Source organism: Erinaceus europaeus, chromosome 1 (assembly GCF_950295315.1).
Source record: "Erinaceus europaeus chromosome 1, mEriEur2.1, whole genome shotgun sequence".
NCBI classification, from domain to species: Eukaryota; Metazoa; Chordata; class Mammalia; order Eulipotyphla; family Erinaceidae; genus Erinaceus; species Erinaceus europaeus.
Window position 1 is genome coordinate 75,751,418 of NC_080162.1, and position 60,336 is coordinate 75,811,753.

At 44.6% G+C, this 60,336-nt stretch overlaps 1 protein-coding gene and 2 non-coding genes across 6 annotated transcripts; all 3 read left to right on the forward strand.

Moving 5' to 3' along the window:
• Positions 1–10,303: 10,303 nt before the first annotated feature.
• On the forward strand, positions 10,304–10,407 carry LOC132542726 (U6 spliceosomal RNA). Its single transcript, XR_009553701.1, has one exon. It is a non-coding gene; the product is annotated as a U6 spliceosomal RNA (small nuclear RNA).
• Positions 10,408–17,660: 7,253 nt separating this feature from the next.
• DNMT3B (DNA methyltransferase 3 beta) lies at positions 17,661–55,186 on the forward strand. Of its 4 annotated transcripts, XM_060188381.1 has the most exons (25): positions 17,661–18,274; positions 19,479–19,564; positions 19,781–19,816; positions 33,018–33,177; positions 34,149–34,210; positions 35,632–35,730; positions 37,431–37,547; positions 38,168–38,359; positions 39,016–39,174; positions 41,493–41,600; positions 42,441–42,585; positions 42,961–43,020; positions 44,406–44,525; positions 44,666–44,710; positions 45,463–45,542; positions 45,741–45,853; positions 46,129–46,312; positions 46,771–46,855; positions 47,589–47,734; positions 48,336–48,426; positions 48,702–48,850; positions 49,455–49,540; positions 52,209–52,278; positions 52,955–53,073; positions 54,782–55,186. In XM_060188381.1, the coding sequence occupies exons 4-25, from the start codon at positions 33,024–33,026 to the stop codon at positions 54,921–54,923; spliced, it is 2,526 nt and encodes an 841-aa protein (XP_060044364.1). In that variant the 5' UTR covers positions 17,661–18,274; positions 19,479–19,564; positions 19,781–19,816; positions 33,018–33,023; the 3' UTR covers positions 54,924–55,186. The 4 variants fall into 4 exon arrangements, with proteins under 4 accessions (XP_060044364.1, XP_060044342.1, XP_060044349.1 ...); XM_060188359.1 differs by lacking the exons at positions 37,431–37,547; positions 42,961–43,020 and having other exon boundaries at positions 17,666–18,274; XM_060188366.1 differs by lacking the exons at positions 19,479–19,564; positions 37,431–37,547; positions 42,961–43,020 and having other exon boundaries at positions 17,666–18,274.
• Positions 36,652–36,778, forward strand: LOC132542895 (small nucleolar RNA SNORA3/SNORA45 family). Its single transcript, XR_009553863.1, has one exon. It is a non-coding gene; the product is annotated as a small nucleolar RNA SNORA3/SNORA45 family (small nucleolar RNA).
• Positions 55,187–60,336: the final 5,150 nt, after the last annotated feature.

Genomic DNA, 60,336 nt, shown 5'->3' on the forward strand with positions numbered 1-60,336 from the left:
CAATGGGCATTTACACTGACCCTTTATATAACAGAAATTTGCTTTTTAAAGAACCTTAGGCGTTACTCAGTTTTGAAGTTGGGGTATTAATACCTCCACCTTGGGGTAATCTCACTTCTTATTTCAAATTCATGACTAGAATCACTTTGCCTGAGAAAATGAGGCCTCAGCCTCTATTGTCTGTTTTGTTTTTCTCCTCAGGATGATTATAAAGTGAATGCCTGGCCTAGCCCCCATTTGAGTCTGCAATTCAAACACCTCTGTGGTGCTGTGAGCCAGACCCAGCCTGTAACCTTGGAGGGGTTATCCAGAGAACTTTATTTTCTTTTTCTTTTTTTTTTTTAATTTTTTTATATTTATTTATCTTCTCTTTTGTTGCCCTTGTTGTTGTAGTTATTATTGTTGTTGTTCTTGATGTCATTGTTGTTGGATAGGACAGAGAGAAATGGAGAGAGGAGGGGAAGACAGAGAGGGGGAGAGAACGACAGACACCTGCTGACCTACTTCACCGACTGTGAAGGGACTCCCCTGCAGGTGGGGAGAACTGTATTTTCTAGATAGGTTTTCTTACCAGGAAGATGGAAGACATTCCTCATTCATTCCAGCAGCAGATGGTTATAAAACATCTACTTTGTGCCAGGTTCAGTGCCAGGAGCTGGGGGCACAGCAGTCAACAAGACACACTATTGCTTTACCCATGCTGTTCATAGTATTGAACATTCATCCAGATCTGTAGCAAGGGGATCTGACCTAGGAGGGTGGGGATTGTGAGCAGTTCGCTGGGGTAGAGGAAAGCCAAGCATGAGAATCTGGAAGTTAAGCAGACTGAGTGAGTGGTCAACCTGTGCCTGGCCCTGGGTATGAGAACAGAAAGATCAAGGTGGAAGCCTTGGGGTCTGGGGCAAATCACCCTGTCCTCTCATACAACTCTTCAGATCAGCACAACCTAGTAATCACTTTCCAAAGCCCAGACTGCAAGCAGGGTCATAGGCATGCTGCCTCTGGGCTTCCTGGTGCTATAGGGACAGGAGAAATAAGGGCAGGCCTGGGCATGGGTGATCTAGCTCCCCTCTGTTTATCCCAAAACAAAAGCAGACAGTGTCTGGAACCAGAGCAAATCCAAGAAATAGAATCCTCCCCTTTAAAAAAAAAAGTTTATTTTAACTTCACCTATCCAGCCCCTCAAAAACAACAAAGATGGTGAATTATTATTACCCTATGTTAGACATGGTGTGAAGGCTGCCTATGTCACCTCTCTGTTTTCCTTTTAACTTTCAGTAAGCCTTTGAAGCAGGTCCTGGTGAAGGTAGGGGACCAGAATGGCCAGTTCAGGGTCTCTAAGCTAATGAACCTCTTTACTATTGCTATCTGGGCAGCAGTCTGTAGGAGGTATTTACTTATTGATTTATTTATTTTTACCAGAGCACTGCTCAACCATGGCTTACGGTGGTGCAGAGGGTTGAACTTGGGACTTTAGAGACTTCAGTCTTTTTTCATAACTATTATGCTATCTACCCCCACCCGGGAATTTAAGTTTTACAGAAGGTAAGTGCTAGAGGTAAGTCCCAATCTCATGTGCATCCATTTACCAACAGTTGTCCATAGAGCACCTATGGGGCAAGGATAGATAGCATAATGGTTATGCAAAGAGAACCTCATGTCTGAGGCTCCAAAGTCCCAGGTTCCATCCCTTGCACCACCATAAGCTAGAGCTGATCAGTGCTCTGGTAAAAGAAGGAAAGAAAGAAAGAAGAAAGGAAAAAGAAAAGAAAAGAAAAAAACAGGCAGTTGTTCAATCCCTTGCACCACCATAAGCCAGAGCTAATCAGTGCTCTGGTAAAAGAAAGAAAGAGAGAGAGAGAGAGAGAGAGAGAGAGAGAGAGAGAGAGAGAGAGAGAGAAGGAAGGAAGGAAAGAAGGAAAAAGAAAAGAAAAAAACAGGCAGTTGGGTGGTAGCTCAGCGGGTTAAGCGCATGTGGCACAAAGCACAAGGATCAGCATAAGGATCCCGGTTCGAGCCCACCTGCAAGGGCGTCCCTTCACAAACGGTGAGGCAGGTCTGCAGGTGTCTCTTTCTCTCACCCTCTCTGTCTTCCCCTTCTCTCCATTTCTCTTTGTCTTATCTATGAACGACGACATCAATAACAACAATAACTACAACAACAATGAAAAACAAGGGCAACAACAGGGAAAATAAATATTAAAAATATATATTTATATTCAAAAAGAAAAAAACGTAGAGCACATATGAGCTGGCCCCACTCAGGGTGCAAAGTGAACAAAATACAATAGCGGTTGTAATAGGGAAACAAACTATCCCTGCTGTGCTTACATTCCAGGAAGATAGACGGACAAAAACAAGCAAATACAGAGCACCCTGGATAATGCTATGTGAATGGGGGGCAGGAAATTAGAGGTTTGTTATTTTAATGACAAGCAAAGAAGGCTATCTTCTATAAAGGGACATTTGAGCAAAGACCTAAATGTGAAGAAATAAACTCATGACCTTGGGGGTGGCTTAGTGGTTAAAGTATTGGACCATCAAGCATGAAGTCTTGAATTCAATACCTGATGGCACATGTGTTGGAGTGATGTTCTGGTTCTCTCACTCCCTCTAATAAATAAACAAACAAATAAATAAGTAGGAAAGAGTGCTAAACCATAAACATCTAGGGAGCAAAGTCCAGTTGGGAAGAATAACTGCACAGGAGGTCAGAATCTGGAAAACACGGTCAGTGTGGGGAGAGCTAGGGACAGTAGAAGGTGAAGTCATAAAAGGGTTGGGCCCAAGGGACTCTGGGCTTAGGGAAAGACATTGGCTTTTGCCCTGAGTGTGATGGGACCTCATGGGAGGGTTTTAATCAGAGGTGTGTGTGTGTGTGTGTGTGTGTGTGTGTGTGTGTGTGTGTGTAAATGAATGCCCAGCAAATATACTTAAGGTTTATGTGTGTGGGCCAGCAAACAGCTTACTTCCATGACAGTGTGCTACTTTACTTTGTGTGGCCCAGGTTCAAGTCCCACCACTATAAAGGAAACTTTGGTGCTGTGGTCTATTTCATACTCTTTCTGCCTCTGTATAATTTTTTTAAAGATTTCATTTATTTTTATTATTTTTAAAAATATTTATTCCCTTTTGTTGCCCTTGTTGTTTTATTGTTGAAGTTATTGTTGTTGGTATTGATGTCGTTGTTGGATAAGACAGAGAGAAATGGAGAGGAAGGGAAGGCAGAGGGGGAGAGAAAGATAGACCCCTGCAGACCTGTGTCACCGCCTGTGAAGCAACTCTCCTGCAGGTGGGGAGCCGGGGGCTCAAACCCGGATCCTTATGCCGGTCTCACGCTTTGCGCCACCTGCACTTAACCCGCTGCGCCATTGCCTGAGTCCCAGATTTCATTTATTTATTGAGAAAGATAGACGAGTCATCACTTTGGTACATGTGCTGCCAGGTATTGAACTCAGGACCTCATGCTTGAGAGACTGATGTTTTATCATAACACTGTGCCACAGCCCAGATCACACTCTGCTTCTATATTTTAAAAAGATAGATTATATCTTAAATAATATTATATATTATATCTTAATAATAAATAGATATAATAAAATAAATAATAATATGTAAATAGAGCAAGGATCCCTGTTCGATCCCCTGGCTCCCCACCTGCAGGGGAATTGATTCATAAGCAGTGAATCAGGTCTGCAAGTGTGTATCTTTCTCTCCCCCTCCCTGTCTTTCCCTCCTCTCTCAATTTCTCTCTGTCTTATCCAACAGCAACAACAGCAATAACAATAATAACAAGGATAATAAAATGGGGAAAATGGCCTGCAGGAGCAGTGGATTCATAATGCAGCAGGCACGGAGCCCCAGTGATAACCCTGGAGACAAAAAAAAATTTTTTTTTTTAATGTGGCAGGGGTATATAACATAATGGTTATGCAAAGAGACTTTCTTGCCTGAAGTCCAAAGTCACATGTTCAATCCCCCATGCCACCATAAGCCAGAGCTGATCAGTGCTCTGGTAAAAAAATTAATGTTGGACAGATGAGTGGCTGAGCAAATTGTGGTATATATACACAATGGAATACTACTCAGCTGTAAAAAATGGTGACTTCACTGTTTTCAGCCAATCTTGGATGGACCTTGAAAAAATCATGTTGAGTGAAATAAGTCAGAAACAGAAGGATGAATATGGGATAATCTCACTCTCAGGCAGAAGGTGAAAAACAAGATCAGAAAAGAAAACACAAGAACCTGAAATAGAATTGGCATATTGCACCCAAGTAAAAGACTCTGGGGTGGGTGGGTGGGGAGAATACAGGTCCATGAAGGATGATAAATGACATAGTGGGGGTTGTATTGTTAAATGGGAAACTGAGGAATGTTATACATGTACAAACTATTGTATTTACTGTTGAATGTAAAACATTAATTCCCCAATAAAGAAATAAATTTAAAAAAAAAAAGAAAGAAAATTAGTAATAAAATTTACGTAGTCATCTTGGACAATTTAACAACCAATCCTTAAAAGCAGAAATGTAGAAAGCTCTGAGATAGTTTAGTTGGAAGGACACCCACTTTGCATTAACATGACCCAGATTCAAGGTCCCACAAGGGAGTACTAAGAAGGAAGCCTAAGCACTGAGGTCTCCTCTCTGTTCTCTCTGTCTCTATCTCTGTCTAAAAAAAGTCATTTCAGTGGTCTGGGAGGTGGCACAGTGATAAAGCTTTGGACTTTCAAGCATGAGGTCCCGTATTCAATCCCTGGCAGCACATGTGCCAGAGTGATGTCTGGTTCTTTCTCTCTCCTCCAATCTTTCTCATAAATAAATAAAATCTTTTTTTAAAAAAAAAAAGTCAATTCACAGTAATGAAGCCCTTGTACTGACAAAGAAAAAACAAAACAAACAAAAAGTTAGATATGCTTGTACATCTGAACTCAGGGTCTCCTGCAAAGCAGACACTCTCCCAGATGAGCTTTGCGAGTGGTGAAATAGTGCTGCAGGTGTCTCTCTGTATCTCCCTCCCTCTCTATCACCCCCTTCCCTCTCAATTTCTAGGTGTCTATATCCAATAAATAAATAAATATTTTTAAAAGTCTGAAAAAAAAGATTAATACTATAATAGACATTTCAGATATCTGCCTAGGAATAGTAGATCAAGTGCTGCCAAAACACATTTCAGACTTTGTTCAGCAAAAGAACCTCTTCTCACAAGGGCCAGTACACTCTGAGGAGTGCTTTCTGGGCAGTGAACAATAAGGATGTTCCCCAGTCATGTCTTCTATCTTTATTTTATTTTAATGAGTGTGATAGAAAAATAAAAATACAGAGAGGAAGAGAAAGAGGGAGACCTCTGGTTTATGGTGGTACTGAGGACTGAATCTGGGGCTTTGGAGCCTCAGGCATGAAAGTCTTTTGTATAATCTTTATGCCTTCTCCCCAGCCTATATCTCCTACCTTTAAAACTACTAATAGAACAAGGGCAACAAAAGGGAATAAGTAAATATTAAAAAACAAACAAACAAAAAACTACTAATATATGGGTCCTGAAATTAGTGCAGCCAGGAATATTCCTAACCATGACCACAGAATGTGAGCTCAGACCCACAGGGATGCAGAAGTTATATAGGCTCCTGTGCTGAATATGGGCCCCAGATCAGATTGATGGGGTTTACAGTTAACAATAATTATATACTTTTCCCATAGTTGGGAGCTGCCCTCTTCCTTGATCCAGCTTTCTAGTCCTTTTTACAACTATGACACCATTTCCCAAGACAATAACCTGGGTCCATCCACCTGCATATTAGCTGTCAGGCTCAGGCAAAAACTAGTAAAGTCATGGGCCCATTGGAATATACCTAAAATAGACCTATTAGTTTTTTCCAAAACGGAGACCGCAAATCTTCATCTGCAATATTCCAGCCTTTAGGTTCATGATTAGTCAACAGTTTGATCTGCTTTATATCTTAATGCTTTTTTAGCCACCAGGTTTCATATGCTACCATGATGCCAACCTGACTTCCCTGGGCAGACTACCATACCCATGTGTCCTGGAGCCCCGCCTCCCCAGAGCCCTGCCCCACTAGGGAAAGAGAGAGACAGGCTGGGAATATGGATTGAACTGCCAATGCCCATATTCATCAGGGAAGCAATTACAGAAGCCAGACCTTCCACCTTCTGCACCCCATAATGATCCTGGGTCCATATTCCCAGAGGGATAAAGAATAGGAAAACTGGGAGTCCGGGCTGTAGCGCAGCGGGTTAAGCGCAGGTGGCGCAAAGCACAAGGACCGGCATAAAGATCCCGGTTCCAACCCCGGCTCCCCACCTGCAGGGGAGTCCCTTCACAGGCTGTGAAGCAGGTCTGCAGGTGTCTATCTTTCTCTCCTCCTCTCTGCCTTCTCCTCCTCTCTCCATTTCTCTCTGTCCTATCCAACAACAACAACAACAATAATAACTACAACAATAAAACAACAAGGGCAACAAAAGGGAATAAATAAATAAAATAAATATTTTAAAAAATTTAAAAAAAAAGAATAGGAAAACTATCAAGGGAGGCAATGGGGTATGGAGCTCTTGGGGTGGGCATTGTGTTGAAATGTACCTCTCTTATCCTATGATCTTGTCAATATTTCCATTTTATAAATAAAAATTATATAAATTTAAAAAACTATTAATATAGGGGGCCAGGTGGTAGCACAGCTGGTTATGCACACAGGGGTGAAGCACAAGGACCAGTGAGCATAATGACCCTGGTTCAAGCCCCAAGCTCCCCACCTGAAGGGGGATCACTTCACAAGTGGTGAAGCAGGTCTGCAGATGTTTTTCTTTCCTCCTCTCTGTCTTTCCCTCCTCTCTCAATTACTTTCTATCCTATCCAATAACAACAACAATAATAACAATAATGATATAAACAATAAGGGCAACAAAACGGGGGGAAAGCCTCCAGGAGCAGTGGATTTGTAGAGCAGGCATTGAGCGTCAGCAATAACACTGGAGGCCAGAAAAAAAAAAAAAAACTATTAATATCTTCTCAGGCAACTCAATTTAGGAATAGTATTACAGTTACTGCTAATGATGAATAATTTAAACCTTGATTTCTTTTTTAAATTTTTTTATTATCTTTATTTATTGGATAGAGACAGCCAGAAATCAAGAGGGAAGGGGGTGGTAGAGAGGGAGAGAGATAGAGAGACACCTGCAGCCCTGCTTCACCACTTGCAAAGCTTTCCCCTTGCAGGTGGGAACTGGGGGCTCGAACCCAGGTTTTTGCGCATTGTAATAGGTGCGCTCAACCAGGTGCGCCATCACCTGGCCCCTAAACCTTCATTTCTTTGCTATCTGGAAAGAGGGGAATTAAATGTCATCTATAAAAGGACTTGGGAGGTGACTTAGTGCATAAAATGTTTTACTCTTAAGCATGAGGTTCTGAGTTCAAGTCCCAACATCCCTTATGTCAGAGCGATGTTCTAGTTCTCTGAACAAATAAATAGTAGTAATAGTAGTAATAAATTATAGTCTATAGGTACAGTCTATTGCAGAATAGAGGGTTTTAGTGCTTTCCATTCATGGCAGACACTGAAAAATGCTTTACTCATATTTGATTGTATTAATAACCTGTCTGCTGGAAACTTTCCAGCAAATCCATTTCCTGAGGTCTATATCATCTGGACTTTTCCCTTCTCCCCCACATTTCATCCTTTTCTCTATACTCCTCAGCAGGATAGCATCCCCTCAGCTTCTCTGCGAACTGTATTTGTGCTGCAGTACCTCAGCAAGAGCTGTTCATACTCCCCTTCGTTTGGCTCAACTGCTGGTGCCCATCCTGTGCCCAGGGAACTTTTCTCAGGTTCTAGGAATGAATTAATCTTTCCTCTGATCCTACCCTGTCCTTCTCTTCTTCTCATTTAACACAATTGTAATCTTGTAACTGCTCCTGAAACAAATTCAAGTGCTCTCTCTTTCTTTTCACTCATAAACTGTAAATAGTCACTGTGGCAAGTAAACCTTTCCACAGGGGAGGGAGCTGGGTGGTTGAAACCACTGCTTGGTATTAGATTTCAGGTCTCAGGGTATTTCCTGGCAGTATGACTGGACAATTACTCAGCTTTGTGTGCCTCAGTCTGTCCACATGTGAACTGGAGATAGTCTGTCTGTCTCTCTCTCTCTCTCGTTCTTTCCAAAGCTCTGCTCAGTTCTGGTTTATGGTGGTATGGGGGGGTTGAACCTGGGAATTTAGAGGCTCAGGCATGACAGTCTCCTTGCTTAACCAGTATGCTATCTCCCAGGTTTGATCCAGAGTAATGCTCTGATTATCTTCCTGCACTATCATCCCCAAATTAAAAAAAAAAAAAGTAAGTATTAAAAACAAATGCATGGGGAGTCGGGTGGTAGCTTAGTGGGTTAAGCGCACATGGTGCAAAGCGCAAGGACTGCTGTAAGGACCTGGGTTGGAGCCCCCCCCCCAACCCCCCCGCTCCCCACCTGCAGGGGAGTCGCTTCACAGGTGGTGAAGCAGGTCTGCAGGTGTCTATCTTTCTCTCCCCCTCTCCGTCTTCCCCTCCTCTCTCCATTTCTTTCTGTCCTATCCAACAATGATGACATCAATAATAATTACAACAATAATAACTACAACAACAACAAAAAAAGACAAGGGCAAAAAAAGGAAAATAAATATAAAAAAATGCATGGAAATAATCCATTATAGTCCCTCCCCCACAGTATTCTCTAGATAACTATTACTAACACATGTATTTAATCACCACTAATGAATAATACCTGGCCAGACTCTGTACTTTTTTTTTATATTTATTTTTATTTATTTATTCCCTTTTGTTGCCCTTGTTGTTTTATTGTTGTAGTTATTATTGTTGTCATTGTTGTTGGATAGGACAGAGAGAAATGGAGAGGGGAGGGGGAAGACAGAGAGAGGGAGAGAAAGATAGACACCTGCAGACCTGTTTCACCGCTTGTGAAGCGACACCCCTGCAGGTGGGGAGCCAGGGCTTGAACCAGGATCCTTATGCGGGTCCTTGTGCTTAGCGCCACCTGCGCTTAACCCACTGTGCTACAGCCCGACTCCCTGTACTTTTTTTAAAAATTATTATTTATTTTCATGTTTGTTGCCCTTGTTTTATTGTTGTTGTAGATGTCGTCGTTGAGTGGATAGGACAGAGAGAAACGGAGAGAAGAGGGAAGACAGAGAGGGGGGCGAGAAAGACATCTGCAGACCTGCTTCACCACTTGTGAAGCGACTCCCCTGCAGGTGGGGAGCCTGGGCTCGAACCTGGATTCTTACAGGGGTCCTTGCACTTTGCTCCACATGTGCTTAAGCTTTGCTCCACGTGTGGTGTGCTTAATCCACTCAGCTACCGACCAACCCCCGACTGTGCACTTTTTTAACCAGGTAACTTTAAGGCAAATACTTCAACAGATTATTTTAAGGGTTAGAAAAGCAGAAAATAATACTTCTTCTTGGTCAACTGATGTAGAAAGATGTCTGGACTGTTAGAAATGAAAGCTAAGTGCGCCCAGAGGTGGTGCAGTGGATGAAGCACTGGACTCTCAAGCATGAGGTCCGGAATTCAACCCCGGCAGCACATGTACCCGTGTGATGTCTGGTTCTTTCTTTCTCTCCTCCTATCATTCTCATTAATAAATAAATAAATCATTAAAAAAAAAAAAGAAAGCTAATTGGTTCCCAGTTCAATCTCTAGCACCACATATACTGGAGTGGTCTGTGGTGTTTGTTAGTTTGTTTCTTTCTCTTTTTTCACCCCTCACAATTTTCTCTGGCTAGCTAGAATGAAATAAGAAAAAAAATAGGGTGGGGGTATAGCATAATGGTTATGCAAAGAGACTTTCATGCCTGAGGCTCTCAAGTCCCAGGTTCAATCCCCTACACCACCAAAAGCCAGAGCTGAGCAGTGCTCTGGTTAAGAAGGACATCAATCAATCAATCAATCAATCTAGGGCCAGGCGGTGGTCTCCATCTGCAGTGGGAAAGCTTTGCAAGTGGTGAAACAGTGCTGCAGGTGTCTCTCTGTCTCTTTTCCTCTCAGTTTCTGGCTTCTCTTTCCAATAAATAAATAAGTAAAGATCATTAAAAAAAAAATCCAACTTAAAAAAACAGTAAATCTTGTGGTCCAGGATGTGGCACAGTGGATAAAGCATTGGACTCTCAAACATGAGGTCCTGAGTTCAATCCCCAGTAGCACATGCACCAGGGTGATACCTGGTTCTTTCTCTCTCCTCTTATGTTTCATATTAATAAATAAATAAAATCTTTAAAAAATATAGTAAATCTTGTGCTCGCTTCGGCAGCACATACACTAAAATTGGAACAATACAAAGATTAGCATGGCCCCTTCGCAAGGATGACACTCAAATTCCCGAAGTGTTCCATATTTTTATAACTACGATAAAGAACAAGGGAAACAAAAGGAAATAGATAAATATTTTTTTTAATCTTTAAAAAATAAATAAATTTTTGTTAAAACATTTTTATTTATTTATATCTATTATTGGGTAGAAAGAGTGCGAGGGGTGGGAGAGATAGGAAGGGAAAGAGACAGAGAGACACTTGCAGCCCTACTTCACCATTCACAAAGCTTTTCCCCTGCAGGTGGGGACCAGGGACTTGAAACTGGGTCCTTGCACACTGTAATGTGTGCGCTTAGCCAGGTGTGCCATCGCCTGGCCCCTAAAAAAAAATCTTAAAAAGAAAGAAAGAAAGGGTGAGGATAGATAGTATATGGTTATGCAAAGAGACTCTCATGCCTGAGGCTCCAAAGTTCCAGGTTTAACCCCTCATACCACCATAAGCCAGAGCTGAGCAGAGCTCTGGTTAGAAAGAAAGAAAGAAAGAAGAAAGAAAGAAAGAAAGAAAGAAAAGAAGGAAGAAAGAAACTGAAAAGTAAGATCCCTGGCTTTCCTACAGAGCCAGAGCTGAGCTGTGCTGGAGGGGGGGAAAAGTGAAAAGAGAGCAAGTTTCTGCAAGACTCTCATGCCTGAGGCTCTGAGATCCCAGGTTCAATCCCCAACCACCAGAGTTGAGAAGTGCTCTGGAAAGGAAGGGGGGGGGGGTTGGGGGAGAGAAAGACAGAAATGGAAAGTGAGCAGGCACTTTGCAAATGAAGATGGCCCATAATGACACTGCTAATAAGATTGAGTACTTTACAATAGGGTACTTTCACAAACAAAGTCTCCGCAGTCAGTCCTGCAAGTAATCATTACTATTATTATTATTAGTAGTATTTCAGTGGGAAGGGGAGGTTGACTTAGGCTCAAACCCCTTAGCATAGCACTCTAGGAGTGTGGGTGGGCTAGAGCTGAGAGTCCTAACCCCCCCCCCCCAGCAGTCTGGGCAGTCTGGACTCATCTTGCAGAGTCTCTGCTTTCTTGTCTATAAAATGGGATTCATCCTAGTGGACTTGGCTTGTAGACCTAGAGGTGAGCTGGTCTTGTTATGGCAGCTCTGAGGACAATGTTACATAACTCCCCCAGGGGTTTGCTCACCTCTGTACCTGCCAAGAGCTGGGCAGTTAGGAAAGCAGTGCAGCAGGTGTTCATCATCATTAACAATGTCTTTAAAAGTGATCATTTTTATTAATTATTGTTGCCTCCAGGGTTATTGCTGGGGCTTGGTGCCTACACTAAAAATCCACTGCTCCTGGAGGCCATTTTTTCCTTTAAAAAATTTTTTTTTATTGGATAGGACAGAGAGAAATTGAGAGAGGAGGGGGAGAGAAAGACCTCCTTCACCGCTTGTGAAGAGACCCCCCCCACCTGCAGGTGGGTAGCCAGGGGCTTGAACTGGGATCCTTGTACTTCCTACTATGTGTGCTTAACCCAGTGTGTTACCACCCATCCCCTTATTATTATTTATTTAATATACTTTTTTCCCCACCAGAGCAATACTCAACTGGTATCAGGGACTGACCTGGGACCTCTGATTCTCAGGCATGAAAGTCTTTTGCATAACCATTATGTTAACTCCTGCCCAAACCCCTTTTTAATTTATTGATATTTAACAAGCACGTGTGTGTATTCCTTGTGCCAGGAACTGTTGGATATGCCTTATAGCTATTAATTCACAATATCTCACAAAACCCATGAAGGGGAGTCATGTGGTAGCACAGCAGGTTAAGCGCACATAGCTCAAGGACCAGCTTAAGGATCCCGGTTCGAGGCCCCGGCTCCCCACTTGCAGGGGAGACGCTTCACAGGCAGTGAAGCAGGTCTGCAGGTATCTATCTTTCTCTCCCCCTGTCTGTCTCCCCTCCTTTCTCCATTTTTCTCTGTCCTATCTAACAACAATGACATCAATAATAACAATAATAATAGCTATAATAACAATGAAAAACAGCAAGGGTAACAAAAGGGTAAATAAAAAATAAAAAAAACACGAAGTAGGCAATATCAATACCTTCCTTTCCTAGAAAGATTAAGAAATTGAGGTGCCTAGGTAATAAAAATCCCAGTAGGATATCAGTCCAATTCAGGTGTCACTTCAGATCATTTACATGGCCAGCAATGACCTATTAAACACCACCCAATCTACTTTATTCAGGCCTCCTGCCATCAGGTCCTGCCATCCTTTGCCTGGGTGCTCAAGCTAACATCCTCAGGGCATCTTTGATGTCACTCTGCCCTTCAGAGCCACTGGAACCATTTGGCTCAACTTCTACAGTTTGTCTACTTCTGATGCTCCCATATCAATCTAGTTTCTTAGATGAGTTATCAACCATCAGTCTCTTTCCAGTAACCTCTCAGCAACTATGGCCTGGTTGAAACATCTGGGTCAGGTCATGTTTCAAATGGTGAAATCCAAAGTCTCCACCATGTTTTATTAGGCTTGGAAGACCTGGCCTCTGTTATTCTATCCTGCCTATTCCCCCATTCCATCACTGTTCTGGCCAGGCTGACCACCTGCCACATACCCCCCCCCCCCCATCCTACCCCAGGTTGAGTCTTGTCTGGGGTCTTTCTCTAATGATATCACAAGTTTCCTGTTTTGCTTCTTCCCAATAGTTATCAGTATCGGATATTCTCTTATCTGTTTTTTTTTTTAACTTACTGTATAGAGACAGAGAGAAATGGACAGAGAAGTAAGAAGTAGAGCGAAAGAGAGACCATTGCAGACTTGCTCCATTACTTCCATCCTGCAGGTGGGGACCTGGGACTTGAATCTGAGACCTTGCTTATTGTAACTTGCACTCTACCAAGTGTGGCACCACCCAGCTCCCATTATTTTTTTAAGGTTTATTTATGAATAAGAAAGAGAGAGGATGGGAATGTAAATTGGTCCAACTTCTGTGGAGAACAGTCTGGAGAACTCTCAGAAGGCTAGAAATGGACCTACCCTATGATCCTGCAATTCCTTTCCTGGAGATAGATCCTAAGGAACCCAACACACCCATCCAAAAAGATCTGTGTACACATATGTTCTTGGCAGCACAATTTGTAATAACCAAAACCTGGAAGCAACCCAGGTGTCCAACAACAGATGAGTGGCTGAGCAAGTTGTGGTATATATATAATGAAATACTATTCAGCTATGAAAAATGGTGACTGACTTCGCTGTTTCCAGCCGATCTTGGATGGACCTTGAAAAACTCATGTTAAGTGAAATAAGTCAGAAACAGAAGGATGAATATGGGATGATCTCACTCTCAGGCAGAAGTTGAAAAACAAGATCAGAAAAGAAAACACAAGTAGGGGCCGGGTGGTGGCGCACCTAGTTGAGCGCACATGTTGCAGTGCACAAGGACCCGGGTTCGAGCCCCCGGTCCCCACCTGCAGATGGAAAGCTTTGCAAGTGGTGAGGCAGGGCTGCAGGTGTCTCTCTATCTCTCTCCCTCTCTATCTGCCCTACCCTCTCGATTTCTGACTGTCTCTATCCAATAAATAAAGATAATAATAATAAAAAAAAGAAAACACAAGTAGAACCTGAACTGGAATTGGTGTATCGCACCAAAGTAAAAGACCCTGAGGTGGGTGAGTGGGGAGAATACAGGTCCAAGAAGGATGACAGAGGACCTAGTGGGGGTTGTATTGTTATATGGAAAACTGGGAAATGTTATGCATGTACAAACTATTATATTTACTGTTGAATGTAAAACATTAATTTCCCAATAAAGAAATTTAAAAAAAAAGAAAGAAAAGAAAGAGGAAGAATCATCACTCTAGGGAGTCGGGCTGTAGCGCAGCGGGTTAAGCGCAGGTGGCGCAAAGCACAAGGACCGGCATAAGGATCCCGGTTCGAACCCCGGCTCCCCACCTGCAGGGGAGTCGCTTCACAGGCGGTGAAGCAGGTCTGCAGGTGTCTATCTTTCTCTCCTCCTCTCTGCCTTCCCCTCCTCTCTCCATTTCTCTCTCTCCTATCCAACAACGACAACAACAATAATAACTACAACAATAAAAAAAAAACAAAACAAGGGCAACAAAAGGGAATAAATAAATAAAATAAATATTTAAAAAAATTCATAAAAAAAAGAATCATCACTCTGGCACACATGATGCTGGGGATCAGACTCAGCACCTCATGCATATGAGTACAGCACTTTACCATTGGGGCCACTATTTATTATTGTTTAAAATATTTATTTATGGGACTGGGTGGTGGTGTACTTGGTTGAGCACACATGTTACAAAGTACGAAGACCCAGGTTTAAGCCCCCGGTCCCCACCTGCAGGGGGAAAACTTCATGAGTGGTGAAATAGGTCTGCAGGTGTCTCTCTGTCTCTCTTCCACTCTATCTTCCCCTTCCCTCTCAATTTCTGGCTGTCTCCATCCAATAAATAAATAAAGATAATAAAAATTTATTTACTTAAAATATCTATTTTTAAAGAGAGAGAGAGAGCAGAGCACTACTTAGGTCTGGCTTATAGTGTGTGGCTCAGGGTATGGAAATCTGCCATGATATTTTCCTGACCCTTTTTGTTTATTTATGTTTGTTGTTTGATACACCCCAGCCAGTTTGTAAGTCCTCCACCAGCCCTCCTAGTTGAATTCCAAGCTAGGTGCTAGCCAATGAGCAGGTGCTCAGTCAAGGTCAGACCACACAGCACATGTTTCCTCTCTACTCTGAGTTTCAGTCTCATCTAGTCACCTCAACTATCACCCCCACTCCTTCCTGCTCTAAATCCTCAAGCAGTGAAAATAGAGCTCAAATCAAAGTAAATATAACCAATGAACTTTGCAAACTAGAAATTTCTGTTCACCGGGGAGGCATGTGACTTTTTCTTTTTAAAGATTTTATTTATTTATTAATGAGAAAGCTAGGAGGAGAGACAAAGAACCAGACATCATTCTAGTACATGTGCTGCTGGGGATTAAACTCTGGACCTCAGGCTTAAGAATCCTGATCTATATCTACTGCACCATCTTCCGGACCACCCTTTCTTTCTTTTTCTTTTACTTTCTCTGTTTTCTTTTCTTTTTTAGTTTTTTTTTTAATATTTATTTTATTTATTTATTCCCTTTTGTTGCCCTTGTTGTTTTTTTAAATTTTCTTCTTATTATTTTTTAAATATTTATTTATTCCCTTTTGTTGCCCTTGTTGTTTTATTGTTGTAGTTATTATTGTTGTTGTCATTGTTGGATAGGACAGAGAGAAATGGAGAGAGGAGGGGAAGACAGAGAGGAGGAGAGAAAGATAGACACCTGCAGACCTGCTTCACCGCCTGTGAAGCGACTCCCCTGCAGGTGGGGAGCCGGGGTTCGAACCGGGATCCTTATGCCGGTCCTTGTGCTTTGCGCCACCTGCGCTTAACCCGCTGCGCTACAGCCCGACTTTTTTAGTTTTTTTAAAAATATTTATTTATTCCCTTTTGTTGCCTTTGTTGTTTTATTGTTGTAGTTATTGTTGTTGTTGGTTTTTAAATTTCTTTAAAAATTTTTTATATTTATTTATTTTCCCTTTTGTTGCCCTTGTTTTTCATTGTTGTAGCTATTATTACTGTTGTTATTGTGCATGACAGATGGAAATGTAGAGAGGAGGGGAAGACAGAGAGGAGGAGAGAAAGAGACACCTGCAGACCTACTCACTGCCTGTTAATTGACTACCTTAGTAGTCCCTTCACAGGCTCGAACTGGGATGCTTAAGCCAGTCCTTGTGCTTTGTGCCACATGTGCTAAACCCTCTGTGCTACCGCCCGACTCCCTGATGTCCTTGTTGGATAGGACAGAGAGGAGGGGAAAACAGAGGGGGGAGAGAGAGATAGATACCTGCAGACCTGAAGCAACTCCCTTGTAGGTGGGGAGCCTGGGGCTGGAACCGGGATCCTTACATTGGTCCTTGCGCTTTGTGCCACCTGAGCTTAACCTGCTGCGCTACTGCCCGACTCCCACTTTCTCTGTTTTTTTACCTCACCTCTCCAATACATTTAAAAAATTAATTAGTTATTCTTCCCTTTTGTTGCCCTTGTTTTTTTTTTATTGTTGTTGTAGTTATTGATGTCGTCGTTGTTAGATAGGACAGAGAGAAATAGACAGAGGAGGGGAAGACAGAGAGGGAGAGAGAAAGACACCTGCAGACCTGCTCCACCGCCTGTGATGCGACTCCCCTGCAGGTGAGGAGCCAATTGTTAGAACCAGTCCTTGTGCTTCACTCCAAGTGCACTTAACCCGCTGCGCTTTATTTATTTATTTATTTATTTTAACTTGAGAACTGTTCAGTTCTAGTTTATGGTAGTGTGGGACTTTGGAGCATCAGACTTGAGAGTCTCTTTGCAAAATCATTATGCTATCTACCCCCACTTCCTTCCTTTCTTTCTCTCTCCAGTCTCTCTTACTAGAAGTGTTAATTAATTAATGAGAAAGAGATAGAAGGTTAGAGTGCAGTGAGGGAGGAGACAGACAAGACAGGCCTGGAAAAATACCGGCTCTTTTTTTTTTTTTTTTTTTTTCCAGAGCACTGCTCAGCTCTGGCTTATGGTGGTGTGGGGAATTGAACCTGGGAATTTGGAGCTTCAGGCACAAGAGTCTCTTTGCATAACCAAAATACCAACTCTTATAGGACACTGTAGGCCATTATGCTTACACATTAATTGAGCATTTACTGCATATGAGACATAGGGAAATAGCCAGTAGCAGGCTGAGATGTGTATAAGTATAAATACCAGCTACAGTGCCCTAAGTACTAGGCGGAGCTGTTTTTTATAAGTCAATGTTTTTAAAGGCCAGGCAGGGGCTGGAGAGATAGCATATAGTTACACAAAAAGACTTTCATGCCTGAGGCACCCAAGGTCCCAGGTTCAGTCCCCAGCACTTCCTTAAGTCAGACCCGAGTAATATTCTGGTTTAAAAAAATGTATCTATGTAATAATAAAAAGGTTAGCTAGGTGAGAGCTGCTAACAGAATGGTCCTTCGCTTGTTATATCATGTCGGCCTGTCCACCAGAGGACCCAGGCAGCCAAGGGCCTTCTTTCCCTCCTTGTCCCCCATCCATCCCCTCAAGATGGCTGACAAAAATGGAGCATGGTGGTAGGAGTCTCTCAAGGATGCTGAGTGTGACTGGCTATGGCACTGCGTATGGGGGGCCAAGGTGGGGGGAGCATGCTGTGTGACTCCACTGGGGTTGCTTCCCACTCTGGGACCCCACCTCCAGACGTTAGTGTATGTGCCAGGGTACCAGGCCAGGAAAGGGGCCCCAGGAAGAATTTCCAGTGTTGGGGGCAGGGGGGGGCCGTTATATCTGCAAGCTCCCTGTTTAGGGCTTGCAGTCTAGGAGGGAGATTTAGCAGACAGTGGGGGGCAGTGGGGAGGGGGCAGGAGGCCGCGCCTGTGGAGGAGGGGCGGCGGGGAGGCTCCGGAGTGATTTCAAATTTCCCTCCTCCCCTCCCCCCAGGGCACCCCCCCACCCCCGCGCCCCGGCCCGGCTCTGAGTGGCTGCGGCTGCTGCGCCCCCGGGCGGGGGCGGGGCGAGTGCCGGCCGGGGTTACAAGGGGACTCGGTACCGCCCCCTCCCCACCCACTCCCGCTGCCCGGTCCATGCAGTGCGGCTTCCCGGTTACAGCCGCCCCGGGCCCCGCGGCCGCAGCCCGCGTGGACGCTCCTAGCGCCCCCCGGCGGACTGCCGGCCCCGGCACAGGCAGGCGGCGAGCGGCCGCCGCACCGGGCCGGCAGCGCGGGGGTTAAACGCCCAAGTAAACGTAGCGGCCGATCGGCGCCGGAGATTCGCGAGCCCGGCTCCCTGTGCCGCCGCCCGCCGCCGCCGCCCGCCCAGACCCACGGCTCCACTCCGGAGCCGCGCCCGAGCCAGGCTCCCGGCAGGTGAGCAGCCGGGCTCCGGGAAGGCTCCCCCGCGCCCTGGCGGGTGCGTAGGTTGGTGGGGGAGGGGACCGCGGCGGGTCCCGGGACAGCCAGGCAGGACTTTAAGAGGGAGGCGGCTCCCGGCTGGCTGTAGAAGCGGGGTTTGGGGTGAGGGGGCAGAAGAGAGGTTCCTGGCCACTTGGGGACAGCCTGCCCAGGAGAACAAAGTGGGGCGAGGGGGCGAGGGGTCCGGTGCACTCCGTGGACTAGGGCTGCTGCTTCGTTACAGTCCAGACTCCAAGGAGAGTGGTTGGTTTGCAGCGAGGGATGGGGCTGCCCTCCGGGATCGCAAAAGGCAGAAACCATCGTCGGCAGACAAGCGGGGCAACGCGCGGCTCCTTCGCGGGGTGCAGTGCGCTTACTGAGCGGCTGTTGGAGACGGGGTGGTGGGTGCGGTGCGAGAGAGTGCGGGGCTGGGCCGCGCAGGTGGGCGTCCCGCTCAGCCTTGGGGGCAGGCGGGGAGGCAGACTTAGCACCAGATACTCCTTAATCTCAGGTGTATGGGGTGCGGGCGGAGGCGAGCAGGTGGCCCTGGGTGTCCGCGTGTGTCACACAGTGCCTTCTCCAGAGGGCTGGGCAGGGGGGTGCCGTATGCCCCGCGGAGCGGCTGCTTGCTGCCTGCACACCTGGCTGGAGTTGATCCCGCCCCGCGAGGCGCCGCCCTGCCCCCGCCACGCCGCCTGCCCTGGGGGCTCACTTTCCAGTTTGATCCCTCTTCCGGGGTGAAACTTCCCACTTGCCAATCGCGAAAACTGAGGCCGCTAAACTTCCTCGTTAATTGGAATGCATGTTTCCCGTGCAGATGTTGACTAGCTTGCGTGTGTGCACGTGTGTGCACGCGTGTATTAGGGTGTTCCACCTGACGGGAAGAGAGCAAGGCGGGAAAGACTGCAGGAGAATTTAGCAACTGCATTGCTCGCGGGCCCAGGTTTTCGCACGGAGCCACTCACCTGTGCCAGGAAGGGCGCCGCAGTTCCGCGCCCAGCCCCAAGCGGCTGTTTCTTGCCGGCCTCCTTCCAGGCTCAGTCGCGGGGCTGCAGGAGGCCAGGGCTACTGCTCCCTTCCTTCCCATTCAGAGTAGTAAGCGAATTAGAGAGAATCGAGGACAAAGTGAACGTTGAGGGTCCCCTCTATTTCTGGGTGTTGTGCCTTTTGCTTTCTCCAGCCAGTGGAATGCCTGTATGCAGAAGTTCTGTCATCTTTACTGCGGAGAAAAAACCCATAGAACTTCCTTTCTAGGATTGACACACAGTAAGCCTTCAAAAGTTTTCTTAAATCGGTATCTAACCACGTGGGCTGAGCGAGCTGGTGTGTTTGGGGAAAAGGGGGGCGTGTAGGTCTTTGGAGTGACTTTAAATCTGATTTAGCTAGTTCGTTGCTGTGAAACAGTAACAGCTCTACTTAGGGACCCCAGGTGTGTAAGAACGACCCATGCTTGTGATTGACCTCTAACACTCTGTTCTCCAGATACCTGGGCATGGGCCACCACTGCACTGAGCTCAGGTAAGGACTCAGTGGGGTTGTACTGATGGAAAGGTGATTTCTTTATGTTTATAAAAGTGTGGCTTATTTGTGAACTTGTAGACTCTCAATTTAGGGTGACCATTAATGAAATCTGGGGTCCCATGGAGAAAGCTCTGCTTTTTCTCCCTTGTTTGCCTTCTTTTACTAAGATTTACTACATCATTCTTTTACATCAGGGAGCTGACAGGAAAGAAGGTCTTTGTTCCCTTTTGAAAGTAACCTTGGCCTTTTTTCTTAAGAGTTGGGGATCATTTTGATAGCCCTCTGCAAGCTTCTCGGGCAAGCTTGGGGGTGTTAACTGCAGACCCTTCCCCTACCCTGTTGGAATGGGGAGAGCTGAGACAAAGGGGCTTGAACTGGCGCTGGCACGGGCATTCTCCAGCTCCTTAAAGCCATAGGCATAACCTCTACCCCCCGCGGAGTTTGGAAGGAGAGAGTATGTGAGGAGTGGGGGTGGGGCAAAGCAGGGGGCTAAGGGGAGGAACAAGGGAGGTGGAGCTTAGGAAGGCCACTTCCCCTCTTTCCTCCTTCCTGCAGTCCCTTGGGGGAGGGGGAACTACTTATCCCCCACCCCCAACCTGCTTCCATGACGGGATTTGGGGAAGTTCACTTTCCAGGAAAACTTTCCTTGGGGTTCCTTTGCAGATGGATCCCTGTGCCAGCTGTCCCACTTCCAGGCTCAGGCACCATTTCCAAGTTCATCTGAGATGACTCTAGGGTCTTCTGTGGCAAGTGTCTTCCACCCCCAAGCCCTTACTTGTTACAGATCCTAGTTCCAGCAAATTCCTTTATTTAAAATTTTTTTTTTTTATTTATTGGATAGAGATAGCCAGAAATTGACAGGAAGATGGTGAGACACCTGTAGCACTGCTTTACCATGTGTGAAGCTTTCCCCCTGCAGGTGGGGGGGTGGGCATCAGGAGCTTGAACCTGCTCCTTGAGCTTTGTAACATGAGCACTCAGCCAGGTGTGCCTCCCCACAGCCCCAGCAAATTTCTTGTGTTGAGTGAGATTTTGCTAAAACTCAGGGATTCAGAATGATTTTGTTTCTTGGTGGATCAGAACCTGGGAGTGCAAATTCTTAATCAAATCTTGTTTGTCCTGGGGGTTTACTGGTGCCAGCGATTGAACCTGTGGCCTCTGATATCTTTTTTGTTGTTAATTAGGTTCTGGGGAATGCGTTAAGGGCCTCGTGTGTTACTGCTGAGCTACTGTTCCATCCCAATTTTATTTAGAGGCAGAGGGAGGTAGTACAGGACCATCATTCACCTTTCCATCTTGCTTCCTTGGTGCTCCCATGTTCTCCCAGGACCTTACACATGGAATCACCTACCTTACAAGCCCAGTCTTTTTATTATCTTTATTGGATAGAGGCAGTCGGAAATGTAGAGGGACGGGGTGGTAGAGAGAGAAACACCTGCAACACTGCTTCACCACTCGTGAAGCGTTCTTTTTTTATATTTCCCCTTTTTGTTGCTCTTGTTTTATTGTTTTTTATATTTATTAATTTTTCCCTTTTGCCTTTGTTGTTTTTCATTGTTGTAGTTATTATTGTTATTGATGTCATCCTTATTAGATAGGACAGAGAAATGGAGAGAGGGGGGAGAGAAAGACACCTGCAGACCTGCTTCACTGCCTGTGAAGTTACTCCCCTGCAGGTGGGGAGCCAGGGGCTCAAACCAGATCCTTACACAGGTCCTTGCACTTGGTGCCACTTGGAATTAACCCACTGTGCTATCACCTGACTCCCATTGGTGAAGCTTTCCTGCAGGTGGGGACCAGGGACTCGAACCCAGGTCCTTGTGCACTGTAACATGTGTTCTCAACCAGGTGCACTATTCGACACCTATTTACTTTTTTTTTTAATTTCTTATTTATTGGATAAAATTTGAGAGGGAAGAAGTGATTGGGAGAAAGACTGTTTTCCCTCTGCAGGTGGGGACCAGTGGTCTCAAACATGGGTCCTTGTGCATTACACATATCTTTTAGATTTATTTACTTATTTTAATTTTTATTATTGCCTTTATTTATTGGATAGAGACAGCAAGAAATCGAGAGGGAAGGGGGGGATAGAGAGGAGGAGAGACGGACATCTGCAACACTGCTTTTCCACTGCAGGTCTGGGGACCGGGCATTCAAACCTGGTTCCTTGCACATTGTAACATGTGCACTTACCAGGTGTGCCACCACCTGGCCCCAGCTTGTAGATTACCAGAGCACTGCTCAACTCTGGTTTGTAGTTTAGAGATTGAAGCTTTCAGGTATGAAAACTTTCATGCATAACTATTAGGCTGCCTTTCAACTTTATTTGCCATTGTTTGCAATACTTTATTAGGCTTGCATTTCATTGATGAGTTGGTTCATTCTTAGGGATGAAATTAATCTTGAGTTGTTACAGATTAAAAAAGAACATACTAGTTGGCGGTATGTCAGAGGGTTAAGGGCTTGTAAAAAAAAAAAAAAGAGTTTAAAAACCAAAATATATAAAGTGCTTGCCAAACTCAACAACAAGACAACAAATAACCCCATCCAAAAATGGGGGGAGGACATGGACAGAATATGCAAAAAAAAATAAATAAAAGAACATACTAGTGGCCAGGAGTGCTTTCACATTTCATTAATGAAGAAATCATTTTTTTAATATTATTTATTTTCCATTTTGTTGACCTTGTTTTTTCATTGTTATGGTGGTTATTATTTTTGATGCCCTTGTTAGGACAGAAATGGAGAGAGGAGGGGAAGGGGGGGGAGGGGGTGGGTGGAGGGGGGAAAGACCTGCTTCACCACTGCCTGGGAAGTGACTCCCCTGCAGGTGGGGAGCCTGGGGCTCAAACCTTACATTCTCATCATGACGTGTGTAACCCCCTGTGCTATCGCCCTACTCCCGAAGAAACCATTTTTTAATATTCATTGTTACTTATTTCCTTTTTGTTGTCCTTGTTGTTTTTATTGTTGTAGCTATTGTTGTTGATGTTGTCGTTGTTGGATAGGACAGAGAGAAATGGAGAGGAGGGGAAGACAGGGGTAAAGAAAGACACCTGCAAACCTGCTTCACCGCCTGTGAAGCGACTCCCCTGCAGGTGGGGAGCCGGGGGCTCGAACCGGGGTCCTCATGCTACTCCTTATGCTACTCCTTGTGCTTTGCACATGCGCTTAACCCACTGCGCTACCGCCCGACTCCCTTTTTGTTTATTTACATACAATCCTCAGCATTTTAGTTGTTTCTCTCCCATCCAACACATAAGCAAAGAATGAGGGCCTATTTTAAAGAATATTTAATTATTCCCTTTTGTTGCCCTTTTATTTTTTATTGTAGTTATTGTCTTGTTGGCTAGGACAGAAAAAAATGGAGAGAGGAGGGGAAGACAGGGGGAAAGATAAGACACCTGCAGACCTGCTTCATCTCCTGTGAAGCGACTCCTGCAGTTGGGAGCCAGGGGCTCAAACCCGGATTCTTACGTGCTTTGTGCCACGGTCCTTGCGCTTTGCGCCACGTGAGCTTAACCTGCTGTGCTACCACCAGACTATTTTTTTTATAGGGAAATAAAACTTTTCAAAAAAAAATCCACTGTATTTAATGCAAATTAATAGATTTAACCACCTTAAGATGCTAGGAAGAAGCTAGTTGTCACATGTAATAAAAATTTTTTTTTTTTTTTTTACTTAGCTTAATAGCTTAATTTTTACTTTTAAGACTTTTTTATTTTGGGGGGGTTAAGAGGCGGCATCAGCACAAAGTGCAAGGACCCGCACAAGGATCCTGGTTCCATCCCATAGCTCCCCACCTGCCCACGGGTGTGTGTGTGTGTGTGTGTGTGTGTGTGTGTGTGTGTGTGTGTGTCACTCTGCCTCCAGAGTTATCACTGGGGCTCAGTGCCTGCACTATGGATCCACTGCTCCAGGAGGCCATTTTTGTTGATTTTGTTATTGCTATTGTTCTTATTAGATAGGACAGAGAAATTGAGAGAGGAGAGAAAGGGAAAGAGAACACCAGAAAACCTGCTAGTGAAGCGACCCCCATGCAGGTGGGGAGCCAGTGGGAGCTGGGGGCTTAACTTAAAATTGAGAGGAATAAAAATTGAGAGGGGAAACAGAGGCTGGTGAGAGAGAACTTCCAGTACTGCCGCACCAGTAAAGAAGATGGGGACCTGGAGTTGAACCAAGGTCTTACTTAGCACATGGTGAGTGACTTTACTGGGTGCAGCCACAGACTGGGCTGGCACACCTGTTTCACAGCACAACTCCCAACCTCAAGGAGCATCATTCTCAGATTTGATACAGGTGGTCAAACCCAGGCAGGAACTCATGCTTGCAAGTCCTGGTTTGTGTTGCACCTCTTGGATTACAATCGGTAATTTCTCCATATTTTTATACATTTATTGATTTTCATATTTACTTATTTTCACTTTTGTTGCCCTTGTTGGATATTATTGTTGTACTTATTGTTATTGATGTCATTCTTGTTAGATAGGACAGAGAAATGGAGAGAGGAGGGGGAGAAAGATAGACACCTGCAGACCTGCTTCACCACTTGTGAAGTGACTCACCTGTAGGTGGGGAGCCTGGGGCACTTTGCACCACGTGCTACTGCCCAACTCCCTATTTTACCAGAGCACTGCACAGCTCTGGCATATAGTAGGAAAGCTGATTGAACCTGAGACTTTGGAGACTCAGGCATGAGAGTCTGTATAACCATTATACTATCTACTCCCACCTCAAATTTTCTTTGGTAGACCAGAGAGAAACTGAGGGTATGATATCTTCAACTTCACCACTTGTGAAGTTTCTCTCCTGCAGGTGGGGAGGAGGATGAATCCTATGCATCACCCAGCTGGCCTCCTTATTATTATTTTTTTTTTTGCCTCCAAGGTTATTGCTGGTTTTTTTTTTTTGCCTCCAGTGCTTATGGAGGCCATTTTATTGTCCTTGTTGTTGCCCTGTTTGCTGTCTTTATTATTATTGTTGCCATTGATGTTGTTGGATTGGACAAAGAGAGAAAGAGACCCCTTCAGGTCTGCTTCATGGCCTGCAGGTGAGGGAGCTGGGGGCTCGAACCAGCATTCTTAAGCTGGTCCTTGCACTTCTGCACCATGTGAGTTTAATCTACTGTACTACCACCTTACCCCCTCCTTGATTTTTTTCTTTTTTTTTTTTTTCTTGAGGGCATTACTCTTACTCATGCATTGAAGACAACTTTTTTTTTAATCATTGAGAGAACCAGAGCATCATTCTGGCACATAAAATGCTGGGGATCTAAGGTGGGGCTCCACTCTTGAAATGTCAGTGCTTTATCTACTGCGCCACCTCCTGCGTCACCATAAGAACTGTTACTAATGCTCTTCATCAGACTGTCCTCCACCATTCCTTCCAACACTAGTTCTGTGGTTTCTCTTCCAAATCTCTCTTCTGCCTCTTACTGAGTTTTCAGTTTTACAGCATGGGGAACAAATGCTATTTCTCCAGAAAATTGGTCTTTGGACAATTGACATTTGGGAGCAATAGTCATTGAAACAAGACAGATATGAACAGGAAATTGGGAATGAATTTCCAAAAGTAATTGAGTTGGTGGGTAGGAGAAAAGTTGACTAGACAGTAAGAGATTTACTTTATATTTTATTAAGTCAGATATTGTAGAGGATATAGGGAGAGATAAACATCTGCAGGCCTGCTTCACCTCTTGACTAGTGTCCCGTGTAGGTGGGGAACAGGGGTGGACGGTAGGGGCTCAACCCTGATCCTTAGGCTCAGCCAGGTCTGCCACTATCTAAGCACCTAAAGAATTATTATTATTATTTTGAGAGAGTTGCAGAGAGAAAGACAGAGAGAAACACCAGAGCACTGCTCAGCTCTGGTTTATGATGGTACAGGATTGAACCTGGGATTTAGGATTTAAGAGCCTCAGGCGTGAGAGTCTGTTTGCATAACCATTACGCTGGTTCCCCTGCCTTATTATTGTTAATTTATTCCCTTTTTGTTGCCCTTGTTTTATTGTTGTAGTTATTGTTATTGATGTCATTGTTGGATAGGACAGAGAATGGAGAAGGGAGGGAAAGACTGGAAGAGAAAGAAAGACACCTGCAGATCTGCTTCACTGCCTGTGAAGCGGGTCCCCACGACTCCCCTGCAGGCTCAGCTATGGCTTATGGTTTACAGGGGATTGAAGCTGGAATTTCTGGATTCTCAAGCACAAGAATCTACCTACACTTGCTCCCTAAAAACTTGCTTATTAACTTATTTATTAATTTTTATTCTAACATTTCTTTTTTTATATTCCCTTATGTTGCCCTTGTTTTGTTGTAGTTGTTGTTATCCTTGTTGGATAGGATAGAGAGAAATGGAGAGAGGAGGGGAAGACAGGGAGAGAAAGACAGATACCTGCAGACCTGCTTCACCGCCTGTGAAGTGACTCCCCTGCAGGTGGGAAGCCGGGGTGGGGGCTCAAACCAGGATCCTTAAGCTGGTCCTTGCACTTTATTGAGTGAAGGTGAGAACCAGAGCATCACTCTGGCACATGCAATTCCAGGCACCAAGATTGAAAATCTATCTTTGCTTGTGGGATGGGGAATTCTTTTTAAATTTAATATTTATTTTCCCTTTTGTTGCCCTTGTTTTTTTATTGTTGTTGTACTTATTGTTATTGATGTCATCCTTGTTAGATCAGAGAAATGGAGAGAGGAGGGGAAGACAGAAGGGGAGAGAAAGATAGACACCTGCAGACCTGCTTCATCCCCTGTGAAGGGACTCCCCTGCAGGTGGGGAGCCAGGCGCTTGACCAGGATCCTTACAATAGTATGCAGCATCTCCCCACCTGTATGGGGTTGCCTCACAAGTGGTGAAGTAGGTCTGTAGGTGTCTTTCTTTACTTTTGTCTTCCCCTCCTCAGATTTTTCTGTCTTATCCAATAACAAACAGCAATAATAATAATAAGAGCAGCAAAAATGGGCAAAAATAGCCTCCAGGAGTGGTGGGTTCGTATTGCAGGCACCAAATCACAATAATAACCCTAGAGGCCAAAAAAAAAAAAAATTAAAGAATCCTTGCTAAGAAACAGTAGGGGCGATTCAAGAGTCTACATTTTCTTTCTGTAGACCCTGGAATAGCTTGGAATAGCTTTAAAACAAAAGATTTGCTAATATCTGTCACATGGGATCCCACACATTCAAATTTATGCTTCTAAATTCAGGGCTCTAAGCACTATCCCACCCCAGGCCTCTGGAATAGCTTCCTAACTACCTGTCCCTTACCCACACTGGGGAGAGGTAGGGAGCCACAGGTGAGGCAGTGCTGTGCTGCCCACGTAGCTCCCTCCTCACCCACTTCTCCAAGGAGGTCCAACCCCTTTCTTGCATTTGTAAATTTAATTAATGCAATTAAATTTACAAGGTGCTATGAAATAGCTCTGCTGCTGGTGCCAGCCCTGAGGAAATAAATGTCTTCACTTCTTAGCTGTGTGGAGTGGCAGACCCTGAGCCTTCTCCCTGGCTCTAATTGAGGATGCCACCCACTCTTCTGTCTGCCACATTGTATTTGAGCACGTCTGACCTGGTTCAGTGGAGACACAGGCACCCAGCACTAATGAGGCAGAGCCTTGTATGTCAGCCCACCCCCCCACCCCCCATTGCTGCCTCTCAAGGAATCCTGTGTTGGACCCCAGCCTCTGGGGAAGGGTCAGAGTTCAACTTGCATCAAATGCATAAGCCACCATCAGTATTCCCTGGGAGGGTCTCTAAGCCTCAGCCATAATGCCCCTTGGATGAGTGATGTGTTGTCCATAAGTTGTTTTTTTTTAGTTCTCATCATCTTTGTCTCAAGCACAGCAGGTACAGGTACATGCCCCATATTGCTTGGGCATGAGTTTGGGTGCTGACACTTGGTTCAGTGACTTCATTCATCTGATCTTGTTGAGCATTTTGGTAAACCCTATCTCAGGATGTTGCATTGTGTTCCACACTATGTTTCCTGAGTTTACCAAAGACCTGGGCCAGCTGAAGACCGTTATACAGCCAGTATGATGCTTTGGAAAAGGCTTCCTCTTTCAGGTTGGTGATCCTTCCAGCTTAGTCTCCAGAGCTAGAAAGATCACAGGAGACACAGCAGTTGGGTCTGGGGGCTAGGTTATCCAGGTGTTATACACACTAGAAAGGTATCCTGGAAGCCACACAGACAGTGCCAATGGGGGAGATTATAACTCTATGGTGCTTATTGTCTTGTAGTTAAGCTTGTTCCTAGTTCAAAGCACTCATTAACAAGTCCTATTCAACAAGTATGTTGCTTAGTCTACCTGTTCCTAGGTGACCCTTCTATAAACCAAGGGTCTCTGACTTAACCAGGGGAGGATTTAGCTGTCTACATGGGGGTGGGTTACTTTTTTGAGCAGACCTGGTGAGAGAAGCCATCACTGCCATAGCACCTGACTGGTTTGCGAAGGAAACCAGTAGTTGAGAGGAGAGCAGCAGCTGGCACCTAGAGGCTAGGCTGACTTGATTTGATTTGTTTGTGTGTAGCATATGTGTGGGCATCTTTCAATCATGCGTGCAAGTTCTGGGAGCTTGCTGGTATGTCAGGAAGGCAGCAAGCAAAGTTGATATCCTTACAAACCCAGAGTGAAAAAACAGAGCAAGGTGTCTCTAGAGATCACATAGGGAATTGTTTAGCTGGGAGAGGACTAATGTGCTCACCAAACTCATCTTAGGGCACCTGGGTTTGGAACTGTTTTGTTTTTCTGAAATTTTGTCCCCAAGAATAGAGAGACTGACTATCTGGAATTGAAATATGAGCTTTACCACGGAGTTACACTAAGAGCTGCCTTGGGGAGAGGAGGAGGAGGTCTGTTCATATGTTTAGCCCCCAGACTGGCAGACAAGCTGGCACTGCAGAGGTGGTTGGTTAATCATGGTCTGCACACTCCCACCATGTAGGCCTGTCCAGGAGGGAGCTGTAGGCTATAGGCTGTTAAGCCTTCATCTAGGCATGAGGAAGGCATCACCCCAGAGCAGCACTTCAGGGACCTTCTGTTATCCATTTCTGCTGGAAGCCCAGCCTTCCACTGAGTCCACTTGCTTCACTGGTTTAGCCTCCTGGGAAACAGGCCCAAACAGCAGTTTACTAAGGTTCTGGCATCAGGACCTGGCCGTCGGTGAGCCTGGTCTTCAGGTTAAAGGGTCTCTAAGCAGCTCATCCAGCTGGAGCTAGCACTCCTCCCTCTCCCCTGGGGCTGGTGATTCCTTCAGACACTGGGGACTTAACTTGCCCACGCAGGATCACAAGTGGCAAATAACCATGTTGTGTTTTACATAATATAGCTATATGATTATAATACACTTAGAACCAGGATAAGATTGCAACCATATTGGTTAGCAACCAACTACCTACAGAACTGGTATAGTGTCAATTAGTTCAGTAGGACTGCAATGGTGCCTGAAATTCAGCATTTCTAACCACCTTTTTCATCGAAAAATTAAAAAAAACACAAGATCATGGCACATCTGGTTTAACGCACATGTTGCCATGCTCAAGGACCCAGGTTCAAGCCCTGGGCCCCTACTTGAAGACAGAAACTTCAAAAGTGGTGAATGAGGAGGGCTGTATGACAGCAGGTTAAGTGCCTAATGATCCCAGTAAAAGCCCCCGCTCCCGCCTCCGCCTCCCCACCTGCAGGGGGCCACATCACAAGTTGTGAAGCAGGTCTGAAGGTGTCTGTTTTTCTCTCCCCCTCTGTCTTCCCCTCCTCTCCATTTCTCTCTGACCTGTCCAACAATGACAACAACTACAATAATAAAACAAGGGCAACAATAGGGAATAAATAAATAATTAAAAAAGTGAGCAGAGCTTCAGCTGTATCTTCCTCTCTCCCACTCTTCCATTCCCTCTGTCTATCAAAATTAATTAAAATATTTTAAAACTTGTATTTGATAGAAACAGAAGTTAAGGGGAGGACAGATACCTGCAGCCCTCATTCACCACTTGTGAAGCTTTCCTACTACAGGTGAGGACTAGGGACAGGGACTTGAACCAGTTTCCTGTGCCATCAACTGTATTTTTCTAAATATTTAAATATTTCTAAATATTCCCTTTTTGTTGGCCTTGGTTTTTTTTGTTATTGATGTCATCATTGTTGGATAGGACACAGAAATGGAGAGAAGAGGACAGAGTGGTCCTTGCACTTTGCAACACCTGTACTTATAAAAAATTAAGTGCTCACTTCCGGTAGTAAATTTACTTAAAACAAAACAAAAACAGCAAAAAAAAAAACCCCAAACATAATACACCTTTACACTGCCTCACAAAGACCTATTCTTTAATTTAATTTTTTTGGTTGTCCCTGGGGCTTAACCACTTCAGGCCAGGTTTTTCAGATAGAGACACAGAAAGGGGGAAACCTATACTTCTTTAATATTAGTCCAAATATTTTAGTCAATAATTTGTGACTTTCTGCCCATGCTAAAACATAAAAAAGATGAAAGACTATAAGATATGCTCAAGACCCATCTCTGAAGTGCAATTTCCTATTTCATTTTCTTTTTAAAAAAATTAAAAAAAATATTTATTGGCTTTTGTTGCCCTTGTTTTATTGTTGTAGTTATTGTTGTAGTTACTGATGTCATTGTTGGATAGGACAGAGAGAAATGGAGAGAGGAGAATACTGGGGAGACAAAGACACCTGCAGACCTGCTTCACCGCCTGTGAAGCAACTCCCCTGCAGGTGGGGAGCCGAGGACTCAAACCGGGATCCTTACGCCAGTCCTTGCACTTTGCACCATATGTGCTTAATCCCCTGCGCTGCTGCCTGACTCCCAATTTTTAATTTTCTTAAGAAAGCTTTTTGATAGCACAGACATTGAGAGGAAAATGCAGCTGGAGAGGTACAGAGGGGCTGGGTGGCAGCACATCTGGTTGGACACTTGCTGCAATACATAAGGACCCAGGTGTGAGACCCTGGTCCTCACCTGCAAGGGGAAAGCTTTGCAAGTAGTGAAGCAGTGTGGCAGGTGTCTCTCCCTTCTCTGTCACCCCCTTCCCTCTAAATTTCTGGATGTCTATCCAATACATAAATAAAGGTAATACAATTAGAGAGGTACAGAGACATCTGCAGCACTGCTTCACAGTGAATGAAGCTTTCCACGTGGGAGTGGGCTTGAATCTAGAACCTTGCCCATGGTAACACATGCCCTTAACTGAGGTTTAGTGTGCCACCACCTGACACATTGTTTTTAAGGACAGCTTTCAAAATGCTTTGTTTTTTCTATGCATGGCTTTTCTGACAACCCAGTATTTCATAAGTTATATTTAATAAGTGATAGAGAAGAAAGGTGCCTCTCATGATGCTTGGGATTGTATTTATGCTTACAAATCAAGAATATGACCATATAGGTATTCTTAGGGATTGAATTTAGAACCTCATGCTTCACTGCCACTATAGTGCTGCTTCGGCCACTGAAGATTTATTTTATGAGGGATGCTCAGACACACTCTACCAAGATTCAAACCCAGGACCTCAGCTCTGTCCCAAGCTCACTCAACCACCTCAGTGATCCTTGTTCTAAGCAACTTTTGAATTGTTTCACATACAGGTCTCTGGGTCTTGCAAGCAGAATGGAGGTGTGGAGGTTTGCCCTGTGCCCTCACAGGAAAAGGATTTGGGGCCTGAGGTTGCAAACCCGCAAGGGGGCGCTGCAGTCTTCATAGGCTGAGCCTCACAGTGCCCTGAGTTGTCCTTCAACAGTGCTGCCTGTCCTAAGTCTTCTAGAAGGTGTACTAGAAGGTTCAGTGGGAGGGTCCTGTAAGGTGCTCAGTGCTCTGCCGGGGACTGTTTGCTGAAGCTCTTTTTCTCAGATCAGGAAGGCATGGTACCCTTGAAACTGCAAGAAACTGAGAGGTTGGGAATCACTCATTTATTCCCTTTTGTTCCCCTTTTTTTTTTATTGTTGTAGTTCTTAATGTCATCCTTGTTGGATAGGACAGAGAGAAATGGAGAGAAGGATAGACAGAGAGGGTGAGAGCATGATAGATACCTGCAGACACTTCATCACCTGTGAAATGACTCTCCTGCAGATGGGGGGCCTGGGACTTGAACCGGCATCCTTACACGGGCCCTTGCTTTGCAGTACACGGGTCCTTGCTTTGCAGTACATGTGCTTACCCGGCTGCGCTACCACCCGACTCCCTACGACTCTTTTTTTTTTTTAACCCTGGGATATTCAGGCTTATGTATAACTAACTTTGATCTCACAATATGATTGAACTTGGAGACAGTCCCACTGTATTAGGTTACTCTTTCTGTAAAATTGTCCTACCCTCATTAAGAGGAGGGCTATAAGGTTATAGGACAGGGCCATGTGGAGAGTTGCAGAGAATCTGCATCCATCAGCAAAGACTTGGCTCAGTAATAGCTACCAGGAAGGACAGCATTGGGGTGTGTGTCAAGGGACCCATGAGGCTGGAGCATAACCCTTGGTAACTGCCCCTAGTCCTTGCTCATTGCTGTCTTCATCCATTCCCTTCTTGGGAACTTGGGACTCTGAGCCTCAGCTGGTGAGGGAGGAGGGAGTGAGTGATGGGCTAGCAGACCAATAGGCCCTGGAGGATGGTGTGGGGTGGGGCTTGTGCTGCCATGGAGAAGAGAAGCTTGATCTGTGGGGGAGGAGGGGGCGGTGGGAAGAGGACCTAGAGATTGAGGGGAAGGGAGAGCAAACAAAGGGGTCAGGAGGGAAAATAATGCCTTGGCTTCCTGAGGCCCTGCGGAGTCTGGGCAGGGAGAGCTGACCAGGGGCAGAGGGGACCAGACCAAGGCTGGCTGCAGGAAGGCTGAGGCAGGCGGATCCTAAATGGCATTGTTTGAAGTGGCCAGCTAATTGCACAGAGCAGCCCAGAGCAGTCCCGAAGAGTCTCAACCCTGGGCCTAGCCCCCTCTTCTGTCCTCTGTCTGGGTCCTGGTGCTGAGCCTTTGGGCAGTCTGGCCACATGGAACCAAGTCCAGAGCCTCCGTGTTTGGTGAGGGGCAGACTATTGGTGGTGGGGGGCAATCCTGGGAGGAGGGGTTGGTGGGCAGGAGTATTACTCCCCCAGATATGCCCTATGACGGGAGGACATAGTCACTGGGGGGTCTTGGGGTGTGCTTGTCCTCCCTTGCCCTTGCTCCCCTGCTGCTCTTGCTCCCCTACCCATTCTGGCCCTCCCACAGGAAACAATGAAGGGAGACACCAGACCTCTCAACGGAGAGGAGGATGCCAGTGGGAGGGAAGACTCCATCACCAATGGGGCCTGCAGTGACCAGTCCTCTGACTCCAAGGATGCCCTCTCACCCCCAGTCCTGGAGGCCATCAGCACCCCAGAGATCAGAGGTGCTGGGCATGTGGGAAGGGGAGGGGTGGAGGTGGGGTCGGCAGGCCTGCAGGCCACAGCAGGGCATGAACCTTCTGTTATGCTATAGGCAAGTTTGGGACACTAGGTTTCATCACTGACCACTTGCCAACCCTCAAGACACAGGGGAGTGGAAGGAGGTAGACATACTAACTACCCTCTAATCTCACCTGGGAGTCTGGGCAGGGGAATCCAAGCTGACTTTATACTTTGCAATTATGATGGGCTGATAATATCCCTGGGAGGGGACTTCTATCCTTCTGACCGTGGGACCCCTCCCCCAGAATTGAGGGGAAATGGGGGTGAGGCTGCTTCTGTTTCTTTCTGCCTCTTCTGTGTTAGTGCTGGTGCCAACACTACAAATCCACTGCTCCTGAGGCTATTTTTCCCATTCTGTTGCTCTTGTTGTGGTTGTTATTGTTATAGCTATTGTTGGACAAGACAGAAATTGAAAGGAGGGGAGAAAGACACCTGCAGACTTGCTTCACTGCTTGTGAAGCAACCCCCCCCCTGCAGTTGGGGAGCTGGTTGCTCAACCAGGATCCTTATGTCAGTCCTTAATGCTTTGCGCCATGTGCCCTACCACCTGGCCCCCACTGCTTCCATTTCTAATTACATCACCTGAGATTCTTTGCCATTGAGATTTTTCTGACTCAGCTGGCTTCACAACTGTTTTTGTCCCCATCCTGTTAAACTCTTCCAGAGCCTTGCTGTCAAATAGAACTTTCTATGAACTTGAAAATGTTTAACTTCTGCATTGTTCACCACAAATAGCCATTTGAAATGTGTCTGACAGGCACTGGATTGCTCACTTAAGTGAGCACTGCCTGAGTTGGGCAGCACAGTGACCTCTTGTAATTAATACTGAGGTATTGTTCTGAGAGGATGCCAGTGGGTTTGGAGGACATGACATACTGATCCTGCCTCAGCATCAAATTTCTCTCCTGCACAGGCCGAAGATCCAGTTCTCGGCTGTCCAAGAGGGAGGTCTCCAGTCTGCTAAGTTATACTCAGGTATTGCTTTCCATCCTCCCAGTCAGGGCTGAGGATTTCCTTCTGCTTTATTAATTGGGGAGCCCAAGATCACCTAAACTGGTATTCAGCAAGTCCTTGTAGACTGACAGATTTGGAGCACTGCTAGGTACAGCTCTGAGCAGCCTCACTTAGGGTATTATTTATTATACTTCCTTTAAATTATGCAGTTTTTACTATATGCTTTCTACTTATTTTTTCCTTAATCCATTTTTTCCTTAATCTGAATGATCAAATTGACTTCAAAATGATGCAAAAAACAAAAAAAAACCTGATCTTTCATTACTAGAATGACTCCAGTATGGCCATGGGATGTTTTGATTGTGATCTTTTATTTCTTGTACTATGTCTGTTTTGATTTCATTTTTAATATTTATTTATTCCCTTTTGTTCTTGTTTTTATTGTTGTAGTTATTATTATTAGTGATGTCATCGTTGTTGGAAAAGACAGAGAAATGGAGAGAGGAGGAGAAGACAAAAAGGGGGAGAGAAAGATAGACACCTGCAGACCTGCTTCACCGATTGTGAAGTGAATCCCATGCAGGTGGGGAGTCAGTATCAAACCAGGATTCTTATTTTTTATCAGAACATTGTTCAGTTCTGGCCTATGGTGGAGCAGGATTGAACCTGGGACATTAGAGTCTCAGGCATGAGAGTCTTTGCGTAACCATTATGCTATATACCTTCCCTCCGGCTCTACTGCCCAACTCCCCCCACCCCCTTTTTTTTTTTTAAGAATATTTTATTCTTAAAAGAGATATGAGGAAAGAGTACCAGGCATCACTCTGGTACATGTGCTGCTGGGGATCAAACTCAGGACCTCATAGTTAAAGATACAATGCTTTTAATCCATTGTGCCACCTCCCAGACAACTATAGTATCAGTTTCGATTAGATAAATTAAAATTAGCTTCTTTTTTTTTTTTTTTTCTTTCCTACCAGGGTTACTTCTGGGTCTCCTTGCCTGCACTACAAATGCACCAATCCTGGCAGCCATTTTTTCCATTTTTTTTCCTGTTATATATTTGACTGGACATAAAGTATTCTCCCTACAGGTGGGGAGTGAGCTTAACTCTGGCCATTGTGCACGGTGATAGGTGCACTTAAACCAGGTATACCAGTGTCTGCCTTGCACCCTTAAATTAGGTCTTTTTATTCCTGACACTACTTGTATATTCTGGTTTCATGACAATTATACTAGAATTTTATTTGATGGGTTACTTTGATACATGGTGAGATTTGAACCTAGACCTGGCACTTGGTACATGCTTGAATTATAAATAATCTCTGACCCCTGTTCTATTTTAACAGTACTATCATTACTTCACTGTCAGACTCTGGGTCTAAATTATTTTGATGCTGCTACCTCTTAGTAATTTTAAAATTCATAATTCATTTGTGCAGGATCTTACTGGTGATGGAGATGATGAGGAAGATGAAGGCTCTGATATGCCAATGCCAAAACTCTTCCGTGAAACCAGGACTCGTTCTGAAAGCCCAGCTGTAAGTTACTTCCCTGAGTTAAAGCACTAACACAGAGGTTTGCACAAAGGAAAAAGAATTAAAAAATACATAACTAAGGGAAGTGTTACTCAACTGCATTTTTTTTTTACCATAGCATTACTCAGCTCTGCCTTATGGTTGTGTAGGGGATGGAACCTGGGACTGTAGAGCCTCAGGCATGAGAGTCTGTTAGCATAGCCATTATGCTATCTACCCCTGTCCCCATGCAGAGGAACCCAAGTTTGAACATCAAACTCCCATATAGAAGCAACTTGGAAAGGGATGCTTCAGTATAGGTAGGGGATGCTATTTTTACCCTTAAGAAAAAAAAAGCCTACCTCCCCAGCCAGCATGTGGAGAATGGCTGATACCCTATCAGCTTCAGAAACCAGAGGTATCTATTCTGCTCCCAGATTGACAGTAGCTGGTGATTGTAAGACGTCATGTGACAGTACACTATGTCCAGCCCTGCCTTGGGTGCTGAATGCAGGCTACTTAACATCTGGGGCACTGGAGTTGTCCAGTTCATAATCCTGACAAAAGCACTTAAGTTTTTTGTTTTTTTTTTTCTCTCCTGTGGTTAGGGGGATGACTGAACCTGGGACTTTGAGCTTCAGGCACAAAAGTTTTTAACATGACTGTTATTCTGTCTACACTTACCAGAAGCACATTTTATTATTTGCTATACTGGGAGGGGGTCTGAGAGTAGATAGCTTAGTGGTTATACATGGAGGCTTCTATGCCTGAGGCTCTGTCAGTCCCAGGTTCAGTCCCCCAAACCACCATAAGCCAGAGCTGAGCAGTGGTCTGTTAAATATATAGTTAGGGGGAGAGAAAACAAGATACTTGCAGCACTGCTTCAGCACTTGGTCCTTGTAGTTACTTGTAGGTAGGAACATAGGGTTTAAATCCAGGATCATTTACGAGGCTAGAGTCTTGCCTGGGCATGGCGTTGTCCGGGTGTGCTGGAGTCCTCGGAGAGCAGCCACTGGCCTTATTCGCTGGCTGTGGCCGTGTGGCCTGGCTGGTCACCAGGCCAGGAACAGGTGGGCAGGAAAAAAAGATCCAGGATCATTGCTCAGCCAGATGTGCCACTTGATTATCAAAAGTACTTTCTATTTACTGCACTGCTCAGATTTGGCTTATTTTAGTGTATAAGCATTACACTATCTCCCTTGTTCTAGTCTCAAGCTCTTATATGCAGGATTTGAACACAAGCCTGGAAACAATGCCATTTTGAGAAAGAGGATTGATTGATATTCCAGTTCCTTTCTGAAGTTAACTGAGTAGTTTTGCCTCCAATTGTTTGAGTAAATTGACTTTCTTTTTACTTTGTTTTATAGATTATAACCAGAGCATTACTGATACATGCAGTGTTGGATTGCACTTGGGACCTCATGCTTGCAAGGCTGTTGCCCTACATGCTGTGCAACCATTCTGAATCCTGTATTTTTTCCTAATCCATTTTGTGACAGGCTGTGGATTGTCATACAGCCCTGTCATTAACACTCCTTTTGCCCCATTCACTTGGGATTTGGGCTGAACTTTTCAGTACAGACACCCATGTTCCTCCATTTAACTACCTCTTTTGCTTCTCTTGACCTAAGGGTGCCTCTCAAGCACAATTCTCTTGGATCCCTGCAGAAGACCGGATGCCACCATTAACCAAAGACCCTGTGCTGATCCTCTCTTGCTTCTAGGTCCGACCTCGAAATAACAACAGCCAGGAGAGGCACAGGCCCTCCGCACGTTCTACCCGAGGCCGGCAGGGCCGCAGTCAATCAGAAGAGTCCCCAGTGATGTTCTCCAGTACCAGGGTTGGTTCCCTAGATGCTCTGATCCATGCTCCAGGGCTCTGCGTGGTGTCGCAAGATCTGCCTCTCATCGCTCTCTGCCTCAGTGAAAGGGGCTGGTGTCTAACCTTCTTTTCTCCAACCTACTCTGTTCAGAGTTTTGCCTTTCATTTCTCTCATGGGTGTTGGACAAACCTCCAGCCTGGTGAATTTCCCCTCTTGGTCCTGTTTTAGATGGAACTATGGTGGAATGCAGGAACTGCATTTCCTATTAACTGGGTTCTCTCCTTTCCTCAGAATGGGCTCAAAACCACTGACTCCAGAGCTATCTTGTCTCCCTACTGTCTTTACTCTCAATGATGTAACCCCAAGGTCGCAGCAACTCCACTCCTGTTGCAAAGCTGGGCACATCACACAGTAAGCACTTAAGGAAACCAGTGGCCTCTTAGCCCTCGGGCCTTCTCAGCACTACTCTTCATTATTGTCTTTGTCTTGTTTGGACTTTCCTCCTTGTTTTTGGAAACCCATCCTTGGTGTGCTCTGTTCTGTTTTAACTCAGTTCTTGGGAAGCAATGGGGGTCCTTAACCACTGGCAACACACTTCTCTTGCACTGAGCTTAAGATGTGTGCCTTTCTGTTTGCAGTCTCTGCGCCGGCGGGCAAGCACACCATGGCCTTCTCCTTCCAGCCCCTACCTCACAATTGACCTCACAAATGATGATGTGGTGTCACCACCAAGCAGCAGCACCCCTTGCCAGACCCAGGACAGCCAGCAGGAGAGCCTGGAGTGCCCACAGGTGGAGGAGGGCAAAGATGCCGACAGTACTGAATATCAGGTACCTCACAGAGGGCTATATAAGATTACTCAGAGGTGACTGTATAAAATTTGACTGTAGTAGTAATAGTGAGTTCATTCTCCATGTCCATTTTGCATTTCCATGATAACAGCCCTTCCTTTACCCTGACAAAACTCATTTCTCATAACATATTAAGGAACACAGAAACTTACATTGTGAAATTTTTTTTTCTTAAAATATTTATTTATTTTCCCTTTTGTTGCCCTTGTTTTATTGTCCTTGTCAGATAGGACAGAGAAATGAAGAAGGGGAAGACAGGAAGGTTTGAACCTGGGACTCCTGTCCTTGGCGCTTTGCACCATGCGCTTAACCCGCTGCGCTACCGCCCAACTCCTGGGTCTTGCCTTTTTTTTTTTTAAATACACATGACATTTTTTATTTATTTTTATGAGAAAATTAGGAGAAAGAACCAGACATCACTCTGGCACATTTGAGTCCAAAGCTTTACCACTGCACCACCTCCCGGACCACAGGTCTTGCCTTTTTAAAACCAGAGCAATGCTCAGTTCTGAGTTATTGGTGCCTGGGATTGAATATGGAAACCCAGAGCCACAGGCATGAAAATTTATTTGCATAACCCTTATTCTGTCTTCCCAGCTCTGCACAGTCTTGGGTTCATGTGGTTTCTCTTCCAGGATGGGAAGGAGTTTGGAATTGGAGACCTTGTGTGGGGAAAGATCAAGGGCTTCTCCTGGTGGCCTGCCATGGTGGTATCCTGGAAATCCACATCCAAGCGACAGGCCATGACTGGGATGCGGTGGGTCCAGTGGTTTGGTGATGGCAAATTCTCTGAGGTAAGTTGGCTAAGAGGGAGAGGATTAGCCAAAGCATCATTCTGGCATATGTGGTAGTATCTCTGCTATTTTCTTTTTTTTTTTACCAGAACACTGCTCAGCTCTGTTTTATGGGGTGTAGGGGAAGTGAGAGTTAGAGATGTATGGTGCATGCTCTGCTAGAAGTTGATCTCAGGACCTCCTACTTGGGAAGCCCATGCCTTAACCTCTGCACCACCCTCCCCAGAACTACACTGATGGTTCATTCCTCAGTATAGTTTATGTAAGGATTACGCCAGCTGTGCATGGTGCATGCAATGTTAGTGACTGAAAAACTACAAAGGCAGAGGCAGGCTGTGAGTATGGATCGGCCTGTCAACGCCCATATTCAGTGGAGAAACAATTACAGAAGCCAGACCTTTCACCTCCTGCACCCCCACAAAGACCTTAGGGCCATACTTCCAAAGGGATAAAGAATAGGAAAGCTATCAGGGTAAAGGGATGGGATACGGAGATCTGGTGGTGGGAATTGTGTGGAGTTGTACCCCTCCTATCCTATGGTTTTGTCAGTGCTTCCTTTTTATAAATAAAATAAAAAAAAGAAAAACATAGTACCTGTGAGGGCCTAGCAAATTAAATCTTTTTTTCAAATTATATATATGTATATATTTATTTATATAAAAAGACCAATAGCAGTATGTTATGCATCAATAGCAGCCAACAGCTTTTCCAGGTTCTGCAGTCATCTGAACAAAATTAGACATCCAGCACACTCCATTTAAAGAGAGAGTGAGAGAGAATGAGAGAGAAAGAGATTGGGGGGGGGAATCCCAGAAAAGAGCAAAGTTGTGTTACTGTTGTGGTACCTGGCACCATTAAAGAAAAAGTCTTCTCAGCAAATTAAATCTTGAAGTACTGTTGAAGTAAGTTTTGTGCTGTGGTTTCTTTATCAGAAAAGTCATGAAGCAGTGGAAGCCAAGTATATTTGTGGAATTTGATTTACAATTGAAGTTTTAGGTTTTCCTGTATGTTATGTATCATTTGGTCCATTTATCATAGATACTGAATTTCCCAGTGGGTGTAGTAAGTGACTGGAGGGAGTTTTCATGTAGATTATCTCTTGCCAGCAGAGAGAGCAGGGAATGGGCACCTGAAACATACATTGTATTACCAGCTGTCTAGGCCAGTAGCTTTATTGTTGGGAAAATTCATTTATTGCCACATCATCGTGAGATAAGAAATGGTCCTTGTGGAGAGACAGGGCATCTGAGTGGGTTAAACTCAAACTGTGCAAGGCGAATTCTTTCAAGGATCCATCCCAGTTCCAGCCCCCTGGTTCTGGTTCAAGTCTCCTGGTCCCCACCCAACTGGGTTGCTTCACAAGCTATGAAGCATATCTGCAGGTATTTTTTTTTTCTTTCTCTTTGTCTTCCCCATCTCTCAATTTCTCTCCCATCACAATTTCTATGTCCTATCCAACAGCAATAGCAACAACAACAGTAACAACAATGCAAAAAAGATGTTACTCAGCCACAGTGATCACCCTGAAGGCAATAAAAAAAAAGCCTTAAGACTAGACCAGATGCTAATAAGATGGAAGTGTGACTCTTAGCTTGATGGGATATAATTATAATGGGGGACTGTTACACTTTCATCTCCATAAACAACTATGTTCTGAAATTTAAAAAAAAGTTTTTTATTTACTAATAGAACACAAACAAACATCACTATGGTACATGTGCTGCCCGGCATTGAACTTAGGACCTCATGCTTGAGAGTCTAGTGCCTTAGCCACTGCGCCACCTCTCTGATCCCAAATGTCCTGAATTTTTTATAAGTGGTGTCAATACTGATCTTGGGATAGGTCAGGAATAGAGTTGCCAATTTATTTACTCAGGAAGATGTTACATGGGAGAAAGCCAGACACACTCTGGTAACATGCTGCCAGAGACTGAATTCAGGCCCTCATATTTGAGATTCCAATGTCTTACCCACTGTGCCACCTCCCAGACCTTAAGCTGCAAATAATGTATATTAAATAAATGCAAGTTGTAGACAATGACGTCTTCATGCATGGCCTGTTGACTTGGGTGTAGAATTGTATGTACCTATGCTCTATGAAAATCAAGTAGTAAAAAAAATTTGCTCTTAGCCAAGCAGTTTTCTAAAGATGTTCAGTTGCTAAAAGACTGAATAGTAATCACAGCATGTGCCTATTATCCGCCCAGTACTAAGTGACTTGTCCGGATACAGGGTTACATTGTGCTATAGAGCAGTTCCACTTTCTGCTCTTAGGGAATCTTAAGTTATAAGATGTTGATGATGCCATTCTCTTCTAGGTTTCTGCGGATAAGCTGGTTGCTTTGGGACTATTCAGCCAGCACTTTAACATGGCAACATACAATAAACTTGTCTCCTATAGGAAGGCCATGTACCATGCACTGGAGGTAATGGAGTGGGTGGAGAGGGTCTAGCCTGGATAATGCTGTCAGTCCACATAGCAGCCCAGAGTAAGGGGTGAGGGAACAGGCAATTAAAGAGGTGGTGAGAGTTCATATAACTTCTATGAATGCCATCGGTAGCTTTTTTTTCCCCTTCCCTCCTGCTGCCCTTACTTTTCCACTGAGTGACTGTCAGAACTATAGGCTGAATTGGGAAGAAATATTTGAATGAGAAGCATATTCCTTATAAACAGTTCAAGGCCAAAGCTGGACAGCGGCTGAGGTCAGTTTCCTCCTGGGTATAGTTCTATGCTATCATGGAGGAGTGTCCTTGACAGTAGGAAAGGTCACTGGACTCTGTTAAGCTCTTTGCTAAATCAGAAATGTTTCCAATATAAAATATTTTACACTTTCATCTACAATGGAGAATAAAAAATGAGGTGGTTTCAGGCTTGGGTAGATAGCATAATTATACAAACATACTCATGCCATAACACCATAAGCCAAAGCTGAGCAGTGCTTTCTTAAAAATAAATAGAAAAGAAATATGCTTTCTGAGAAGTTCTGACTGATCCCAAAGGTTGCGGAGCTAATCTCCCCTCTGATTAAGAGCTGACCATCTTCCCTTCAAGGAGAAAATCTCATTTGGGGTGCCTATATGAGAATTCTTCACACCCCATCTATACCCACTGGCCTCCTAGCCATCTGCACAGGCCTTACATACCACAGACCAGGACAGCTGCCTGCTATGAAAGGGCCAAGTGGAAAAGGGATTTCAGCCCTCAGCTGTGGCCTAGCCAGCATCCACCACCAGCATCACCACAAACTTGCCTTTTGTCTTTGCAGAAAGCCAGAGTACGGGCTGGCAAGACCTTCCCCAGAAGCCCTGGTGACTCCTTAGACAACCAACTGAAGCCTATGCTGGAGTGGGCTCAAGGTGGCTTCAAGCCTACCGGTGTTGAGGGCCTGAAACCCAACAACAAGCAACCAGGTATGAATGGGTGTCTATAACAGCACTCAATGCTGGCTGTGGGAACACGTATGCAAGATATTCCCATTGGAAAAAAATTGGGAAAGATTTTAAAAATATAAGTACAAATTAAGTACACATTACAGAGCACAAGGACCCAAGTTCAAGCCCCATTTGCAGGGAAAAAGTGTGAAGCAAGTGATAAAGCAAGGCTACAGATGTCAGACTCTCCCTCTCTATATCTCTATCTAATAATAATGCTTAATAATGGCACCAATGCAACATTTTCTCCTTGATAACTGATAATGTCCCAAAAAGCTTAAATCCAGGCTTAAAATTTGTGTTTACAATTCATGCTTTTAACATGTTGTTCTGTTTTCTCCCCCCTTCCCAAAGTTGTTAATAAGTCGAAGGTTCGTCGTTCAGGCAATGGGAAGTTAGAATCAAGGAAACACGGTATTCCCTTCCAAACTTTTAACTGCACACTTTTCTTGGCACTTGAATTTCCTGGTCACTGAAAAAGAATCAAATCTGTTCCACAGCCAACCTAAACTCTCCCCACCTTTCACTCACAGTGGTCTTCAGGTTAACCTTGTTGGGTGTGCACATACTTCTAGTTTCTTCTACACACTAGTGGGTTCTGATTTTCTCTTGATTTCCCCTAACAATGTGGTTTTTGTGATTAAGTTGTTGTGGTTTATAATTGCTACATAATATCACTTCCTAGGACCAACATATCGCTTCACTGTGTCCCTGGTTGATTGGATTTGTATATTAAAATTTATTTTATTAAATAAAATATTTATATTAATATTTATTAAATTTTATTTTATTTAATATATAAATAATATTTATATATTAAATAAATTTTGTATATTAAATAAAATTATATATAGACAGTATATAAATAAAACAAGTTAAATGTTAACAGTTAGCTAGGAAAGCTCAGAGGTCCCAGGTTAAATCCCCTGGCCCACTCAGAAGTTAGAAATAAGGAGTACTCTATAAAAAATTAATTAATTTAAAATAGTAATAATTAATCCCAGTATTTCAAACAGTTTATTTTAGCACTTGAATCAACTGAATTTTAATAACATTTCCAAGAACTTGTAGATTTAGCAATTAGATTTTACATAATGAATCATGTCAAATGTCCAGATTTTCTTCAATGAAGACCTTGGCAGTTACAAATTTATAGTAAAAAATTAAATGTATGCCAGACATAGCTTCTAGGATGAACACTCATCACCATTAGGCAGAACTCTGGACAGTGCTCTGATTAAAAATAAACACTCAAAGTCATATTTCTTTTTTTTTTTTTAATTTTTCTTTTTTTTTTTTTAACTTTTTTTTTATTTAAGAAAGGATTAATTAACAAAACCATAGGGTAGGAGGGGTACAACTCCACAATTCCCACCGCCCATTCTCCATATCCCACCCCCTCCCCCGATAGCTTTCCCATTCTCTATCCCTCTGGGAGCATGGACCCAGGGTCATTGTGGGTTGCAGAAGGTAGAAGGTCTGGCTTCTGTAATTGCTTCCCCGCTGAACATGGGCGTTGTCAAAGTCATATTTCAATTAAGCCACACGTGACACGTTATCTGGCTTGTTGGACATCACAGGGCTTCTCTAATGATCTTTGAGCTGAATGTAGCCTTCTGCATCCCACACTTTTTTGAAATCCTAGCAAACATGCTTTATATACATATAGTGGCTTTCACATTCTGGTCCATGGTAAGACAATATGACAGCAGTATAGCCTTCTGGCGTGCCCAGATGTGTTCTTGTCTAAGGCTGCATTCGCCCAGCACTCTCCTCAGTTAGCTCCTTACTGTTTATAGATAACAAATCCCGGAGACGCACAGCTGATGACTCTGCCAACTCTGATTACTGCCCCCCGCCCAAGCGCCTCAAGACAAATTGTTACAACAATGGCAAGGACAGAGAAGACCAGAGTCGAGGTGATTGTGGGATTTTAGAGACTAGAGGGTTATTTCTGGCCAGTTATCAGGATCCAGCAGATATTGGTACTCCCCAGTGCAGAATTGTAACCAATGTGCCAAGAAGCTCCCTGACTCTCCCGAACCTCTTTCCTCAACAGAGCAAATGGCTTTGGATGTTGCCAACAACAAAAGCAATCTGGAAGGTAATGCTCTTTCCCTTGCCAGGCTTCCCTTGTATCCAGGCTAATTTGTGCTCATCCTCACCCTTCCAGGGCTTGTTCTATTTTTTTAAGGTCAGGGACCCAAAGGCATCAAAGTTGGTATATAGAAGGAATGGGTTTCTTTTTTCCAAATGACCCATTGAAGAAAGCAGCAAGGATGTCTGGTACAAAATGACTTACAGGTCACCTTGATTAAGACAATTGAAAACATGGTCAGGCTTTTCTAACTGGCAGACACTTCACCTGCCATTCTCTGAGATTAACTCCAGCAGACTCCGCAGTTTTAAGGTTGCTCATCCTGATGTGCTTTAATTTACAAATATTTATTGAGTGATTACTCAGTACTGGTCTGGGAAAGCAACAAATGTCACTTATGACCACAAAGAACATTTTAAAAAGTTTGGACAATTCCTTGATCATCCCCAGGGGATGATGATGTTGTTCTTCTGATAACAACAAGCAAATTAGGCTCAACATGAATTCACTTGAAACCCAGGGGCCTTTGCTTGGTACTCACCCCCACCTCTTCTGTAATTGCCCAACTTTTGCCTGTACCACATTTAAAACTATCAACTTCACCTTTCCCAACCTCTGGGGGGTGGTTGAAGCATTGATGAAAGGAACAAAGCCTGAGCATGGTGCACAAGGCATGGTGCCAGCAGAGAGTAGACCCCGGACCTGAGTTAGCCATGTTGTGTATTTTAACACTAGCTACTTCTTTGTCTTCCTTACAGATAGCTGCCTGTCCTGTGGTAGGAAAAATCCTATGTCCTTCCATCCTCTGTTTGAGGGTGGGCTCTGCAAGACTTGCAGGGTAAGTTCTACCTCTCCTGGCCCTCTTGCCATCCCTTCATGTCCTTCCTTTAAGGTATTCCCCACCAGTCTTGAGTAGCCCTTTGTGAGGGAGGCCCCAGATCTCAGTAGCAAGGGGCAATTCTCCCTATAATTGGCTCTCCTGGTGAGGAAACAGGAGCTGGAGGGACCTTGTCTGACTTCACGTGTTCTCTGCCAGAATCGCTTCCATGAGCTGTTCTACATGTATGATGATGATGGCTACCAGTCCTACTGCACCGTGTGCTGTGAGGGCCGAGAGCTACTTCTCTGCAGCAACACGAGCTGCTGCCGGTGAGCTTTGGCCCACTCTGTCCTCCTGGAAAGAGGGACTCCAGGCAGCCAAGTGCAGGGGGCTGCCATCCCATGGCAGGAAAAAATGCTTTAAGGGAGGAGTATTTAATTCTAAGGTGTTGAACTTTATTGAACCAAGGGCAGTACCATGTCTCCCAGGGTTAGTTACTCAAGTTAAGATAGCTATACTGCTGGTGCCATCTCTTCAGGGAAAGGCTGGCAAACAAGGCACCTGGTACTATTGTGCAACATCCCTTTTCTCCTGTTGAGTACAGGTGCTTCTGTGTGGAATGCCTGGAGGTGCTAGTTGGCACTGGCACAGCTGCAGAGGCCAAGCTACAGGAGCCCTGGAGCTGCTACATGTGCCTCCCTCAGCGCTGTCATGGTATCCTGCGCCGCCGCAAAGATTGGAACATGCGTCTGCAGACCTTCTTTACCACTGACCCAGGAAGGGAATATGTAAGTCGTCTTTGCCCAGCAGTCCAGCCCCCACCTATCTTTGGGTGCTTGCCTATTGGCATGAATAATTAGTGACATTAATAAGCAAGCCTTTGAGAACCTCAGACTCTTACAAGGTCTCTGACTTTTAGTGTTCCTTCCTCCCCAGCTCTTGGTATACACTATTACATAGATTTTCAATAGCCTTGACTAACAGATGGTTTAAAAATTATCACATTGTCCAAAGCATAGTGTAGGTGACAGGGCTCTGTTCTACATTGCATGGCTTACACAGTGTATGCATGTCAGTGAACACCTGTAGTGTTCTTGTGTGGTCATGCCTGAGGCTAGCATAGCCGTCCTGTGCCCACACGTTTGATGGGTGTCAGTGAGTTCCTCAGGAAGGTCACCTCCCAGCCCCCAGAGGATAAGTCTTCCCTCTGCACTCATCTCTCTAACCTCCTTCTTTAACTTGGCAGGATGCCCCCAAGTTGTTCCCTGCAATTCCTGCACCCCGGAGGCGACCCATTCGAGTTCTGTCCCTGTTTGATGGGATTGCAACAGGTGAGATTGTTCACCCAGCAGTGTTCACCTCCCAGGATTTCTGAACCCAGTGCTTGTTTGTCAATTGACATGTTAGGGATAGCCCTTTTTTTTTGATGTCCTCATTGGAGAGGGGGGATGACAGGGAGAGAAAGATAGTCTGCCTGTATTATTCTTACTTATTTTTATTTCTTAATATTTTTATCCCATTTTGTTGCCCTTGTTTTTCATTGTTGTAGTTATTATTGCTGTTGTCATCCTTGTTGGATACAGGGAGAGAGAAATGGAAAAAGGAGGGGAAGACAGGGGGAGTGAAAGATAGACACCTCCAGACATGCTTCACACCACTTGTGAAGCAACTCCCCTGCAGGTGGGGAGCCAGGAGCTCAAACCTGGGTCCTTACTCCTTGCACTTTGTGCCACCTGCGTTTAACCCACTGCGCTACTGCCCGACTCCCACATAAATATTTTTAATAAGTTAAAGTAACCCACAAAAGGTCTATGCTCTACTCATTTTTGAATACCCTGAAGTTCTTAACCATGTTCTTCCCATGTGTCTTTGTCCATGTCGGTACACCTCTATCAGTTACTGCATCCATTCACATTTTCCTTGGGCTTGGTCCTTGCTGTGACCAGTGTGCTGTTTCCACATCCTTGACAGCGATATTTGAGTGAATGAATCTAGTCCGTATATGAAGTAGATCTGGAAAACCTAAACTGAATTGGATTTTCTGTCTCCTTGAACCACCTATAGGGTACCTGGTCCTCAAAGAACTGGGCTTCAAAGTGGAGAAGTATGTGGCCTCTGAAGTGTGTGAAGAGTCCATTGCTGTTGGGACCGTGAAGCATGAGGGCAACATCAAATATGTGCATGATGTCAGGGATATCACCAGGAAAGATGTTAGTCACAAGATGGGCTCCTGGGTGGGCTGCCACACTCTTGTCCCTGAGCCACACACCCTGACAGCCATGTGGGCCATTTCCCCATGTTTAAGAGTATGAAATTGTAGCACCTGTGCTCACATGTAGTAAAATCCTGCATTAGAGGAAGGCTCTACAATGAGTAAGGCAAGGCTGCAGACCTTTCTCCTTTACCCTTTTTAAAATCCAAAATAAATAAGGAGGTAAAGAAAAAGACTAATGACTAATGGCTCAGCTCTGGCATAAAAGCAGAGATGGTCATTGAACCTGTGCCCCTCAGTAGTGTCCCACCCCCCCTTTCATTATTTATTGTCCCTTTTGTTGCCCTTTTTATTGTTGTAGTTATTATTGTTGATGACATAGTTATATAGGACAGAGAAATGGAAAGAGGAGGGGAAAGAAAAATAGACACCTTCACTGCCTGTGAAGTGATTCCCCTCCAGGTGGGGAACCAGGGCTTATGCCTGTCCTTACCAAGTATGCTTACCCACTGCACTACCTTCCTATCCCACTGCACTACCTTCTGATACCCTCCCGCCCCCCGCAATTCCTCTCTTAAGAATGACTCCCCCCTCCTCAGATTGAAGACTGGGGCCCCTTCGACTTGGTGATTGGTGGAAGCCCATGCAATGATCTTTCAAATGTGAACCCTGCCAGGAAGGGCCTGTATGGTGAGCATCCCTTCATTTTTAATGTACCCAAGCAAACCCATCATTTGAGTGCTGCTCTAGAAAGCTGTTGGCTTCTCACCATCCTTACCTGCTGGGTCTGTCCATATGCCATCATGATTTCTAACTCCCAGAGATATCTGTAGACATTTCTTTAGTCATTGCCTAAAGTTATTCTAGGGGACTTGGGCTTTGAGGGGATATATGTTAAATAAGATGATGATCAAACAACTGGTGACTGAAAGAATGACTGACCCCCAACTCTTTTCTCATCTCAGAGGGCACTGGCAGACTCTTTTTTGAATTTTACCACCTGCTGCATTATGCACGCCCCAAGGAGGGTGATGACAGGCCATTCTTCTGGATGTTTGAGAATGTGGTAGCTATGAAGGTCGATGACAAAAGGGACATCTGTCGTTTCTTGGAGGTAAGAGACAACTAGAATTTTTTAAAGGTAACCCTGGTGGGGAAGACCATACTGATAATAAAGAAGTATTGATATCAAAAGGATGCTACTCTACGATACATGATATCTTTGTGACACTTGAATCTTATTATGAAAACTGATTTAGCAGGCTATTTAATACACATCAAGGAGATAATTAATACCTATGCACTTAATACCTATGCACTTAATACCTATGCACTTAATACCTATGCACTTAATACTTATGGACTTAATTGAAATGCTAAAGCCCTGTTCTGAGCTCATAGAACTTTATTTCAGGCATGCTGTATTAACTTGGCATATTGGGTTCTTTAGCCACAATCTGCAAACAATGCATTCCTCTAGCCCAGGACCTCATCTCACCAGGTTGGATTTTTTAACTGCTTTCCCCACCTCTTCGTAGCCTGCACTGTAATCTGGTGTGCCTCAGGCTGTGCTTCTCTCTAACCTGCCTGTCAGCCAGTTTTGCCCCACCCTTAATTTGGAGTTTACACTTTCTTTGCAGCCGCCTCACTGAGAGAGCAGCCTTGTCCAGCCAGCCTAAACCCCTGGCTTCTGACTCCCTTCTCTTTTGTGCCTGCAGTGCAATCCAGTCATGATCGATGCCATCAAAGTGTCTGCTGCTCACAGAGCCCGGTATTTCTGGGGCAACCTGCCAGGAATGAACAGGTAACTGGGGGGGCCTCTGTGCAGACAGACAACTATGTCAGATACAGAGCCATGTTCATGCCTTCTAGACAAGACTGAGAAAGGATCTCTGCCCAGGATTCACCCTAACCCTGAATATCTCAGGCAATAGTCTGTCCATCTGACTTACACCACTGCATATAGGCCTGGTTCTCACAGTGGTGTCTTCCCCAATCAGGGTCACTGAGGCTTTCACTTACCACCCCTACACCACCCCCAATCAATTTTAGTAAAGCAGTTCATAATCCTGGAACATGCAAAATGAGGGATCAAATCTATAGTCTCATACTTCAAACAAAATGCTTATCCAGATCTACCTCCCTGGCCTTGAAGTACTCTTTATCTCCCTACCACAAAGCCAGTCATGCTTGGGATCAACTTTCCATGAATAAATGTCTGAACTAAAATGACAATTTTAGACTAAAGCCTGTGTCTCCCTCCCCTTTCCAAACCAACAGCCTATCCCAACTTCTTATCAGCCCTTTCATGTTGAAAGCAGGAGATATGGATGAGGATTAGTTATGTCTTATATGTGATTTCAAGAAGAACGTAATTAAGACAAAAATGCAGTGGTAATGTGATGCCCCAGATTTGCAAATAAGTGAACTTCAGAAACCATCTTCAACTTTCAGACATTTAGCAAAGTGTGGGCAGAAGTGAGAAGGCAGTAGAATAGCTCAGGGGCTGGATATCTTGCATTTTTATTGGGCTCATCAGCCAGTCAAATGGTGCAGTGTGTGGAGTGAGATGGGCTCAGTGAGCCTGCACTTACTTAGTGCTTTCACTATATCGGTTTATTAGTCCTGATTGGTTGGGGTGGATTTTCCTTGTGTGAGAACTGGAATACACAGTAAGTGATTTCAGGGTCATGGTTGATGGGAGAAAACCCTGGAAGCACTGAACAAATTAGTGGGAAGATTGCTTCTATTCAAGGTCCCTAACTAAAGGAATGGATGAGGATAATTTCAAGAAATTAATATCCTAGTGGAAGTGTAGAAGTAAGAAGCTACTTGCTGATTTGCTTTGAGAGAAGTAGTTGAAGCTGAGTCACTGGTAAGGGCAGGGCAGAGAACTTAGAAGGAGGGTCATCCTGTGGGATTTGCTGATCCCACAGCAGGTATAGGGAAAGTAGAATGAGTTTTGAAAGGTATAGCAAAAGGTATAGCAAAGGTATAGCAGACAGAAACAGTGACAAGGAGCTGTACTGTGCCATAGGAAGTACTTAGACCAGCATAATGGTAGATCTTTGGCATTTACCCAGGAAATGATGCATATTCTGACACTGGATTTGCTGACACAGTTACAATGAATGTGCGGTGAAAGGCTATGGAAAATTGGGGTACTAGCTCTAACTTGTGGGATTAATGGTTACAGCATCAGCCATAAGCCAAGTCTAGCTGTTAGGTGAAATATTTCAATTTGTTTGAGTGCAGACATAGAATAAACCCACTGTAAGCACTGTAAGCTCAGCTCCATTGAGTTCATGGAAGGCGTATGATCAGATCAGGGTGGCATATGACAGGGGACATAAGCAACAGAATATAGGTTGTGTGGTTCCCTAACCCCATTTTGGTATGCAACATTTTCATGATTTCCATTTAGCATTGAAATTATAGACTGGGCTTTGGTGATCATCAACTCTATGCTTTTAGACTTAATTGCTTTTTCTGCTCTGCCACTGCTTAACTATTCCAGTCTCTGGAGTCTTTGCTTTTTCAGCCATCTCTTTGTCTCTGCATTTCCAGGTTTCAAAGGCTACTTCTTTTGTGAACCACTGTCTGTCCTACCTGCACCCAATTCTAGTGCTTAAATTAAAAACTCTGGGTCTGCATCCACAGAAAGCAATCCGCCAAGGCATGGATTTTGCGTACTGACATTTGTTATTTGTGACATATCACAAATAACAAGTCCTACAGCTCAAGGTGGCATGACTTGCACAGTCACTATTTCATTAGTAAACAGTGGGAGAGTGAATAGAAGGAAGCACAAGAGGAGTTTCCAGTTTTCCGCATCCACCTTTAAATCAGAACCTTTTCCTCCCCTTTTTCTATTTTCTTATTTTTGCCTCCAGGATTATCTGGAGATTAGTGCCTGCACTACAAATCCACTGGTCCTGGCTGACATTTTTCCATTTTATTGGATAGGACAGAAATTGAGATAGGAAGAAGAGAGAGGGAGAAAGACACAGATCTCCAAAGCTTGTGAAGCATCCCCACAGCAGGTGGTTAGCCTGGGGCTTGAACCAGATAGTTGCACTTGGTACTAAGTGCGACTAACTGGGTGTGCCACTGCCCAAGCCACCTTTTTCATTTTTAAGTTTCTGCTTAATAGTAGATGACTGTAACGTTAAATATTGTATAGTTCCATAACATATCCACCACCAAAGTTTTGTATCCCCATCCTATGGGAGAACCTAAGTAATAAAGTGGAGGTCTGTGGAGCATTTGTTGGCAGGCATAGGCCTTCCCTCTACTTAAGGAATTGTCTATTCCTGACTCTTAGCACACAGGCCTGTGACAGGGTATTTGTAGCTAACTCCCAGCCAAAGCACACTCTGTAACTATAGGCCCACACTCCCACATCGGGAGGTGCCTACCAAAAAGCCCCATTTATATTACTGTAGAAAGTAATGGGTTTTGGCTGTTCCCAGGCCCGTGATAGCATCAAAGAATGATAAACTCGAGCTGCAGGACTGCTTGGAATTCAATAGGACAGCAAAGGTAAGATGGTTGGTCTGTACCATGGCCTCCTGGGAAATGCACTTGGTGATTCCAAGCAAGGGTCCTGATCTTTGCTGTCCAGTTTGTTCCTGTCCCTCCCTCACTTGACACCTTGGTGCTGGGTCTTTCACCCTTCATCTTTATTTAAAAGTGCCTTGGTAGGGTGAGAGGCTTTTGATCATCACTGAGGAAACACAAAGTGGATTGTGAATGCACATTCCATAGGGACTGTATATATCTCTGCTGTTCCTCTTAGTCTGAAATCAACACTTATCTCCCCCCCCCCAAATTTTTAAGAAATGATTCTCATTTAAAATACTGGTAATTTACATTTACGTCAAAATAAACTACCCTGTAATGATTTTTTTGGGAGGGTAAAAAACTTAATCTTTGATCAGCAACATTGGTGTCTTTCTGCACCCATGTGGTCTCACTCTGCTCATTTGTTTTTAATCTCTGAGGTTGATCCTTCCCATGCACTAACTTGGTGTCCGTGAGAAGCACACAGTGCTCTGATACTTCCAGCTCAGCTCTTCTGACTCTTCTCATGCTGTGAGCCTGCCCCTTGCTCTCTTCCCCCTGCACCTTCCCATCTCCATCTCTTCCCTAGGTAATTCTTGATTTGCCTTGAACCTTTCCTACTGTGCTCACTCCATGATGTCATTTTGTTCTCCAGTTAAAGAAAGTACAGACAATAACCACCAAGTCGAACTCAATCAAACAGGGGAAAAACCAACTTTTCCCTGTTGTCATGAATGGCAAAGAAGATGTTTTGTGGTGCACTGAGATAGAAAGGTGAGCAAGGCTGCTGTGGTGGAGAGGGAGTGAGCCAGTTGGGAAGAGCTGATCCCCGAGGCACACAAAGGGCAGATGCACTGGGGGTAACAGCTTTTCAGTAGCCATCCTGGGAGGAATGGCCAGTGAGTCTGGAGGTGGAGAGGATTCTGAAACACAAACACATTACATAATGCCATCCTGCTGTTGTGCCTGTGTCATGCCCCAACATGCCTAGGAAGCAGCTGGGGGACGGCTAAAACTACTGACATGCCATTACTGTTTCTCAGAAGGCTCCTTCTTCCAGGTTACTCCATTTTATAGATAGCTGATCCTTCTTTCTCACAACCTGTCTTCTCCCTCTTCCATTTAGTTGGCAGTGCCTATGTTAATTTCAGGAGTCTGCATATAGACTTCAGAGCTCTGGGTTTCGTTTTCATTTGTCTTTTTTTTTTATTGGATTATAAATTTGTATCTTTATTGGTTAGAAACAGCCAGAAATTGAGAGGGAAGGTGCTAGGGAGAAACACCCGAAACACTGCTTTTACCACTCACAAAGCTATATTGAATTATCATGAACATTTTTCTTTTAAAAGATTTTATTTATTCATGAATGAGAAATAAGAACCAGACATCACATGAGCTGCAGGGGACTGAATTTTAAGAGACCAATGCTTTATCCACTGAGCCACCTCCCTGACCACCCATAGATTATATTTTCACCCCAGATTTTGAGTTACCAGTAGTAACTTTTTAATTGGATTTTATTACTATTTTTTTTTGCCTCCAGTGGTATCACTGAGACTTGTGACTGCACTAAGAATGCACTGCTCCTGATGGCCATCTTTCCATTTTTTTATAGGATAGGCCAATGAGAAATACCTGCAGACCTGCTTCACCAATTTTGACGTCACCCCCACCCACTGCAGGTGGGGAACTGGGGATTTAAACAGATCCTTGCCTATGGCAAGGAAGATGTTTTGTGATGCACTGAGATAGAAAGGTGCCACTGTCTAACATCGCCACCACCCCCCCCATTAGTTTTCTTAGTTTCACTAATATCTGATTAGTGGAAGGAAACATGTAATCTTGCCCACACATACTCTGGATTAGTCTGGATTTTGTGACTAAGGACTGTAATGCTCCGCCAGACATGTGACATGGTGCACATGGCTGGCATTAAGCAGTTAATGAACACAATAGGTCCCAGGTTCTGGTGTTTATTATACTCTGCCATTGCCCACTGGATGATAAACCTTGGAATAAATGAGACACACTGATAATGTAGTCCTTGGCTGCAGTAAACTCTTGGTATTCTTACTTGGTATCTACCATTAAGTATAGTTTAAGCCTTAATCTAGTAACTGAATTTGCAGAGATCAAAATCTCAGCCTGCTTCAGTGTATTCAATTATTAAATTATGCAACCATCTGATGTTGAAAAGACCTTTCTGTTCCTTATTAAGAAAATTGTCTTTATGATCTCAGGAAGAACTCCAGGTGCCCATGTACAATGTTAGTGATTAATGCCAGGAGGGTACACAGCACAAGTGCCCTCACGACCATCTCTGTGTTCAGAAGGACTGTGGGTCTGGCCTCTTGGGTGCACAGGGTACTTTGAAAGTCTGGTTGTCCCTCCCAGCAGGGGTGGGGAGCAAAAACTCTCAAAGTGCTCAGCATGTTGGAGGTTGCCCTTCTGACTGTCTTTTCATCTGGTGTCTTACCTCCAGGATCTTTGGCTTTCCTGTGCACTACACAGACGTGTGCAACATGGGCCGTGGTGCCCGCCAGAAGCTGCTTGGAAGATCCTGGAGTGTCCCAGTCATCAGACACCTCTTCGCCCCCCTGAAGGACTACTTTGCCTGTGAATAGTTCTTCTGGGAGGCCCTTGGCATGGGGGAATGGGACCAAGCCTGGATCCAGAAGGTGCTGCCTGGGCTCTGCCCTTCCTCAACTCTGCTATGTGGCTCTTGTCTCAAGCTACCTTTGTGGAGGGAACAGTACCCTTCCAGCAGGGGTAGCATGACTTGCCACCTCATTGTGCACAATTCAGACCCGGCTGCTTGGAGCAGCCAGACATGGTGCTCATTTTTATTTTCTAAGACTTTAAAAACTTGAAGTAGATAGTAAGAAGACTTTTTTGTTTGTTTGTTTCCCTCTTTCCCCTCCTGGGTTAACCGCTCAAGAGATAGGATGGCTAAGATACCAAAACCACAGTGCCGACAGTTCTCTAATACTCAGGTTAATGCTGAAGAATCACCCAAGACAGAAAATGCAAGTCTTTAAAAAATTTTAAGTGTCTGCAGCTCCCTTGTTTCCAGGAGTGGACAGTTGTAGACAATGCGGCTAAGGGACATTTTTAAGAACCCAGAGGTTTTTTTTTGTTTGTTTGTTTGTTTTGTCCTCTCCCCACCTGGGCCTAGCAGAAGAGGACAGGATGTCTGCCTTTCTTGAATTTTTCCCCAACCAGACCAGTTCCTCCTTCTGGCAGTATACTGTACTGCCAGGGCTCATTTAGAATATTTTTCATGATGATGACAGCAGGGATGACATCATCACATTCAGGGCTATTTCTTCCTGCTCATGTAAGGGCAGGGTCTCCCTTAATTAAATCCCCCTCAGTGACTGTAGTTGACCCCTCCGGGGAGCTCAGGGAGGGAAGGGCTGGGTTAGAAGCTGCCACTGATGCTGTAACCAGGCATAGCTTCACATATCCCTCTTCCCCATGTGCAGGGCAGTGAAGGATAAGGCTTCCTTAGACCTTCCTGTGTCTCCCACCCTCCTTTTCACATGCCCCCACTCCCAAGATGTACCATTCACACTTGTCTTCAGGCACAATTCCCCTAGAATCAGAACACAGGCCAATTCTTCAACCTGTTTTGACAGCCAGTGGCAGAAGCACATTTCCCGCACTTTTCCCCATCTAAGAGATTGCAGAGGGGAGAAACTGCAATAAAAGGTCTCTGTCTCTCTGAGATTTTAAAGTCCTTTTAGTCAATTTTAGGGGCATGGGAGGTCCAACAGGCTGCATTTCAGAAATGCTGTAATGGTTTTTAACACCTTTTACTCCTACTGGTGCTAATTTTGTAGAAAATGGAACAATGTCAAGTTTTGTGGGATTTTTTTTTATACTTTTTTTATATCTCAGATTTACATTTTTATGTTTTAACATTTTCATAAATTTTTTTTTGTAACTGGAGCCATGTAACAATTATGGGGAAAATCTGTGCCTTGTCTCAATGGTTTTGCTAATTTGTAGGCTGAAAGATGACTGATGCCTAGAGTTTACCTTAAGTTGAATTAAAAATCAGTATTTCTCTATAATAGTCTGATGTCCCTTTTGTTCTCTTGCATGTCAAGTGGGCGGGCATCTAAGGTCTGGCTAATGTGAGAGGGTGGGTGGTTGAAGTAGGTTGTTAACTGGGCACGTCACCCCAAGTAGACACGGTCCGCATGTGTTCCCCCACATGAGAAAATGTGTTAGATCAGACTGAGATCACACGCTCTTAAGCTGAGTCACTTCCCAGGCCTTTTTTTTGTTAGTTTGTTAGAAACACCCTTCAAGATAACACATTTTGCCATTCTAAGACTATCAAAGCTACTCCCTCCAACTCCAGTTTAGGACTTCTGCAGGCACAGCCAAGTTTCCCAAGCAGTTGACTCAGTAGTAAAAGAGGAGTGCAGCGAGATTACCATTTTGGTATAGCTCAGCTAGTGTGTGCAGAGGCAGAGAGATGGGTGAGTGGGGTTAACATGCAAACAAGCATCAATTCTGTGCAAGTTAGGAGATCAACAGGGCCATTTCTGAGTATTAGAGGCCAGAACACTGCTCCACCATATTCATTCCTGTGGGAAATCCAACCCAGGGCCTAGGGAGTTAAGCTTTACTGCTGAGTCACCTCCCTAGTCCCAGTCCTGGGAGAGTTGTCATGTATGCCACCGAGGTTTGAGCCAGGGCCCCCACTAGAACAAGGAAATTTCACTGCTGTGACTCTGCTTCTATATCTTAAAAGCAGACCAAAGGAAAAATTCTTAGTAGGTATTTGACAAAACACATCCTGGGGATGGAGAAAGCAGATACATAATTCTCAACATCACAGGCCAGAGTAGTGCTCTGATTCCAATGTTCTCTATCTTTTATAAATATTTAAAAACTAATGCTTTGGGCTGGCTGTGTAGCCGGTGGAGTTCAGACTTTATGTGCACCATCCCATTACATACGTACGTGTGTGTTGTGTATGTGTAACTTCAAATAGCCGCACAGCAGTCTACCTTTGTACTCCTTTCCTTTCTGAGTGTCAAATTTGACAGTGTGAAGAGCCCAGCCAGTGTGAAGGATGAAATGCCAACTTTTTAAATTATTGCTGGGCTAAAACAGCCTAGCTAGGAGTCTCCATGGCAAGACAAGTGACAATTAGCAAAATGGGCTGAACCTTCTCTGAAGTTTGAGACCCCAGGGACCATGACTACCTTATTAAACCATCTTGTGTACAGTGCTGCGCCAAATGCCCAGACAAGATGAAGCAAAACAAACAGCCCCATCCTCGGAAGATGGCCTCCAAGGTGAGCAGTCTTTAGGTGTCCTGGCCTGTTTATGGGGCAGGATTTTGGGTTCCTAGAGCTAGTTTTCTGGTTGGTCCCAGGCTGAGATCTGACTAGACTGCTTGGGGGAGGCGGGTAGCGAGCAAATAGCCCAATCTGGGGGCTATGATTGGAGTTAGCTTCAGTTATCTTGTCCGGTTTCTGGTTCCCTGGGACTGTCTAGAGCTCAACATGCCACAAAGTCACTTTGGGTAGACAGGAATAGAAGTTCTACCTGTGTTCTAGGATGCCTGTGGGTATTGATCTAGGTAAAGTGTTTAGGAACCTGGTAGTATGCCTCACAAGTACTGGATGATACTGTGATCCCATAGTAAAATGGTAAGGACTGCTGGTAGTGGTGGTGACATTCTTGAAGGGCCCAAGCTATACAAAAAGGTTTAAGAGGTCCCAGGTTCAACCACAGGCAACATGGTGAAACAGCAGAGCAGTGCTCTGGTTCAATAGAAGTACTGAAAAAGGAAGGAGAGGGAGGTATTTCCCCAGGTGGAACATAGTAACTGCCCTGGCCTCATGACCCCATATCATGATGGGGTATCATTGTTCCTTACTGGGAGTTTGTGGCACTGGCTTTATCAGTACCCTGTAAGGTCCAAGAGGGGGAGGGGGAGATAAAAACAACCATTTAAATTATGAAATGTACAAACAGCAGTACTTAAAAAGCCTGATGCTTATGGCTGGCCTGCATTCCTTGAGGTTTGGTCCATACTGAGGTCTCAGCATTGCACAAAGTTATTGGAGTTGTTAACTTCTGATTAACATATGCTGTTCTTGCCTGGAACAGTCTGCTCTCCCTTGGCTAGAGTAGATCTCACCCAGAAACCTTTGCCCTCCTTTTAGGCTGGATTCAGAACCATTTGTAATCTGTGCCCTCTTTCTCTAAGGAAAAACAGACCATTTTTAGTATGAATCACTCAGTTTCTTTGTCCCCGTGCACCCCCCAGCCCCCAGAATTCTTTCATACCTGCTCTGGCCTGTGCAGCATAGTGGATGGACCTCTACCAGCTCAGCTACCTCCCAGCAGTCCTTCATGGATCCATGGCTCATGCAGGGGCTAAGATCATGCAGTGAGGTCAGGGAAGCAGAGAGCCTCTGGCACCAGTTGTTTTTGGGTACAACAGAGAGGAATTGAGAGAAGACAGGGAGGGAGAAAAGAGACAACCTGTACCACTGCTTCATTTATGAAACTTCCCCTCTGCAGGTGGGGACTAGAGGGTCCTTGCAAAAGGTAACTTGTATACTCTACTATGCAAGCTTCCACCTACCTGTGCACACCCTCTCCCCACAGCACCAGTTTTTGGTTTATATTTGTAAAACTCATCCCTTGAAGTCATGGTGTTTTGTTTTGGGGGAGGAGATGAGTTTTATTTATATTTTATTTATTTTTATATATTTATTTTTATCAGAGCACTGCTCGGTTATAGCTTACGGTGGTGCAGGGGATTGGACCTGGGACTTTAGAGCCTCAGGCACAACAGTCTCTTTGCATAATCATTATGCTTTCTACCCCTGCAACATTCGTTTTTTTCCATCTGTGGTAATGAGATTACGTTTCTTTTTTTTTTTTCCTTTTTTTTTTTTTCTTTTTTACCAGAGCACTGCTCAGCTCTGGCTTATGATGGTACAGGGGATTGAACCTGGGACTTTAGAGCCTCAAGCATGACAGTCTCTTTGCATAACCATTATGCTATCTACCCCTGCCCTACCTTTCATTTTAAAACCTGTTTATCCTGCTGCATGGACATCTTTTTACCCTCAGGCTTTTTTTTTTTTAAATTGTCTCCAGGCTTAATGCCAGGGCTTGCTGGATTCCTGCACTATGAATCCACTGCTCCTGGTGGCCATCTTTTTTCCATTGTTGGTGGTAGTGTTGCTGCTGCTGCTCTTGTTGGATAGGACAGAGAGAAGTTGAGAAAGGAGGGGAAGACAGGAGAGAAAGACTCCTGTGGACCTGCTTCACTGCTTGTGAAGCAAAACCCCCTGCAGGTGGGGAGCTGGAGGTTCGAACCAGGATCTTTGTGCTGATCCTATGCGTCACACTATTTGTGCTTAACTACGAGCTGGCCCCCACCCTCCTAGCTTACTAAAGAGTCCTTGAAATGACCTGGGCGAGGCCCTCCCCTAGGAACACAATGTGCCCAGAGCTGATCTTGAGGTCCTCTCTTATCTCTGTAGGCATGGTCTCCTGGGAGGTTACATGTGTTTCATTCATTAGGCTCTTGTTTAGAAGTCTCCCATGAAGATCTGTGTCTCCAGAAACTAGTTCCAGACTATTCTGGCACTTGAGGCGTTTTTTTTTGACTTGACTTTCTCCACTGACTTCATATTCCACACGAATGTTCTCCCCTCCAAAATGGTCTAGGTAACGCTTATAACACATTAGTTTAATTTTTATTTTTATGGAGCTGGTGCTTCATGCACATGTGATTTTACTATGCCAGGCTGCTTTTTCTTTCAGGTAGAACGATGTGGTGCTGGGCCTTGAACCTGGGCCTTCTTGAGCAAATGCTTGGCAAGGCAAATGCTCTACTATCTATCTATCTACTATGTGAACTATCTCTTCAGCCTAATGGCAGACATTATTTACGTATTTATTTTGCCACCAGGTTTACTGCTGAGGCTGGTACAGTGACTGACGGCTATTTTTTCCCTTTTCTTTTTAAAGAATTTTATTCATGAGAAAGAT

What these genes read in the sequence shown, in the direction of transcription:
- DNMT3B (XM_060188381.1), top strand. Translation starts at nt 33,024, where the DNA reads ATGAAGGGAGACACCAGACCTCTCAACGGAGAGGAGGATGCCAGTGGG. An exon ending in ACATCTGTCGTTTCTTGGAG is followed by an intron (nt 48,851 to 49,454) that starts GTAAGAGACAAC and finishes TTGTGCCTGCAG; the next exon opens with TGCAATCCAGTCATGATCGA. An exon ending in TGGTGCACTGAGATAGAAAG is followed by an intron (nt 53,074 to 54,781) that starts GTGAGCAAGGCT and finishes TCTTACCTCCAG; the next exon opens with GATCTTTGGCTTTCCTGTGC.